We start from the raw sequence: 72,089 nt of genomic DNA on the forward strand, positions 1-72,089 counted from the left end.
TTATGGGTCCACAACGCCACACATTTCCGCTGTGTATGGCCGTGTTGGCTGTATCGACGATTTGGGCGTCAGTGGAGTCGCCGTGGGGCGACAACCACCGATAAGCTGCAAATGTAAAACCCCCAAATCGCCTGTGGCCATTGGGCTGCAGAGGGGTTTACCCTCTGTCGGTGAGTCGTCGCCTGAAAACCCCCTTTTTCTTCTTTGTTTTCCATTTCAGCCATTGGAGAAGAGTTTTTTGCCGAAAAACTGCAAAGGTGACAGCGGTGGTCTTGCCAGCGCCCAGGTTACCCCACCTCATCGCCGGAGTGACCTGTAAACCGACGACAATAAAAAAAAATTAAAACCTTACCTGTCGCCGGGGAGGGGGTGGATTTTCGCCGGGGTTCGTCGTGGGGCGTTTTGCCAGCAAGGGCAGCCATTGGTCGGCAGTAGCCTTGCTGACACCGCCGAAGATGCCGCCGTAGGGCGACGTCGTTCACCGATGGGAGGGCGACGTGGGTCGCCGGAGGTTTTTTTGGGCATCCCTAAACAGCAACAGGATCTTTGATGCCGGAGTTGTCGCCGGATTGGACGATCGCCGTGGGGCGATATGCCAGCTGGATCGATCGGCGGTCGCCGACGATCTTGCCGGCGCAGCTGCTCCAGTCGTGCCCTTCAGCCATCGGACGACGAAGCCACTATCGTCGCCGTGGGGCGACGCGGCGACAGCCCCCCGCCCCCCGACGTCAGTCGCCGTTACGATGACGTGGGTCATCGTGGAACCAAAAGGGCGAAAACCCTTTTCGGTTTCCCTGAAATTTCAAACAGAAACCCATCGGGTTTCTGTTTAATTTTAATCAGGGGACCGAACCGGTCTCCATTTTGAAACGGGTTTGATCCGGACCCATTAAGAACCGGATCGAACCCGGGTCCATGAAGGACCGGGTCGTACCCCGGGTTCGTTTCGGACCAGGTCGAACCTGAGTCCATGAAGGACTGAGTCGTACCTGGGTTCGGTTTTGGACCGGGTCGTACCCGGGGTCCGTTTCAGACCGGGTCGAACCCGGGTCCATGAAGGACCGGGTCGTACCCGGGTCCATGAAGGACCGGGTTGTACCCGGGTCCATGAAGGACCGGGTTGTACCCGGGGTCCGTTTCGGACCGGGTCGAACCCGGGTCTATATAGGACCGGGTCTAACCCGGTTCTGTTATGGACCGGTTTGCACCCGAAATCCGGTTTGGACCGGGTTGTACCCGGGATCTGGTTTGGACCGGGTTGCACCCAGGATCCGGTTTGGAATGAGTCGAACCCGGGTCCATTTAGAACCGGGTCTAACCCAGTTCTGTTATGGATCGGGTCCGACCCAGGTCTGTTTCCGACCGGGTCTAACCCGGGTTCTGTTCGGGTCGGGTCTGATCCGTATTACGTAAGGGTCGGGTCAGACCCGGATCCCATTTAAACTGGATCAGATCCATGTAATGCAGGATCCAAACACTATTAAGACTGAATCGGATAAGGAACCTAATCTGACCCCTTCCGGAACCGGTTCAAAGCCATTTTTGACCGGTTCTTTCCAGTTTTTCACCGGTTCCGAGATGCTGAGGCCCTGTTTTCATAAATATAAAGAAATACATGGATTTTGGCATACGTTCATAGGATTTTATGAACTTTTGCTCATATTAAGTATCCGTTTATAAGGTTTAGAACCGGTTCGGACCCTTAGATGACCGGTTCAGGGCGGTTTCAGACCGGTTCAAAGTGTTTTTAGACCGGTTTCTACTTGTGGACCTTGGGTTTTACCCATATGAGCATGCTTTTGTTATTTTTCATGCTTTATAAAGTATTTATTTTGAATAATGCATGACTTATGCATGTTAATTCATGTATTTTGCGTTGGTTAAATTATGCATGTTGATTTTAAGCATGAATTATAACTAAATTTATGACAATTAGTTTATGCATTTTTGTTGAAGTATGAACTGATATTATGTCATGAATATACATGCATTAAAATGTGTGCATGGGCGTGCTCCATAATCCGAATAGGATTTTCGGTAAAAAAATTTGATTGACTGAGTCATGTTAATTAAGGATTCTTTGGACCGTATTAAGATTCGTAATTATGATTGTGTGTGAATTTATGAAACATCGATTCTACCCAAAGGTAGGTCGTTGTGTTCCTAATTTACACAGGGTGTGATAGTAGATATGCATTCCAGCCCATGAAGCATGTTCGTACCCAAATGTACAATGCTGAATTGCCTCTGGATTCATGATCTACTAGTTTCACCAACTGAAGTCAATTCCTTGAGAATTGAAGAGACGGAGCAATTATGAGTATTATCGTTTTCACCAAAGTGAAACGATAATGACTCAACTATGCTTGTCTCAGAAAAAGGTGAAAATAAAGGGTCTCACTTTTACCTTTTCAACACGAGTCTTGTCTGGGCAATAATAGTAATGTCTTTCCGTTTTCGTTCCTTGATTTATCAGGTTCCTTCCATATCGACGATTCAAGTAGTATCCCTATCTTAGACGGATCAAATTTTTCTGATTGGAAAGAAATTGTATTATTCACTTTGGGCTATGTGGATTTCGATCTGGCCCTTAGAATTGACGAACCTCCCGCTTTTACAGAGCATAACACAACCGATCAGAAGGCGACCTCTGGGAGGTGGGAGTGCTCGAACAGACTTAACATGTTGCTTTTGCAATCTCGGGTGGCTAAGAATATCCGAGACGCTATTCCTCATTGTAGGACTGTTAAGGAATCATTGAGAATAATCATGGCCCTCGTAGCTCATTTTGATTTAGAGCTGCATCAGATGGATGTGAAAACTGCCTTCCTGAATGGGGATCTGGATGAGGAGGTATATATGCAACAACCTCTTGGTTTCAGTATAGATGACTCAAATAACTTAGTCTGCAATTTGAATAAGTCAATTTATGGACTTAAACAGGCCTCCCGCCAGTGGTATAAGAAGTTCAATCAGGTAATAATGAACTTTGGATTCACTGAAAACATTGTTGATCAGTGTATTTACATTAAGACTGGTGGAAGTAAGTTCATAATTTTGGTTTTATATGTTGATGATATTCTTCTTGCAACTAATGATTTGAGTCTTTTACACGAAACAAAAGACTTTCTTTCCTCTCATTTCGATACGAAAGACATGGGTGAGGCCACTTATGTCCTTGGAATCGAGATCCGTCGTAACAGAACCAAGGGTGTCCTTAGCCTATCTGAGAAATCCTATATCCTTAAGGTTCTTAAAAGATATGGGATGAAGAATTGTTCTCCTAGTTCGGCACCTATAGTGAAAGGGGATAAATTGAGCTTGAAAGATTGTCCTCGGGATGATATTGCGAAGGATCAGATGGATGCTGTCTCATATGCTTCAGCAGTTGGGAGTTTACAGTACGCGCAGACTTGCACTCGACCTGATATAACATTTGTTGTGGGAATGCTTGGTAGATATCAGTCAAATCCAGGCATTGCGCACTGGAAAGCAGCGAAGAAGGTCATGCGCTATTTACAAGGAACGAAAAACAATATATTGACCTACAGGAAAGCGAACCACCTAGAGGTCGTTGGATACTCTGATGCAGACTTAGGAGGGTGTATTGACAGTAGAAAATCCACTACTGGATACATTTTCCTTCTAGCGGGTGGTGTTGTCTCATGGAGAAGTGGAAAGCAGTCTACCACTGCTGCTCATACCATGGAGGCATAATTTATTGCTCTATACGAGACTACGTCACATGCCATTTGGATAAGAAACTTCATTATGGGTCTTGGCATAGTGGACTCTATTGTGAGACCACTAAAGATCTTTTGTGACAATGAAGCAACCGTGTCATTTTCAAATAACAACAAGAGCTCAACATCGTGTCGACACATGGAGTTAAAATATTTTGTTGTTAAAGAAAGGATTGAGAATCATCTGGTATGTATTGATATAATTGGGACGAAAGTATTGACTGCGGATCCCCTTACTAAAGGGCTAGCACCGGGATTGTATTCCCAACATGTAAAGGGGATGAGTCTTTTTTATTCCTTCTGATGTATGACAATGCATTATGTGATCACATTTGTGTTTATGTTTTGATTCTCTAAGGTTTTGTGTTATTGTTGATTTTGCATAAAGAATCTCTCATATGAGTTAGAGAGAATAACAGAATAACAATATTAAAGGACCAATAGAATATGTGAGAGACCAACCTATTCATAAATGTAATTTCTTTACATGCATAAGCACTGAAGGTGAATTGTAGTGTAGTACAAAGAAATATGACATTTCATAAAGGGGTGTTTATATCCTTGACTCATACGATTCATCCTTATGATAAAGGATGGCATGTGAACCCACATGAAGAATTAAATCAAGATAATGGTATATACCTCGATTTAGTACACTTTTGGTGTCAATGGGTCAAGTGGGAGAATGTTGGACATTATGGGTTTTGGGTCCAACCCACAGTGTGACCCGGTTTGACACCCTCTTAGTGGGTCACGTAAGTGGCCAAGTAATGAAGATAGTGGGTGGAAGTTACGTGAATGTAGAGAGACCACATTCACGTAACTGCCTAATCTCCTATTACAAATAAGAGGTTAGGGGCTACGAAAATGATGAGTATTCATAGCCATTATCCTGTCCCGAATTCTATTCCGCATTCAGATTTAGCGGAAAGGGTCCTGCTCACCGTCGACTTAAGGCCTGGGCTCATTGTGGGCGTCGAACGACTGAGGAGAACGTCGAACTTCCTACACGAACAATGGCGAATTCAGGTACGCTCCCTGTCTATGTTGTTTTTTGCAGGGTATTCGCCGACATGGTGGTGAGAAAGGAGAAGGTGAGTAGCTGCATGGTGACTCAGGCGAGGAAGTTAAAGGGGACAATGGGGCAAAGGGGAGACCGAAAATAAAAAAAGAAAAAGACCCTAAACTCTAAAGGGGTAAAGGGGGTGTGGGCGTGGCATGTCCATTTTTTTTATGTAAACCTAATATATATTTTATATTATTAACACGTACAAAAAGTGAGCTTTATTGATCTCCTCGAGCTTAATAGGCTGATCAAGCTCGGATCGTTTGCTCGTCCAAGCCACAAAGCTAGGTCCAAACTTGGCTCATTTAAAAGGACTGATGAAATTTCAGGCCGAGCGGAATTGAGCTCTGGTCAGCTCGGTTAGTTGTGCATGTTTGTTAGAAACAAGACAAATTGGTTATGGTTCTGCTCGTGCTTAACTTGTAAATAGCTGGTTCAAACCTATAAAATAGGCTTGACAAGATGAACATGAATAAACAGGTGTTTGACTTGTAGATGTATGTAAGCAGTAACAAATATATACTAGATATATTTTATATCATATGTTGCAGTATATACTATAAAATAAATAGCTAAAATTGTTTTGGATTGCAATCAATAATTTCCAAGTTCAAATCTTAATACCCATGTCAGAAAGATACGTAGACACAAAGACACGTGACACAGTTTTGACTCACAGGTTCGATATTTATTTATTTATTTCTAAAGGTACGACACGAGAGAACACTGAATTTTTAACGCGTTGGTCAATAAAAACTACTTTTTGATATATTAAAATAAAAAATGCATTTTGATCGATATATGTTAAGAAGCGTTAGAAGTATTAAAATTATGGTTATACGTGTCCGTGTCTGCTTACACGTGTAGGGTCATATCGCCATAGACAACTTGATACAAAACCATGTCCCTACCACACAACCTATTGATTGAGTCTGGATCAGGTGCAACCACATGACACAAAATTTATGCATTAAGCACCTGATATCCCTCCATCAAGCCTTGGTCGCCACAACTGACAGGCGTGTCCCCAAGATGGAGGGTGATCAAGTGCTTAATGCACAAATATTTGTGCAACCATATTGCACCCGATCTCTTCACCTATTTGCAAATACATGGCACAAAGTTTGTGCATTAAGCACGCTCTCCATTAGGCCTTGGGCCTGATGAGGTGATTTGTTCCATCTTTTCACATTGATTCCATCTTAAAAAAAAATGAAGTTGTTATTGCAAACGAGTGAACTTGAACTTGAGCTATAGCTTGGCTCAATCGATCTGTAATTCAATTCTTCTTATTAATTTTTTTTTGAGCAAGCTGACTTGTACTCAGCCCGTTTAGTTCAAGTTTTTTTTATTGATATTTATATGAAGAAATCACCTCTAGACTAGCAGCGCTGGTTCTGTCAGTACTTATGGTCACTGGTCTGACTACCGTGGGCTTACCCTTTGCCCCAGAGAATCGTTACGCTTCAGCTTGCGCAAGTGTTGACACTCATGTGATTTGAACTTAGACGGCCTGAGTAGCTGCCTAAGCTCAAGCTGACTAGAGTTGGTGTTCAGGTAGGCTCGCTTCGGAAAAGGAGCCGTTCCTTGGGCCTTGTTTACCAGCCAACGACGAGCCGACCCCCCGAATTCCAATTGAACGCTCGATAGCGCGCCACGCTCCTAAAACCCACACCCGCTTCTGCGTTCCCCTGCGAATTGCAGAACATCTTTGCCGCGCGAGAGAGAGAGAGAGAGAGAGAGAGAGAGAGAGAGAGAGAGAAAACCGAGTTATTTGGAATGCTATCGAGATGGGGAAGGACGGTTTCTCACGCGCTGCGATCGAGCGCTCGAGTCCAACCTTTCCCTGATTCTCCGTTTCTTCTTCTTCGGAGCAACGTCTGCAGGGGCTTGCCGTTCGCCACGGCCGCTGAGCCACTGGCCACTGGGCTCCCGAACCAACCGGAGGTAATGTGCAAACCCGCCCCCCCCCCCCCCCCTTAAACCACAGACCTCCGTCTTTCCCTTTCACCATCAACTTTTTGCTTAGATATCCGTTCTCAGTTCCTGATTTCTTTGATTATTATCACCCTGACGATGATATCGTGTCCCATTCGTTTCAATAATTAGGGTTTCTTTGAAGGCTTGTGTGGTTTTATTGACAGGTGAGCTTGCACAAGAGGTTCTGGTCCAAACCCTGCTCATTGGCTTTGCCGCTCGATTCGCCTCTCAGGATAGAAGATCCAAAGTACGATGGGTTTCGGCGGGTTCTGCTTAAGCTGTTGATGTTCTATAGTAAGCAGAGCAAGTCCATTCGAGGGGCGAATGCTCTCTACGGTCGCATCGTTTCGCAGGTCGATGGCCCTTCCATATATGACGGTGAGCTTCGTCTCTCTCGTACTCGGATAAAGAGGAATATGGCGATGTAATTCATTCGATTATCGTGGTTCTGATGGCCTCGTTTAACGGTTTGATCCTAGCTTCTGTTTTATGTAGATGGTTGGGCTGAATCTTTTACTTCTTTGGTTGTCCGTCTAATCTGATTTATTTGCTACTATCTCGAAACTGACATTTATGTAGTGGCTGAAGACTTTTTTCCGTGTCACTTTTACTTCTGGGAGATGAATATGACAAAAGTGTCTGTTGGCAGTTTTTCTTGGTTCTTATTATATTAGGAGCGTTTTTGAGTTTTATTTTCTCTAAACATCTGGAAAGAAACAATTTTTGGTTTGTACCAGTATCTAAATTTTGTGTGTAGTCACGAATATGAGCGTTTTTGGAAATCATGATAGATTCATAAAACGCAAAATCACGAAAAAAAATATGCCTACTTTTAATATACTGCAATTTTGAATTTATGTTCAGTAGTTTTTATATTTATTGAGATTTTTCTCCAAACGACAATGCTATATGCACACATGCGTAGAGATTTAAATTCCCCCCCCCCCCCCCCCCCCCCCCCCCCTCCCCCTCCTTTTTTTTTTCTGTTTGAGATTGGCAGCCTTTTTGGTAGTTAGGGTCACAAACTAGTCATTGCCATCTGGTTATAAATTGTGAAAGCATCATGTTCTCCTTAACTTATTAGTAACAAAATCTTTTTGTAATTCTTTCACAGTATTTAACTTGGAGAAAACCTTCAAAACAACATTTTCTTTGCTCGTTCTGCATATGTGGCTTTGCCTGCGGCGCTTGAAGGACGAAGGAAAGGAAGGTACTGAGTTTGGGCAGTACTTGTATGAGGTTTACAATCATGACTTGGAAGTGAGAGTGTCAAAAGCTGGGGTAAGTGTTTTATGCAACCTCAATTTTCTGAAATACGTGCCAATGCTTTTGATGATACAATGGCTCCTATAATGCCTTTTTTAGGATTGCTGTTACTGTGCAGCGAGAGCTACAGAAAAATAAAGCATTCTTTCGTTCACTTATAATTTTCTTAAACTTGGCATGGCCTTCATACCAAATGCAATTGGACTCCAAGCCTGTAAACTCTTAAATTTTTCTTTAATAAGTCATTGGATCAATGGAGTGTTTGGGAAGGTCAAATTTCAAACTGATTGCAACTTTACATATATGATCTCTGTTCCTATCATTTTCTTTACAATAAAGGAATATGTACTAATGAGAAATTTTGTAGAAAACACAATAGAATCAAATAAAGATATTGACCCTACGAAAAAGTGAAAGAAACAGAAGATAAAACCAAAATAAAGTCAGAAGTGGCATTACATTTTTCTATACCTCTCTGTTACCTGGGGTCACCCCCTAGGATCCACTCATGCCTGGACATATAACTGCACTCTCTGATTGATAATGAAGTGTTCATGGAATGTATTAGATGTAGAACTTGTAGTTGTACTGTAGCTGCTCAGCAATGTGCATTCTGGGTAGCATGGTGGTGGGTGCATAGAATAATGGCAGTAAGTGTGTGTGGTAGCTCCATGCTGGTGGCTGTTGTGTGATGGTGCAATGTGCTTTGCATGCTCAGATTGATTGGATCTTCCAGGGAGCGTTTGAATCCCTGTCCGTGGGCCCCAAGTGTGTCCGCGCACCCACACAAATTTGGGATGCTGATTTGGTGTGTCCCACAAACGCGAAAACAGCATCCGCTACTGTTCCATGCCCCCCACGGAACAGTGGCAGAGGGACAGGTACAGACAATAAAAAATAAAAAAGTTTTTTTTTTAAATGATGCGTGGATGCGGCAGGACAGTGTGCCCTGGAACATCCATGGAAAGTACAGGACAGGACACTGTCCTATCCAGTTCTGTCTGTGATTCAAACACACCCTCAGTGATCATGTCCGTTACGCCAAGATACACATTATATGTGTGCTAGGCTACTTGCTGCAGGTGATCCCAGATTCTGGAATATGTGGTTACTGTTGGTTAGATTTAACTTGCCAAATCTTAGTCAAACCCCAGAACATGAGGTTGTTATGTTTCAGAATGCTGTTAAGACATCTATTGGTTCTCAAGATTGTCCAAAACTTTTAAGGTTATTAAGGTTTTTGCGGAGCTAATCAAGTCCGTTCACCATATTGTTTTTTCTTGTCTTGTTTTTTAACTGAAACATGGATTAACAGAGCGGCTAGGTAGTGGTAACTTTTGAAATTTATAATTGCTGCATTTCTTATGATTAATGATGGTAAGATACAGTGGTAAAAATAATTTCTTTAATTTTGAACCTGCTAACATAAAACTTTGACTCCTATTGCTTTTGTCATTTATATAATCTTAATGATATTATGAATTTGCTTTTTAACTTTAATGGCAGGTCAACTTATTGTTAGTAAAGTGGATGAAGGAGCTTGAGAAGATCTTCTATGGCAATATAGTAGCATATGATGCTGCAATGCTGCCTGATGCAGCAAATGAGGAACTTCCAAAATCAATTTGGCGGTAATTTGATCTTCTGAATTTCTGCCTGAAATGAGTTTATCTATGTGGTCTTTTGCCTTAATGCCACTAAAGAAATTGCTTCACATGTACATTCCTGTTCTACTTATTGTATGTAAGATATGTTTGTTCTATTGTTTGCACAACTTAATTTGAAGATGAAACCATTGAGGATAATCTCCTTCCAAATAGAACTTCATGATGTCAGGGTTGAAAGTTGTAAACATTCATTGTCTAGTTTTTGATGGTTTTCTATTACCCATCACCATAGTGACAAACCAGTAGAATTTACGTATGATGCACGCTAGAGCATGTCTTGGGCAATGCCGAAACTCCCAACTACCCACGAGGCCACAACCACGTTAACTGAGGTTGAATTGAAAAAGAGCAATGGAGATCCCCAAGTGTCCTGTGTGCCTCCAGGTGTATGATGAAGAGAAAACCATCCCAAGAGTCTATCCATGGCCACACAATCTGCGAACCCTGCATCCATCAGCTTCTTACCCACTTGCCCAACAGCATCAGGTGCCCAGAGTGCAACCAACTTGCCAAATACCCTCCTCAGGGACCCTCTGAATTCACCAAGAATATTGATCTCCTCAGGTTGATTCCATAGAGCATCCCTACAAAAGACACCGAGGAGGACACCATCTTTGAATTCTCCCCAGAGTTCGACAGATGGGTTCTTTCTTGGGTTCCCCACAGAAGGAAACCAGACCAGTACCAAAACACACATCCCTTACATTTAGCACGTTGTCCACGTAGATCTTCATTTACAACGACACAGGTTGGCGCCTAAACACACCAAGGTATCTTAAACACATATAAGCACATACCAAACGTAAAAAAAATTAAAACACAACTTAAACTCATGCCTAAAATCAAATGGAAGATCTTATACAACATATTAGGCCTCCTTTTTTAACAAAAACCTTGAAATTCATGCTTGAACACAAAACCCTGAATTTTCTTCTTCTTTACAATTAATCCAATGTTTTATAATGAAAAAATAACCACACCAATTTATTTTGATCTAACCAAATCTCAGGTTAAGCTCTATACAGCCAACCACCCTCCATGACAACATAAAACAACAGAAAAGGGAAAATAATAACATGAAACTCAACATTAAGGAAAAACAAAAGAAAAGAACAAAGAAAGAAGACTACCTAAGCAAGTGACGACTACTAAAAACAAGCTTGACAATCTTTCCAGTATGTATCTTACAGTCCTCCCACACAGCCAGAGTTGCCCTGTTGATGCTGCTGGTACCCTCTATGTAAGATGAGAAGCAGCAGAAAAAGAAAGGGGCCTAGGCTTTTATACTAATGAATTTGGTAAACAAGGTGGTTTTTTCTAGGTTATTCAACAAAAAAAATCGTTCAAGTAGGTGCTATATTATTTATTTATCACTTATTCGTCATTTACTTATCTCATGCATAAAATTGGAAATTGTTGTCTTTCACACTATCTATTCCGTGGCCCGACAAAATATTGTCACATAGAAAGATTTAGGTGAAACTACTGATTTTTCAGATTCTTTTTGCTGTTGTTCGATACATGCACATATTCCTAGCCAACAGTATTGGACCAATATTGGAGTCACTAGCATCTCTACACTAGCTGACTAGCCTACTTGGGCTTTACATTGGGCGGCATGGCATGTCTTGTAATTTCTACTTGTAATTTGGTCATTTTGTATTCACTTGGGTCTAAGATGGGATGAATGTAATATCAACATGTGATGAGGGTAGATAAGAGGGTCGTGGCCTATATAAGTTTCAACTCAAGCCACTTGGATTATTCATTCTCATGCATCCTACTTGATTGCTTAATGCAATTTGGAGAGCATTTACTTGTGAATTCTCTTTGGGAATGTGCCGTACTCTAAAGGGGTTAGGCTTGGGTGGTTAGACCCCTAACCACTTAATATTCCACTTATCTGTTCTTTAACCATCCTTAACCTCTTACCCCAACCAACCCAATTCAGCCCATCTCTAGGGTTCGCTAACTTAATCTTTTCAAACAAATATTTTACTTTACTATTGTTAAGATAAGTCGACTAATTAGAGTTTTATCCATGCTTAAGGTTGTTTCTTATATTTTATAAATAATAAGGGACCTAACTGTAATTTTATTCTTTTGGCTAATCTCTACTTAAACAGGAGATTAGATCTAATTTTAATAAGAAGAACGACTCTTCCTCTCTCTCTTTTCTCTCTTTCGGTTCTCTACTGTACCAATCTACATGGTATCAGAGCCAACGCTCTTAAGAACGCAACCTCTGGTTCTGTGCCAAATCTTGCGTGAAGGTCATCGGATCTCGTGACTTTGAGCTCGCGTGAAGGTAAATCGCGTGTAGAAGATCAGGTAAGGTGTCCATTGTTTTTTTTGGTGGTACAAATCTGATAACAGATCTGTTGTCTGACAAAAGTCATAGCTCAGATCTACAAGTCGTGGTGAAGCCATGAGCTTTCGGTCGACCCGATTTGGTGAGTGTAGGTATGGGTGCTCTGCAGATGTCGTGAAGCAGGTGACAGGCAGTATCTGTGCTTATGCTTTGGTGATGATGGAATGACAACGTGGAGCAGACACTGTTCTTAAAGTTTTTTTTTCAGCAGCGTGAAGCAAACACTGTTATCAAAGTTTTTTTTTCAAATCTGATACAGATCTGCACTATGGATCTGCGTATTGTGGAGCAAATCATTACTATGTTATGTTGTTGTGCAGCAGCGTGAAGCAGACACTGTTATCAAAGTTTTTTTTAGATCTGATACAGATATGCAGTGTGAACCTGCATAGTGTGGAGCACATAATTTTTTTTCCCAATCTGATACAGATCTGGGTGTCGTGGTGAAGACAAATCACCGTCGTCGATCTGCATATTGTGCAGCAACAACAATTGTTGAGATTTCTGAGTTATTTTTTTTAAACATTATGGGTGAAGCTCCCAAATCTGATTACAAGAATGAGGCTATTGGGGTCGGTGTCTGGACATCGTAGAAAGCATATTTTATTGGAATCTGAGCCAAATGATCAAACTGAAAAATATAATACTTGGGAAGAAGATAATGACATTGTTATGTCATGGAGCATGAATAGCGTTGAACCTTATATTGCAGATGGCCTAATTTATTATAATACAACTAAACGGATGTGGGATAATCTTTGAGATACATATTCTCAAGAGACGAATGTGAGCCGTATTCTCCAAGTTGAACATGAGATATATAATTTACAACAGGGTGATCAAACCTTGGCCCAATACTATGCTTCTATTAAGGCTGCCTTTGAGAGTCTTAATACTCACAGACCTTTGTGTTGCTCAAAACAAAAGGATCATCAAGAACATACTATGGTTGCTCGGTTCCTCACAGGCCTATCGTCAGAGTTCACAGTTGCTAAAGTCCAAATATTGACCGGGTCTGATGTTCCTACTCTTGTTGATGCATACAATCGATTGAGTAGACTTGCCATCTCTCTTCCACAATCTCAACCTGTATCTCAGTCATCTGCTTTAGCTATTCCATCTAGTTATGGACGAGGAAATACTATGAATGTTAGAGGCAGAGGTCGTGGAAGAGGTATGAGAGGTAGAAGTAAACTTCAATGTACCTATTGTGGAAAATCAGGACATTTAGAAGATCGTTGCTGGGATAAACATGGACGGCTTGCATTTCTTCCATTGAAGCCAAATGTTTCAAAAGCTAATGCTACAAAACTAGAAGTGGAGCATGAATCCAATTCTCCTAGTGAACCTATCACTCTTAGCCGTGCAAAATATGAGGAGTTGGTCTCTCATTGTCCTTAAGTTCCTCTTCTTCTGTAGTTGGTGTGGCCTACTCTACCGGAGACCATCTTTCTCCCCATGATAGTAAGTGGATTTTTGACTTTGGTGCTTCTAGACATCTATGTGGAAACTCTAAAAAATTTTCAGATCTAAAGGCTATTACTGCACATCGAGGAGTCTCAGTAGCTGATGGGAGTTCCTCCCTGATTATCGGTCAGGTAAATGTCTCTATATCCTCTTCCTTGCATTTGAAAAATGTCCTTCATGCTCATTCATTTCCTCAAAGTTTACTCTAAGTGAGTTGCCTTACAAAAGAGCTAAATTGTAGAGTGATATTTGATCCAGTGTGCTGTCATTTTCAGGATTTGCTGACGGGGAAGAAGATTGGTGGAGGCTATGAAGAAAATGGAGTCTACTATCTACATCACCCTGTGGGAAACATTTATGCTGCAGTCAATTCTTTCTTGAGTCCTGTTCAGTGGCATCGTCGTCTCGGATATCCTTCATTGTCGAAGCTTCGTCGTGTCATTCTTCAAATTCCGTCTACTACATCATTTCAGTGTGAAGCATGTCAGTTGGGCAAGCATCATCGGAATTCGTTTCCTTCTCGTCAGAGTCAGTCCAGTCATAAGGTCTTTGAACTTCTTCATGCAGATGTACGAGGTCCTAGTAAGATTCCTACCAGGACCCATTGTCGTTATTATCTTGTTATTGTCGATGATTTTTCTAAGTTGTCTTGGGTATTTTTAATAAAAGAAAGATCTGAAGTTCCTAACATTCTAAAATCTTTGGTCATTGAAATAAAACCCCAGTTTGCGTCAGTTTTTGAGATTATTCGCACTGATAATGCTCTTGAGTTTAAAACTACAACACTTGCAATTTTATCGGGATCATGAAATTCAACCTCAAACCTCATGTGCCTATACTTCTCAACAAAATGGGGTGGCTGAACGAAAACACAAGCATCTCCTTGACGTAGCACGCACCCTTATGATTCAATCCAATGTTCCTGCTTTATATTGGGGTGATGCAGTTACCACTGCCTGCTATTTGATCAACCACATGCCTTCATCATCTATGGAAGACCAAATTTCTTTACAAATCCTGTATCCGAGTGCACCTCTCTTTCCTCTTTCGCCTAAGGTATTTGGGTGCGTTTGCTTTGTGCACAGACTTGGACCCGTTCGTGATAAGTTAGCACCTCAAGCCACTAAGTGTCTATTTATAGGCTATCCAAAAAACCAAGAGGGGTATTGCTGTTATGATCCAATCTCTCGTCGGGAGTATGTCAGTGCAGATGTATCCTTCTTGGAGTCCTTTCCATACTATTCTAGTACTGATACTCGGCTGCAAGCTGATCATGATGACTCTTTTCCACTTCCTGTTCCTCTTTTTCCTTTGGAATCAGTGCCCTTATTATCGAATCCAACTCCACCTACCTCACTGTTTCACAATCCTCCATTGGTGTATGTGCGTAGAGCTCCAACTCCTCTGGTGCCTCCATCTACTTTTTCTCCTAAGGTAAGTACTCCTGATAGCAATGACATTCATGTTGATGATGACAGGCCAATCGCTCTGCGGAAGGAGACACGACAATGCACCTTATACCCTATATCTAAGTTTGTGTCAGATGCCAGACTCGGTAATCAGATGAAAGCTTTTATTTCAGCCTTAACTGCTGAAACTATTCCTATGAGTTATCAAAAGCCAGTTCTCTATAATCGATGAAAGCAAGCTATACAAGATTGTTAAAATGTAAACTGCAATATATATATATATATATTATTTAATATTATTATATTTTCTTTTATTATTTTCTTTTTCTATTTTTTATTTTCTTTTTTTAGCATCTAGTTCAATAGAAACTAGATATTTTGATCCAGTCAAGTTCCTGTTGGAACTTGACTGTGCAAGTAGCTGTTGGACTGTAGTCCAACAGCTATAATAAATGCTGTTGGACTATAGTCCAATAGCTATAATAAATGCTGTTGGACTATAGTCCAACAGCTATAATAATAAATGCTGTTGGACTGTAGTCCAACAGCTATATTAAGAGACGTTGGAATCCAATGCTTCTTAAGCATTTTGTTCATGAATAAAGTATTATTTATTTTTCAAGTGTTCTTCCCTTTATACCCTTTCAAGGGTCATGCTTGTAGTGTCTCCAATAGACACTTGTTTGTGAGTTATTTGTGCATTTGTTGAAGACCACCATTTTATTACATGGTATCAGAGCTACGAAATCCTTAGATCTTGAAGTGCTTCCGCCTCGATTTCCGTGCCACATTTACAAAAGGTGTTTCATCACTTTGTTCTTGGCTCAAGAAGATTTGTTTGAAGAAAGGCGAACTTGTGCTACAAAAAAATTTGGTTTTGTATCCTCTCTTATTCCTTTGTCTACTCTTTTTCTTTTCTTTTTATTTTTTTTTCTCTCTCCTATTTATTCCTCTCTTACCCTTATAAAAGATGGATGACAATGATAAGATCACCATCATTCTTATGAAGCTAAATGATACTAACTATGTAATGTGGGCTTCGATTATGAAGCACCACATTTGGGGAAAAGGTTTATGGGGTATAGTGGATGGTTCCGATTTGGAACCTAAACTATCTCTTACCAAGAAAGAGGGTGATAAAGAGGTTCCTCTAACGGAAGAAGAGAAGAGTAAGGCGTTAGCCACTTATGAAAAGAAATGGAAAGAATGGAGGATAGGGCATGCAAAAATTATGTCATGGCTCATTAATAGCATAAACATTAAAAAATGCTCTAGTCTAGCTAAGTTTGAGCATGCCGATAAGGCTTGGGAATACCTCAAAAACATGTATTCCCTTAAAGATATTGCACATGTATGTAATTTACAAGATAAAGTTCGGACAATGACTCAAAAAGATAAAACTATTCGAGAATATTATAATGAGTTGTCCGAACTTTGGGAAGAGTTGGCTCTTCTTTAGCCCAAATGGCATTGTGCCGAAGACATCGAGCTTCGCCAAAAGCAACTCGATATGGAACATTTCTATCAATTTGTGAATGGTCTAAGGCCGGAGTTTGAATCCACCAAATCAGCCCTTTTACATCGTGGAAAAATTCCTTCTATTGTTGATACTATAGAAGAGCTCACTATGGAGGAAAATAGACTTAGAAAAAGTACTCCAAAAGTTGATGATGACTCCGTTTTAGCTGTATCTAGACCGAGGAATCATACTCGTACTTACAAGCCGCCTCATTTTGGAAGGCAAAACGGCGACTTTGATAAAAGAAAAGTTATTTGTCATCATTGTCATGAACCGGGGCACTATAGGCCTCAATGTCCAAAGTTAAAAAGAAGAGAAGAAAAAAGAGTTGCATCTGTTGAATCTGAGTCAAAAGATCAAGATGCACCTGTGTCTATGGCTCAACTGATGGAAATCCTTCAACCTCTTCTCAAAGGGGTATCCTCCTCAACCGAAGCCTCAACTGGAGCGGCAGTTGCATCTTTCTCCGGTCCAGGTAACGTTCCTTGGCTTTTAGATTCTGGTGCTTCTTTTCATATGACCCCAAATGTTAATAGTCTATCCGAATGTCTTAAAAATAACTCAAGTGTGTCAAAGGTTTTTACAGCCGATGGCACATCTCTCGAAGTAAAAGGAATAGGATGTTTTGAAAATCTTTAAAAATCCAAAATTTTTTTTATCCCAGAAGTTAGATATATCCTTAAACTTAATTTGAATCTCTTATCTGTCTCGCAAATATCTGATTATGGATGTAATATCTCCTTCTCTTCTCATGGTTGTTGGGTACAGGATCGCCAGTCAGGGAAGCTGATTGGGGAAGGCCATAGAGAAGGAGGACTTTATTACATGGACTTTTTGGAATTACCCAAGAATGCATTTTGTTATAATATTCAGAAATTAGAATTGGATTTATGGCACAAAAGGCTTGGCCATCCTCATATGTCTAAAATTCAATATTTTCCAAGTTTGGAAAAATTTTGTAATTCTGAAAATTTTTCTTGTAAAGACTGCATTCTTGGCAAAATGAAAATGTTACCATTTCTTAGTAGAACTTTTGTTTCCTCACGACCACTTGAGTTAATACATTCGGATGTTTGGGGCCCGCACCAGTTATTTCCAAAGGTGGTTATACATATTATGTCATTTTTGTTGATGACTTTTCTAGACATACTTGGATTTATTTTCTTAAACATTTGATGTCTTTGCTAACTTCCAAATATTTCATAAAATGGTTAAAAATAAGTTTCAAAATGATATTTCTGTTTTTCGCACTGATTCAGGGGGAGAATTTATGTCCAACGAATTCAAAGACTATCTCAATTTACATGGTATTACACATTAAAGATCATGTCCACACACTCCACAACAGAATGGCCTAGCCGAACGCAAACATCGGCACATTATGGAAACTACTAGGACATTGCTAATTGCAAATCAAGTTCCAAAAAGTTTTGGGCTGAAGCGGTCCTAACTGCCACCTACCTCATTAATAGGATGCCATCTTCCTCATTAAAGAATACAACTCCAATAGAAAAGCTTGTTAATTTAACTCCAAATTATTCTAGATTAAGAGTCTTTGGATGCAAATGTTTTGTTTTCACCAACAGAAATAACAAACTCTCTCCTCGTGCAATCCCATGTGCCTTTTTAGGATATGCTGATAATAAAAAAGGCTACAGGTGTTTCGATTTTCAAAATGACAAATTATGTGTCAAGAAATGTATCTTTTTTGGAAAAAGAAAGCTTCTTTGAAATTGAAAAATCCAAGGATGTCACTGAATACTCGTTTTTAATTAATTCAACTTCAAAATCCAATGAATGTGATGTTGGATGTGACCTTGACAATGATCAAAGTCCTATTGTTGTTCAAAATGATGATAATGAAGAACAAATCCATAGGGATGTTAGTCTACAATATTCAAGACGTAGAGAGCAAAATCTTCCATGTGCATTACAAAAATACTCTGAAGTCTCACCTAGAAGAACGTCTAGAATCTCTAAACCTCCAGAAAAATTTGTGTCTTATGAATCTTTTTCACCCACGTATAGGGCCGCCATTACATTAATACAATCATATGTTGAACCATCATCCTATTCTCAAGCAAAAAATCATATAGAATGGATAGAAGCCATGAAAATAGAATTGGATGCACTAGAAAAGGCCAATACTTGGACGATACAAGATATTCCTCCGGGTAAGAAACCTATAGGTTGTAGGTGGGTATACAAAGTCAAAACCAAAAGTAATGGGACCCTGGAAAGATATAAGGCCCGTTTAGTAGCAAAAGGATATGCCCAAGAGTATGGCATCGATTATGAAGAAACATTTGCTCCTGTGGCCCGTATGACCACTGTTAGAACTTTAATAGCCTAGGCCTCCATTAGAACATGGCCTATCTTTCAATTAGATGTCAAAAATGCTTTCCTTAATGAGAATCTCGTTGAAGAAGTATACATGGAAGCCCCACCTGGTATTAGTATCACTAAGGGTAAAACTCTTCGTCTAGAAAAACTCTTTATGGTCTTAAACAGGCTCCAAAAGCCTGGTATGACCGATTTAGTCATGTTATGCTTGATATTGGTTTTCAACCTTGTTTAACTGACACTGCTTTGTTTGTTAAGAAATCTGATGCAGGCATCATTATACTTCTTCTCTATGTGGACGATATGATCATCACCGGAGGCGACAAACAGGGAGTTGCAAATATCAAATCTCTTCTTAAAACTCACTTTGAAATGACTGACTTAGGTTTATTAAGATATTTTTTAGGTATTGAAGTTGCTTATTCCCCTCGGGGGTATTTGATATCTCAATCTAAATTTGCTCTTGATATCGTTTCCAGGTTTGGAATTACAGATGATAAGAAAGTAGACACTCCAGAAGTTGTCAATGTTAAAATGAAAATTGATGATGGAGAACTTCTTGATGATCCTACTCCTTATAGACAACTTGTTGGAGCTCTTTCTTATCTTTCCATTACTAGGCCAGATATAACTCATGCGGTTCATACAGTCAGTCAGTTTCAGCATGCTCCCACCTCCGTGCACATGGAAGCGATTTTGCGTATTATTAGATACTTAAAATCCTCTCTTTCACGAGGACTCTTCTTGTCTGCTTCATCTTCATTAAATTTAATTGCATATACTGATGCTGACTGGGGAGGTGATCCCAATAATAGACACTCAACTACTGGTTTTTGTGTGTTCCTAGGTGAAACCTTAATTTCGTGGAGGTGCAAGAAGCAACAGAAAGTCTCTCTTTCCTCCACCGAAGCTGAATACAGAGCCATGACAACCACCACTATGGAGGTTGTTTGGCTCAGACGATTACTAGCGGATATGGGAGCTAAAGCAACGCAAGCTTCAAAGATGTGCTGTGACAACAAAAGTGCGATCTACATTGCAAGCAACCGGACATTCCATGAGCGCACTAAACACATTGAGATGGACTGTCACTATGTCAGAGAGGAATACTTACATGGAACCATTGATCTGCCATATGTTACATCAGAATATCAATTAGCAGACTTCTTCACCAAGCTTCTCGCTGCTCCCAGATTTCACTTCCTCTTAGACAAACTTTCGCTCATTGTACCGTAAGTTTGAAGGGGAGTGTTAAAATGTAAACTGCAATATATATATATTATTTAATATTATTATATTTTCTTTTATTATTTTCTTTTTCTATTTTTTTATTTTCTTTTTTTAGCATCTAGTTCAATAGAAACTAGATATTTTGATCCAGTCAAGTTCCTGTTGGAACTTGACTGTGCAAGTAGCTGTTGGACTGTAGTCCAACAACTATAATAAATGCTGTTGGACTATAGTCCAACAGCTATAATAATAAATGCTGTTGGACTGTAGTCCAACAGCTATATTAAGAGACGTTGGAATCCAACGTCTCTTTTTGGAGAGCTCAAAATGAGCTCTCCTCTCTCTCCCATTTTTTTGTATATATAGGGGTGAACCCCTTCAATGTAAATAACCATGCTTCTTAAGCATTTTGTTCATGAATAAAGTATTATTTATTTTTCAAGTGTTCTTCCCTTTATACCCTTTCAAGGGTCATGCTTGTAGTGTCTCCAATAGACACTTGTTTGTGAGTTATTTGTGCATTTGTTGAAGACCACCATTTTATTACAAAGATGAAATGGATGCTTTACTGTCTCAACGAACATGAGACCTCGTTGATTCCCCAGAGGATGTGGACATTGTTGGATGCAAATGAGTATATACCATTAAGTATAACTCAGATGGTTCAATTGAAAGGTATATGGCCAGGTTAGTGGCAAAAGGCTATACTCAGACATATAAAGTTGATTTCTTTGAGACCTTTTCTCCTGTAGCACTAATGGGCACCATTCATCTTGTTTTTTCTGTAGTTGTTCACCGTAGATGGAGTTTGTGTCAGCTAGATGTGAAAAATGCATTCTTATATGGAGATTTGTCTGAGACAGTCTACATGCAACAACCTTCTGCGTTCGAGGTTGAGGGGGAGTGTCAGAAGGTGTGTAGATTAAGAAAGACGATATATGGTTTAAAGCAAAGTCCTCAGGCATTGCTTCAAAAGTTGTTTGATGTGATGTCAAAGTTTGGTTTTAATAGATCAACGTCAGATCACACATTATTTATTAAGAAAACTAACTCAGGCATAGTAGTTATGGTGATATATGTGGATGACATCATCCTTACAGGAGATAACATGAATGATATTGCAACTACAAAGGCTCATCTTCAAAAACATTTTGTTACAAAAGACCTTGCTTCCCTTAGATACTTTCTGGGCATAGAAGTAGTCAGGGGCAGTGAGGGTGTGGTTTTGTCACAACGGAAGTATGTTTTTGATTTACTAAAAGAGACAAGAATGTTGGGAGCTAAACCAAAAAATATTTTCATGGATTACAAAGTTCATTTGTTTGATGAGGGGTCAAAACCTATTGATAGCAAGAGCTATCGCTCATTGGTAGGAAAGTTACTATATGTGACAGTGACTAGACCTGATATTGCTATGGCTGTAAGCAAGGTTAGCCAATTCATGGACAAACCGACTGAGGTACACTGGAATGTTATAATGATGATACTTAGGTACTTAAAATCCTCTCCTGGAAAAGGGTTGTTATTCAAGAAAAGAGGCACTCTGGAGGTAGTTGCTTATTTTGATGCTGATTATGCTGGGTCTGTAGAGGATAGGAAATCTACCACATGATTTTGTATATTTGTGGGAGGTAACTTAATCTCTCGGAGAAGCAAGAAGCAAACTGTGGTTGCTAGGTCAAGTGCTGAATCAGAATATAGAGCTATGGCCCAAACAACAGCTGAATTAATGTGGGTTCGAACAGTGCTGACTGATCTTCAAGTGAAGGTTTTATCTCCTATGGTGATGATGTGTGATAACAAGGCAACCACATATATAGTCAATAATTCGGTATTTCATGAGTGGACAAAACATATTGAAGTTGACTGTCACTACATACGAGATATGGTTCAAGTTGGACATATCTCTACCTCTGAGAATCAAGTTGCAGATATTTTTACAAAGCCTCTTGCCAGGCCTAGTTTCTCAAAATGTTGCGGCAAGCTGAGCATGATTGATATTCATGCTCCAGCTTGAGGGGAAGTGTTAAGATAAGTGGACTAATTAGAGTTTTATCCATGCTTAAGGTTGTTTCTTATATTTTATAATAATAAGGGACCTAACTGTAATTTTATTCTTTTGGCTAATCTCTACTTAAATAGGAGATTAGGCCTAATTTTAATAAGAAGAACGACTCTTCCTCTCTCTCGGTTCTCTACTGTACCAATCTACAACTATTATTTTAACTCTGAAAAAGGATTAACTACAAAAATTTTAAAATTTTCTTAAATTTTACAAGTTAAAATTTTTGCTGTGTTATGCTTTGTTATCAGAGCGTAAGGATAAGTCACTTTAAGATATCAAATTGTCTTAAGAAATGATAGCTTTGGTATTAGAGCGAACAAATAAATTATAGTTCTTGACTGTCCGACATCCGCATCACACTTAAGTATTTTTGCTTAAGTTATTTTGTATCTATCATTGACAAAAGAATTTCTTTTGGAAAAGATGACTCGCTGAATGAATGGAGAATCGCCTGACGAGTGGACAGAACAACGGAGATTCGTTATGCAATTCCTCAACAGTTTGACCAAAGCCATAAAGTGCCAAGTATGTGCCCAGTGGAAACCTGATACATCTGCGGGACAAACCATCACCACTGCGCGTGGTCAGATACAATTTTTTTTTGAAACTAGATCCCTCGACTTTCACAGGAAAGGCCGATTCAGAGCTAGCAAAGAGCTGAATTGAGGAGACTGAACAAGCATTCCGAGTACTGTCAGTGCTGAAAGAGAAAAAAACCGATTTTGGCACATACCGGTTAAAATACAATGCCCGAAAGTAGTGGGACATGACTCGAGGAGTCCGTTTATCTGGAGCGGAAGTCATCCTCTGGAAAGCATTTCAGGGAGCCTTCCTAGAAAATTATTTTGTCCTAGACGCTCGAGATAGGAAGAAAATCGAATTCCTGGGACTATGCCAGAAAAACCCGAGTTTGGTAGATTACACCACCAAATTCAAGAGCCTGGTGTAGTATTGCTTCAATCTCTTCGTTGACGACCAAAAAAGAGTGAACAAGTATATACGGGGACTCAAAGAAGGTCTCCGTTACCAGGTCATGACCAACATATACTTAACCTTTTCTGACGCCATAGCAACAACAACCCTACTTAACGAGGCAGGGGAGGACAACACAAGAAGCCTGTGAGGAATGGTGGGGCCAACAAGCGGCAGCTTGCTGATAGCAAGATGCAGAGACCACCATTCAAGAAGCAAAAACTATATATATATATATATATATATATATATATATATATATAGATAGAGAGAGAGAGAGAGAGAGAGAGAGAGAGAGAGAGAGGTACAAAACTAATGAGTAGAAATCACTTTTCAAAAATTTTCAATTTTTTGTAGATCAAATGTTACAGATGTGATCTACATGGTTTGTTTAGTAAGAAACCTTTTTTGAATCATGTGATTATGCATGACAAGTAATTAGATTTTTTAAAGGGGTCCAAAAATCAATGGCCCACAATTTACCAAAATTTTATAACTCAAAAGATCACATTTTTACATTAGTAAAGCACCATTCTTGAGTGAATGTATCAGTGTCCTCTTTGTGTTGTGTGAAGCCTACGATACTTCTGTTACAGAAGATGACATCACTCACTTTAAACAACAAAACCATGAAACAACCACGCACAACACACCATCCAACAAAGCAACAGATGATCAATGCATGTGGCAAAAGAAGAATAAGAAGCAAACAATACGATCTTAATTTCTACCAGGTCTAGAACAATCCTCCTTTCTATCTATTCTCTTTAATCAGCACTGCTCCACCTTGTTTTTCATAGCTGGCCCTTTATTTATACTGACAACCTCCAAACTACTTCCATCGTGCTCCCTCCCCAAGCCTCTTTTTCTGTCCCCATGAATCCGGACCCCCTCTCTTTCAACCACAACAAGACATGTAATGTTGAATGGGCGGCGGTATCTAGCTGAACCTCAATGAGACCAAGGCAAAGAGAAACATTGGCGACAATAAGACGAGAAAAAAACAAGAACATACATTTTGGGAGATTCCCCATACTACAAATTGTGGCCAACATTCAATGAACCATAAAAGCATAAACAAGTCCTTCCATAGTTCTCCAAATTACCAAAACAACATAATCTATCAATCTCCCACACATCCAAAATCCACAAGAGAGTTGCGGATGCTCTACGACAGACAACACACAACAAGCTGAAGGGGTCTAAAAGAAAAAATGATTGAACAACAGAAAGGAAAAAAAGGAAGAAGAATAAGGCATATTGTGGTGGTGTTTTCATTAAGACATTTGACATCTGACCAAGACGTCAGTGTAGAACTCTTCAATTACTGAAAAGAAAGAATGACTGAATCAAAAGAATATTAAGAACTAAAACAAATATAACTTTCTAAAGCAACTATTTAAACTATTGAAGGAGAAATTCATTTGCAATACGTTTGCATAGAAATGCTAAGGGAAAAGCTTGTAGTGAAATCAAATCGAGGGCACTACTGCAAAACTGTCCCCAGGAATCCTTTCTCAAAGGGCCGATCCGTATGAAGGTCCATCCGGTGGTCAGACCGGCATGACAGTTTACGTTGATACAAAGCTAAACCACGATTCATAGCACCATAAGAACAAAAGCCAGAATCACACTTTTTGTAAACAAAGCAATAAATCACACCCAGTAGACAACACTTTGTGTCCGTTCTCTTGTGTTGGTCTACAGTCCCCATAGCTCCAAAAAACCTATGGTCTCTGCCTCGTAACTCATTCTCCATTTATAACCATCAACCAAAAACCACTAGGTCCAGGTAAATGCACACAACAAGACATGTATGCCAGTATGTGCCACTCACATCCGCCGAAACGAATGCCAGGGAATGTTTCCCTCTCACTGACCACCTTCTTGATGACATTTGTCCCTTGAACATGCTTACAACAAACAAACCCCACCTCCTCTCTTAAGCGGTGCCGTTTGTTGCCTCACGCAAATGACCAACGCACAAAATTAAGTATGTTTATTAAAACTATAAGAAGCTTGTGATTTTAGACGCAATGTCATTACTCCCAAAAGTCTAATAAAAAATTCCAAACTAATTAATCTCTCTGACTATGACAAAATGTCATAAACCAGAGATTAACCTTGTAGTGGCATTTGGTAATTTCCTGACCTCAATTGATAGTTGACAAGAGGTGAATTACATAATCATTCAGCAATAGAAAATTATGACAACACTCACACGATATTCATTTCTACTAAGGCACTGACAAGGGTATTATGGTCATTTAATCGACAATGAAGCTTTTCACATTACCAGTTTAAGGAAGGCAGACAGAGAGTCGGGTTGGCGCAAAGATGCCAAAAAAGGCATCCCATGCATAGAGCGTTCAACCTTAGTAGTATTTTAGATAATTGCTGAATGCTGGTTTATTTTTATTTCATAATTTTGTAATTTTCTAAAATATTTATTGTTTTTGATATTTTGCCAAAACAACACGATAAATATAAATCATAATATATTTAAGTGCTACAACTGCTGGAAGTTTAGAACATCAAATGCGCCCAGGCATAGACCACTAAAACTAAAACATAGTAAATAATAGTAACTAACAAGAAGCAATTAACAGCCAATTACATATAACAATAAACAACCAAATAATTCAACATAAATTAATAAAATTGTAATAACTAAAACAAGAATATTACAAAATTATAACATTGCTAAAGTTCTTAATTACATAAAAGTTTTTTAACAGAACATATTAGTCCGAGTTGCTAGAATCCTGGACCACATCCTTGTAATTATGAATCACAATCATCTTCATCGAACATTTCGTCTTCTGAAACAAAGATGATATCTAGTGGTGGCTGTGCAGCAGCCTGTGTTCACTCTTTTCTTTTATCTGTTTCTTTTAGACTGGCAAAAAGTTGAACATGTGCACTAGCTGGAATATGATGATAGGGACATGGTTGTGCAGAGTTGTATTAGCCTAGAACGTGACATTTAAATTGGTATAGTCCACTAAGAATTCCATGCTCACAGAAATGGCTATTTTACAGGTACTGTGCCATAAGATACGGATCAATATGGCTTGCTATTTATTTTATAATGGTTTGAGACCTAAATCATGTTGCTTTAGGTCCGATATAACATATCATATCATATGATCTGATAAGCTTTTTACAGCATGAGGAAAAACAGTATATTTTTTATTGATTTCTTTTTCCAGGTTTTGTTGTGCATATAATAGCATGTTTCTACAGTGAGACAATCTGGTGGCAGTTCATTTTCTTCTTGATATGGGAACATCAGTGCGCATATGCTTGAATTATCAATTGAATCCTGCTCATGTGTTGCAGGAATGTATTTTCTGATGATGGTGCTCCGATGCCAAATGCTTCTGCTGCTGATGCAGCCCAGGTGACTTATTTTTATTTTCTTCTTTCATTTCTGATGCTTGGTTAAATTTAATTAAGAATTGTTAATGTCTAATATAGCCTTGTTTCCATCTTTTGTGCTTCCACCTTTTGTTAAGCTCATTGTATAGAGTTGAGATCAGTAAAACCATAGAAATGTGGAAGTACTTGCGACTGTTGGTGGACTTAAGCAACTACTATTTACATGGGCCTGCACCTCTAGGTTTTTGTATTACAGTATCTCAGTCTATGCATGTTTCAGCCATCGTAACAAATCACAGTAATGGGTCATTTCAACAAGTTAAATGTATGTGAAGTATGAGAAAATGAGAAATTCACCAAATATATGTTAAAATCACCATATATTAAATTTATTGTCCTTTGATGAGATTTTGTTGTTTGTAAATTTATTGCAATAAAAATGCAATAAATTTAACTATCAGTGATATTCATAAATAAATAGGTTTTCAACTGACTGCGATTATGTTGGCCTTCTTATTGATAAATGCCCGAAATACATGACTAATCACAAGGCAAAAACTAGTACGTTTCAACTGGGATAAAAATAAATTCCACAGGAGATGGAGAAGGCTCATCTGAAAGGAAGTAAATCTATCTTGTTCCCTTATGACAATTTTCCACTATTAAACGAGTAGTTAGGAGATGCAATAATTAGATCTACCGTACAACAGACACTTATTGCTAATCAGACATATTAACTGTGAATTGTGAACTATTTGAGTTCATCTGACAGTCTAAAGCAGAGTAACACGACTTGCTGTCTTTGATGTTCTGTAAAAATGATAACTAGCCTAGCCCATCATAACATTCGATATCTAACAAATACAGGTCAAATTCATTGATATTAAACTAATGATATGGAAAGAATAGATGAACAGTGCAAATGCCATTTTTCTACTACACCTTATTGAGTTCATCTCCTCAAGGTTGTAAAAAGTGTATTGTAGCCCGTATAAGCCAGACCCAAAACAAGATACATATTGTATCAAAAAAATATGATCTTTTAATAAAAAACCCAGAAAATAAAAAAATCAGAAAATTCAGGAAAAAATTCATAACACAAGAAACAATGTAATTACATAAGATACAATCATAATATCACATGTCAAACACTTATGAGCTGCATAAGATATCGAACATCAAATAATAAAGAATCAAAGATAATATGCTATGGATGCATGCATATCTCACAAGAAAATGCAAACTATATTGCAATTAAGCTAACATGCCACATGACTCATAGTTTCACATTAGATAAAGAAAAAAAAATAACAAAGCATTTGTCAATACTTAAGTTCTCCGTAACCAGTTTTTTCCAAGGACCAAAATACAAACAAAAACAAAGTATATGATTTCAATCATCATCATCATCATTATCTTCTTTTTCTTCTTCTTCTTCTCTCCTCCTCCTCTCCCTTGTTCATCCTCTACAATCACATCCTCCCAATATATGTAGGATCCTCATCGTCTACCTCCTGTGCTCCTTCCCCGTTGATCCACTTAATGTTCCTTTCATTTAATTCAGTGGGTTCTTCTTAAACCCATTCATCCGATGGATCAAAATTTTTTAGATTGATGAGATCAAAATGCTCCTTGTGCTTTATGATAACTTTTCCATTTGCCTAAAAATATGGCATGCAAACAAAGTTGTTGGTTTGGTATCATATTAATTAAAACCTTAATCATACACATATAAAAATGATTAACAAACCTTATAAACCTTTTTCTTAGCCGTAAATTGTAGTGAATGTTAACGAGATCATTGAGCCTTTTATGCTTCAACCTATTACTTCTTTTCGTAAAGATTTGCTCAAAGACACTCCAATTTCTTTTGCATTCACTTATGTTACATATTTGTCTAAGGATATGAATGACAAAACTCACAAATTTGGGCAATCACTCTCAAACTTAATTCACCATATGTCTAGAAAAATAACATAGGTATACAATATCACAAATAACAAAATGAAATTAAAATAAACAAAATAACTTCAACTACTTGGATGCATCGTGGAATGGTTTCACACTACTATAGGTCTCCCCATGTCATACAATGCACTATCATAAGTTTCTATTTCTTTGTCAATCTCATCTTGGATATGATGATCATGGACGAACCTCTCGAAGCAATCTAAAAGTCCCTTGTTTACCTTTCTGTACATCTTGAATGTGGGAGAGAATCTCAATGTAGGGTTCAAAGTTTCAAACAATATGCTGAAACATGAAGGGGTTGATGCTGCCCAATTCAACTATGATCTACGATTTGCCAAATAGGCTTGTAGAGCTTCTTTTTCCCATTCAGATTGTCTCTAATGACCTCTTTTGGCTTGTTCATGGCCTCATAGAGATAGCTTGAAGTTGATCTCTCTTCATTGTCTACCAATCTAAGTACTTTCATGAAATATATGGTGATTTTCAAGCACACAGGAGTAAAAAAAATCACTTTTAAAAATAATATCCACAATTTCTTTTGTCTATTTTTTAGTGCATTTAGATAAGCATTTCACTCATCTGATGAAAATAATTTTTTTAGTTTATATTCTTTACAAGAATTTGCATTGTCAATAGGTTCAAGTCTCATGGGCGTCACCCCTTGTGCAAGCCGAAGTGTGGCAACTCTTTGTGGGGCAAGGGGTAAGCCCACAAAGTTTTACTATGACAGGTTAGTGACCATAAGTATGGGAGGCAGAGCCAATTCAACTAGGTCTCTGTTCTTGGGGGAGGTTTCTCTATGTAAATATCAAAAAAATCAAGTAACTGCGATGTTATTTATTTGAACTCGGGTCTAAGCCCGTTCAAAAAATTAAAAAATCGATCTTCTTCCAATTGCTTGTATTGAAACTCAATGGCTTCTCCACTCAATTTTGGTTCAAGCATAGCAAGCTCTTCCCAAATGGAGGATATTCGGCGAAATATTCTCTAATAGTTAATTCGCCTTGTTGAAGGGTCAAAGTCCTTTTTTGAAGATAATATTTGTGGGACAAATCCCTTGAGGTATACATCCTCTCAAGGTATTCCCATACTTGAGACACCTTAAATTTTAAAATATTTGCATTGATTCGGGTCTCAACGGAAGAAAAAATCCATGAAAGGATTTTATAATTCTTCATTTCCCACTCCTCATGCTTCTTATTATATTCTTCAAAAGCTTTCTCTCTTTCTTCCCCGTCACGAACCTTAATTTCGCCTTTTTCAATAATGGTGATTTTAGGTTCGGGTTTGAGAATAGTGCCCTTGACATAGCTCCAAAGGCCTTTTCCCTTAATATGGACTTCCATATTGCTGGCCCAAACGTGCTAGTTGGAACCGTTGAGTTTAAATCTGAGAGAAAAATAAGAATCCTTTCCTCCTGTGGAAGTGCCTTTATGAGAAAGAAAGAGTATTCAAGAGATGAAATCTTACCACAACGGGTCTTCTTTGAGCTTACTTGATGTATTGCGCTTTTTTTGAAATGATTTGCAAGAGCTTTTTGTGTCAAAATATTGAGAAGAAGAGATGAGCACGGTTTTCAAGACGACCACCAAGATAACGCAATACTCGGTCTCTTCTTCTAGAGACCAAGCTCTGATACCATGTGAAAATGTCTTCAAAGAGACAATATACATAAGAACACTAAGTTCTTAATGAGATATACATGCACAGAGGCACAATAAGAACACTTGGAACAAATGTGCACAAAGGCACAATACATTCAAGAGAACACAAATGTACAAAGGCATAAAAAATATGAATCTTTATTGAAGAAATGAGAGAGCTTTTACTAAAAGCTTGAAGGATACAATGGGGTTTAACCCTTATTTATAATGCACAAAAAGGAGACCTTGGAGGGGCTCTATATAGACGTTGGAGCCCCTCCAACGGTCACAATTGTGATCGTTGGAGGGGCCCAACGTCTATATGTGCCCCCCCCAAAGGCTAGAAAGAAAAAAAAAAAAGGAAAAAAAAAAATAAAGAAAAGAAATAATAAAAAATAAAAGAAGAAAAAGTACAATCATATTCCAAGTGGAATATGCGTAAAATGTATAATTGACAGTTTTACCCTTAAAGGGTATTACAATATATATATATATATATATATATATATATATATAATACATTTTAACAGAATCAGCTTAACCATTGGTATAGTTCCTCGGTAGACCCAAAACCCATGCATGATTATAAATAGATTTTGTAATTGTTTGGCAGCCTTCAAATAATTTTTTTAGTATCATCCATGCTTCCAATGTCTATACAACGGGCATAGGGTTCACAAGAAAGTCTCGTAATATTCTGTCAACTCTTAGCTTGCTGCCCTATAATTTTTTGTATTATCATTTATAAACTGGACCTTATTTTCAAACACAACCATACACACAATCACACACCATCAAACACATTGAAAAACATCTGCCATCTTGGGTGTAATAGACAAATCAATTGACTTGAAAAACATCTGCCATCATCGCCATAATCATTCTCTTATGGCTGCAAATACCCTTTTTCTGCATCATATATCTCATTTTGTTGGCTTCTTTCTCTTAAATCACTGAACAATTGTTGACATTGCTATTTCACGCCTTCTAGCAAAGCGCAAAACTTACACTTTACTATTCCTTTCAAAGGTGTCTTTAAATTCACCAGTTTGCAATATTTCCATGCTAAATTATTTGAGATACAACCTCCACCGTCCATCAACCTTTAGGACACAATTTTGATATCTAAAAATACACAAATATGCAATTTAATATGAAAAAGAAAAAAACTAAGAACAACACATTTAAGACTTAAAAAATTAAAACATCACACAAAATGAGCTTACCCTTGGTTTTGATGTTTGAAGCCCTCCAAATTCAATCTCACACAAATCAAACCCTTGAGGCTCGATTTTGAGGGTTAGAGGTGAAAAAAATGTGTGTAGTATAGAAATAGGTGAATTTAGGGTAAATCACACCACTATGACCAGATTTTGATGGTTAAAAGCCAAAAAACGAGTGTGTATGATGGAAATTAGGGGTTGTAAGGTAAAAGAGTTGCTTCAGAGTTCGGTTTTGAGGGTTAGAAGCAAAAAAAAGTGTGTATGATGAAAATGAGGGGCTTCAGGGTTCGGTTTTGAGGGTTAAAAGCCCCAAAAAGGGTTTGGTAGGATGGAAATGGGTAAGATTTGAGGCAAATCACACTTTTAGGACTTGGATATAGTAAAAACCTTAAATTTTATTGTGAATTTGATCTCAAAATAGGGCGAGTAGGCTTAGAAAAGTGGTTTAGGGACGAAGAACATGTAAAAACTGGGTCAAAATAACTCTTGGGGGCTAAAAAATGAACCTTCATTTTTTTTGCATCGAAAAAGGGAAAAAGGGGTCGGCTCGTACTATATGAGGTGTATCACATGGTTGTAAGTATTGTATCGTTACCCATATCGGTTCGGTCCAAATTATGACCGTATCTTGTCGTATTGTAAAATATCGTAAATGTTTAGTAAAAAATTTCCAAAAAAAAGAAAAATCAGAAAAAATCTAAAAAAATTATATATTGAAACAATGATAAATTGCACAAAATACAACCATAAAATCACATATGAAGCATTTATGTCTCTATGAGATGCATAAGACATCATCGAACATCAACTATTTCAGATGAACAATGTAAAATATTAAATATATTGCAATTAAAAACATGCCACATGATTCATACTTTTATATTACATAAAAAAAATATTATGGCAATAGTTGCACTCGATTTTCAATTGGTTTTCACTTATTACTTGAATGCCTCATTGTCCTGCATCTTATGCCATCTTTGTTGGAGGAGTGCGGAGCCTGATTTCTACATTGATATAAATCTTTAATTTTTGCGGATCCAACTTCGTGGTAAGTTGGGGGGTTGTAGGGGGCAACGCTCCCCGCCACAATTTTTTTGAGAGTAGCTTTGTAATTTTACTCTAATAAAGATTTTTTACCTTAACCCATTTTCTTGAGTGGAAAAATAGTGGAAATGCATTTTTTTTACCTTAACCTACTTTTTTGAGTGAAAAAACAGGGAAAATTCACTTCTAATAGCCTTTAAACAAATGAAGAAGTCGACCCTCAAAAGGTATTTAAAACCCAAAATGAACAAAATAACTTTTTGGCTTTTTTAATGTGCACTGAAGGTGTATTATACACTACACCTTGTATCGTACAATACAACACAATATAGGGGTGTATAGTACGATACACCCAATACGGGTATGATACACACTTGTATCACAATATGAGTGTGTATCGTATCACAAAACCCAAAAGGAACGATACGTATCCTACCGTATCATATGATGCAATACGATACTTACAACACTGGTGTATTGTACAATATGGTGCGATACACCCATGTATCGTATGAGTCATCATATCAGTATGATAATCGTACCAAATACGATATTGGGCTTATGATGTATCGGTTCTCCCACTGATGTTACGATACATCATATTGTATCGTCCGTTAACATTGGGTCAGATTTACAAAGAAATCAAAACAATAAAAAAGAAAGATTTGTGAAGTTGCTTGTACATTCAAGCCATTGTAGCGAATCTTTTCTCTAGTGAACACACACACATATACACATACATATTATATATATACATACATATTATATATATATATATATGTGTGTGTGTGTGTTCTTTGATTATGAGACCAACATGTCCTTATCATGAAGTTTTGATGCAAAAATATATTCTAATGAGCACATAGACATACTATACAATATACACATACGCACATGCATTGGGTAGCTGTTTAACTTGAGATCACATCTCAGTGGTGAAGTGATATTATATTTTACGACCCTTTCTGTCATTGCATTGGCCGAAAACCAGTTGGTGTCACCCTGCCAGTTTGCAGCCAATATCATGTCAGAATGATGCCAGTGAAAAGGGGAACTATCTGTAACGACCCCAACTCATACCCAAGAAAAAATGCGGATTTTTTTTAAACCATTGCGGAAATCTTCCTAGAAACCCAAAGCCTTTATAGTTCCACTTACAATTGGATAACCAACCAAACTAATAAGGATCTTACATTTATCATCTACACCTTAGCAAACCAAAAATTTATTAATTAAGTAAGAAATGTCTCGAGACAATTGAATAAGCAAATCAGAGTGCATAGACAATTTAAATGTAAAGAAAAAGTAAAGAAAAGCAGAGCCACGCTGTCTATCTGTGAAGCTGTCTAGCAAACATGTAACACTCGTAGCTCTTTCGGAAGTGAGTCACTTCACTGATCTCCTAAGGCTGCGAAAAACACCAAAAGTAGAGTGCCAGAATCCAAGAAATTCTATGTACGAATCCCTCTAATGAATCAAACAAGTAATAAGAACATAAATAATATTCATGCAATATTTTAGAGGGAAACAATTATGACAAATTCATAATTCAATTAAGCATTCATGCAATAGAGAATGATTATTAAGCATGAAGAAACATTTAATAAATAACATGAATTACAAATTAAACAATACAATCATTTAATATGCATTAGGGAACAACATCATGTATTCACTAACATGTAACAATTTAGGGAACAAGTAAATATGCATGATCTAATGCAAAACAAGAAAATGCATGAACTCTTTATTATCTTTAATCAAATTCTCTTTTTATATACATGCTCCTATTAGAATGCACACAATTTAAGTTATCTTTTTATTACCGTTGCCCGCGGATACACCAAACGAGTAAAATTTCTTTAGGTCAAGTGGAGTTCCCAAGGTAACTTAGCATTAAGTTGTATTTTATTACTAGGTTTCAAGCTCAGCCCTCGACCGAATCACTTTCAGAACATTAGACCATTAACATCCAATAGTGTCACTTTCTTTGTATACTAAAACACCATCTTGTCTATACACCACCCCTAGGTAAAGTGACAAACTCTCTCTAAAACCATGGCCAGGAGAAAAAACCTCAACATCGGGTTCAGGGGTAATTAATAATGCACACAGAGTTTTTTTATCCTCGTGGTCCCCCAAAACCGAAACTCTAAGATTCCCATTCTAACGATGAAAGATCTCAGAACGTATATTAAACTGTTTTTTTTTCTTATTTCATTATTAAAGGTCAATTATTTAATTTGCAATTCAGCATGCAAAAGCTAAGACACAAGCTCGCATATTCTCTTGCGAGAACCATCACAGGACCATCGCCCGCGGAAAAGCATAGAACAGTGCAACAACATTAATGTGATTTTTGTGATGCATGTAAAATAAATAACGAAATAGCAAACCAAAGCTCGAGGCCCACCAGACCCACGATGATTCATTTCGATCATCGATGCATCGTATGCAAAAATCATAACAATATGCAATATATGCAATGATACCAACACGTTTCCAAATGCACTCTCATTCATGCCAGTTTAACAATGTGCATGAGCTACTATAGTCATATGCATGTGTTCACCATCCCTGTGCAAGTGCTTTTATGTAATCACTTAACACACATGCATTTATTCATGATTCATAAGTACATACATGCTAAACACACATCGATTTCATGTATGCACATGCACCAGAACAACTTTCACAATGACATAATGTTTAGGCATGTCACATAAGTTCAAGCATGTGAAATCTTCCACTTTTAGCATGTATTAGAATCAAAATACATCCACGTGGTAAATCTGAAAATCATCATGCTTATTACTTTCAAATTCCAGATTTAACAAACACAAGGTGTTAAATATACATTTTTTTTGAAGTAGGCATATCACCTTACCGACCCCGTCGGCTAGAGGTTCGAGCCCCACCCAGCTGAACCCAATCAGCTCGGTGCAACCCGCCACACAAAGCCTTTTTTTTTTTGCAAGGCCCACAAGGCTGCCCAGCAGAGGCTCGGCTGGGCTCCAAGGGCGTAACAGGCCGGGCCAGTGGGCCTGCGGCCTATCAAAGTGTGACCAGACCAGGCCACGCCTGCAGCCCCAAGTCACTAGCAGACTGCCCAGCAAATTAGTTAGCTTATTGTCATCTGTAAGTCTGTAGCGAAATGACTGTGACCATTTGATGTTCATCATAGAAGTGGTAAGTACTTAGTTATGATCCTAATTCTTTGTTATTGATATCATGTGATATAGTGCGTGTGTGTTTACATGTGCATGTTTTTGTGCATTTTATGACAGTGATGAATACATATTTTAGTTCCTTTCAATGCCGGTTATAATATGCCTTTTTGCAACATCTTAACTGAGACATAGTTAAAGATGGGAAAGATGGCTTCCTGTGTAGATCCATAACGGTACTTACCATTGAGGTTTCACAAAGTTTATGTCAGGACGCATCACGGCTAATTCTGTGTAATAATAAATGACGTGCCATATATATAATTGATTCTAGTATAGTGTAAAATTCCTATTGATTTTAAAACTTGCAAATGACAAAAAAATTAAACTCAAATGATAGAGCCCCAAGTCATCAGCAGGGGAACATCCATTGCTGATTTGATCCTGAGATCTGTTCCCTCAGAGGTTCACATCCAACAGTGTCTAATATTTTTGTGGCTTAATCGCATGCATATTTCGGGGTTTCTGGGAAACACATGCTCATAATATGCATTTCAATCATGACCCAGTGTGAATCTGGTTTCTGGCCAGATTTCTTGGATTTAAACCCTATCATAGGCTTAGGGATTTATTAATCCTACACAGTTTCACGAACTGATTTAACATAAGGATTCAACGATCTTACTCTACGCAGATTTGCAAACTGGTTTGCATAATAAATACACAGATTTATTAATCAAATACAGTTTTGCACCAGATTTAACATCAAGGTAGAAATCCCATAAACTGTCAGGTTTCAAATCTAGATTTTTATAAAAAAACACCAAGAAAAGAAACCAGATTTACAACATTATATATATATATATAGATACACATAGACGTGTGTGTGTGTGTGTGTATATATATATATATATATATATATATATATATATATATATATATATCGGCCTTTCCTTCGTTCCTTCTTTTTTCTTTCCACCAAAACACTACATGGAATTTACTTACATTATTTCTTCCCATTCAAATGAGAGAGAAACCCGTACCTTTACCATAGATCGAAAAAGAAATAAAAACAATGGTGGAAAACGATGGATGATCGAAGGAGCCTCCTTCTTCTTCCTCTCTTTTCCCTTCTCTATCTCTTTCTTATTATTTTTTTTGATCCATTTATAGAGCTCTAGATGGGCTGGAGAAGAGAGTGCAACCCCTGCTGTAACTCTCTTCTCTCAGAGTTTTCCGAAAATTTTGGAACTCTTAAGTTTGACTTTTTTAAAGTTTTATTTTATTTGAACTCCATGCTTCTCCAACCTTCTTAGATGTTTCTAGGTGCGTTTAAGGGCTCTATTAAGAGTCCTAAACAATTGTCAAATTAAATTTTCAGAATTACATTAATTAATTATTTAATATTAAATAATAAATAAATTTTCAGAAGCTTCCAAAAATTATCAAATTAACTTGGGAGGCTTCTTAACGTTAATTAACTTCAATTTAAAAGTTTTTAATGAATTTAAAGTTGGAAAAATCATTGGACATGGATTTGGAGTTGGATCCGGATCCAAGATCTAAATCCATCTTAAAAATCCAAATGGGTCTTGAGCTGGATCAAATCCAAATTAGTATGGCTCTTGGATAGAGTCCAATTCCATATTAATTTGGATCAAATCTATAAGATCCGGTTTGATCCAATTTCGGATTCGAATCGACAAAATGCTCATTTTTTTAAAAAAATGTGATTTTTGGGTCAACCGTAACCCGAATCAAGGAAAATAAAATAATATTCCGAGACGCATCCAACGACATATTATATGAATACCAGATTCTGTATTTTGCCTGAAAATGACCCAATTTTCGCGTGAATTTTGCTTGAATTTAAGGGTCGAAAATAAAACTCTTTCTTACGCTTTGATTGGCTCGCCTCGACCTAATTGATGAGACCTGGGCCAAGCCCAAATTCAAAAACATCGGTCAAAAATCAAGTTTCAAACGATTTTTCTCCCAGACATCTCAAATTTAACTAAGTGTGAAAATACGCGATATTACACAATTGGTGGTCAATCCAAATTTAAGGCTGACCCAACAAACACTATTTGTAATGCCCTTGCTAAAACATGCTTCCAGTAGTTTCCGGCCGTGGTAAGGCTGGACAATGGGAGCGGGAGAGTTGTCCTTCAATACTGATGCAGCAGGAAACATACGAAGAAGGGTACTGTCTCCTCAAAGAGTTCTTGAATATACAAGAAAAATAAGTTAATGAATCCACAAGGATGAAAAAACAAATTTATTCCAAAATCCAAATTCCATTTTATGAAAAATCCTTCAGCCTCTTTTATAGCCAAAAGTCCCAGAAAAGAAACTTATTCAGTGACTGCTATTTTGGATGAGGAAACCTATGTTTGTAAATCAAAATCTGTTTTATTTTAATCCAGACTGAAAGGAAAACTTTATTGAACCTCTAAATTGCCCCTAACGATTCTCTGTATCAACCCTACCTAATTCTGGCTAATGGCTATGACTGAAAATATTAGTTTAGTGGCTAGTTCATGTCCCATATAGGATAAGCATCATATTCATCAAATGTATCATGCGAGTGATACATCCATATTGTCTGGCACTATTTGGTATCATGACACCAACCTAACACCACACAAGTCAAATCAAGTGGTTGGTCTGTACCAAGGAAAGGCCCAAGGCTTCTTGGGAAAAGCAAACCAAAGTATATCATTGATCTGCACCTTGAGGACAAGGTGCTTATGAAGGAGGGGAAAAGATACACACCTTCAATTGAACCTCCAATCTGCACCATGTTTTGGGTATTGTAATGCCCAAATTGGGTTGAGGGTTGAATATAATTGCTTTTGGATTATATTTTTATGGGTTTGGGACCCAGTCACCCAGGAGGGCAGGTTAATAACAAATTGTATGAAAGGGCATGGGGTATGAGTGAGGGTAGGGCAGGTCCGTATAAGGGTCCCTTAGGTGACGGCCAAACTAGGGACAAGAGGCTATATAAACCCCATGTAATCATCAATAAGCATGAATGAAGAATTGGCCTTTGGCTTTGGAGGTTACTCTGCTTCGAAGGAGCTCTAATTTCTCTCTTTCCCTCACACCTCTCTCACCTTCCATCACTCTCTGCACGGCGTGATACACAATTGGCTATCCAATTAGTTGGTTCATACCAGGTCGGAACTGGCAGGGTGGCACTGCTTGTTATCAATGGTGCATTTTTGTGGTATTTCAAAGCAATCAGGTGCTTGAATGATGCTTGTCAGATGGGAAGATACTCTTGGTCAAGCATAGTCCAAAACTGGCATGATTGCCCTATTAAGGGGCATCTGCTCAATAAAGGCATTCCTCTTCTTGAAAAGACCTGATGATAGAGGGTCACATCTGGAGATGCTTTGTGTGTGTGCACACGCATGCACATGGATGCTTATTTTGCTACATGGCGGGCCAAAGTGCAAGATACACAATTGCACATAACATGTTTGAATGCTTTCCTACTGACCGAATAAGAGATGGATTATGTAAAGGATCAAAGTTCAAGCATCTATTTTATTTGTTCTAATTCCAACTTGTGCTTCATCTTCACTAATGTACATCAATTTTTTATATGTTAGTGAAAAGTACATTATCCACATGCATTGTTTACATATGGTGCATGCAGTATGTGTGCTCATATTCTACCAGGTGCATAATATTTGACAAACAACTGATACAAGTGTATGAGCTTGTTACTGCAACACATATTGTATATCATTATCATAAGATTTTCTTTTTCCCTGTGAGAGTCTAGTTTGCATTCTAGTGATTTAGCTTTGCCCTTTGATAAAGGAGAAACTGTATATCTTTTTTGGTATTATGCAGGCCATGGCTAGGTATGTAAGAAGAGAGGTTGCCTGCTTGGCAATGACTGGTGAGTGAAACTAGCCCATTTCCATTTGAATGTCTCATTATTATTTACATAACATGGCATATTGCTTTAGTTTGCATATTAGTAGAAATTGAGTTAATAAGGTTGTAGCTACTGAAATTGTTAGTATTTTACTTAGTGTGTTATTATTTGATTTTTCTGTTTTTGGAAAAGCTTTTGGTGTTATGAAAATTTGATTGGAGTAGAAAAAAGAGGGAAACATTCAAACATGGAAAAAGAAGCCAATGCACAAAATTACGAAGAATGAAGTTTTGCATGAACTTAACATTTGTATATATAAAAATTCATGCATAGCACCATCCCATTGTATTTGAGGTTGACCATTATGGACATCTAGTAAAAAACCATTCAACCTTATAGCGTTACCTGACTATGTGACTTCAGTTGCTTGACTTAGGGTACACCCTTGCTTGCTTGGACATAGCCAATGTCATGTTTGACATGGTGGTTCACCCAAGGGGAACGACTTAGTTCACCAATCCACTTTCTTCTTTTTTAAAAGTTGTAGACAACTCGCCTCCAATTTGAAAAGTTGATGTGTCCTCACAGGTCTGAGACAGAGCCATTCCCCCTCTACTGAAGTGGTGTAATCTCATAAAGAAGTGAGCTTCTTTACTTGATCTATATCTCTTTTGTGTAGTGACGTATGCCTAAAAAGGAGCTCTATGATGTAATGAAAACCTGAATAAGTAACACCAAGTTTTTGGCATCCAAACAGGCCAAAAACTTGGTTTTTGTATATTAGCTGGGTTTTCGCCCAAAACGGGTTATAAACCTGGTTTTGGGTGTCATCCAAATGGTACGGGGAATAACACTCACCAAGGACTTAGGTAGCCCTTTCCTAAGTTTGTTGGTAAGCGCACAGCTGGTCAGTAGAGCATCGTGCAAGGTGGGTTTTCTTCGAGTGTGAGGACTAAGGGGGAAGACACTATGCTGGGATCTGGGCTTGGTGATGGTGGGGACCTAGGAGTTATTGTCTAATGCTGAGTGGACCTAGGGCACAAAGGTACAACTAGGTTGTGCACATATACCCCCGCTAAGTCTTAGAAAAGTCTCATGCACAAACAAAAGGGTTAAAGGGAGAGAGAGTGGGCCTAGACAACCAAAAATGAAGGAAAGAGTGAAGGCTTTAGATGGGCCAAAAGGGACGGGATGGACCCTATTTTAGATGCTGCTTGTGTCTGCCACTGGGATATTGTCTTTCTAAGTCTTAAAGCTGTTAATATAGTCTGACTTGTTCATGTACTGTGCTTTTTGGTGCTTAGAGGTGACCAATATCTACACTTTTTATACCTAACGAGGCATATTTACATTCAAAGTTTTATTTTTTTCCAAGCAAATGTCTGTATTCACAAATAGAGAAAGCGGTTCACAGAAAATGGGTTTGGCTGGCTGGGATAGCATAGATTCACATCTACATTCATCGGAATTGATGCAGATATGGATACAGGTATAGATTAGTCATGTCCTGGTCAACCCACATTTGAGCCATATCCAACTCGATCAAACAATGTATGAATACATGTTTTAACCATAGTCTCACATATGGGTCTCAACTATATCTTGGCAAGGAAAAATCTCGGGATATCATAAGTTTTTCGATAAATATCAGGAAAATCTCAGAAGAAAAAAGCTAGGAAAAAGTTTAAAAAATGCAAGTTAAGCAAAAAAGCAATAAAACATGAACATGAACATGAACATGAACATGAACATGAACATGAACATGAACATGAACATGAACATGAACATGAACATGAACATGAATACTTGCCTTTTTCTCTAAAAAAAGCAATAAAATATGAATATAAATATAAATAAGAAAAAATGTGTTAAGAAAAAAAGCAATAAAACATGAGTATAAATTCCCAAGAGTTTCCCCAATATTATCACTATATTGTTGTGATAAATTTAAACATCCAATATTTTCAAAATATTACAAGATTTTGCCTGTAAAATCTTTTTTTGGTTTTACAGAGATAATATCGCAATATTTTGAAAATATTGCCAGTATCTGTGACTGGTTTTAATTCTTAACGTAATGAATTTTATGCCTTACATATCTGTAGGATAAATAGCATGTTCCATATGACCATATCCAACCAAGAGTTGCATGAGATATCCATATCAGACAGGGCTCCACATCCTTGAATATGGGTTGCTTAGATGCCAGACGCATGTGATATCTTCTTTCAGCCTGAAATGGAAAAGATTTCAGGCGGCATGCTAAATGGTTGAAGTTGTAATGGTGTAGTTTTGTTTTGTCCAGTCTATATTTTGTTTTCATGATTAGCTTTGGTATGCTTAATTTGTAATGGTTTTCAGGGAAAATGAAATCTATTTGTGGTCTCTTTAAGGTAATTTTAACATGATGCTAAAGTTGGTTGTATGTTTTGACAGATGGGGCTGCTCTATTTTCTGGCAACTTGATGTTTTCTCCTTTGGACAAATGATTTTGCCAATAGCCAGTGTTAAGGCCATTAAGGCATGGAAAGCCATTGTTGAAATGGTTGCATTTTCTGTGATTAGTCGGTAGTTTTGAGCCAGGCTGCACTTATCAAGACTTTCTACTAATTTGTCAAGATAAGCTCTTTGTTTGTAAAACCTAATATGATTTTTTGTAACGTTTGGAATGTGGGGGAATGTCACACACATACACACGCACACACAGGTTTTGAGCCACAATAAAGGAAAATAGATGTAAAGATCTTTTGTTTACTTTTTAATTAATAATCTTATGAGATTATAATTCTACTTCTTGATAAAGCAATTTTATTTTGGTGTCGAAATGCACTGAGGTCAAGGTATCTAGCATTGACGTGATCCCAGAGAACTCTGAAAGTCACGATTTTAAAATTCAGTTTGTAAACCTCAAGTTTAAAAGGATTCAGATAGGCCTTTAATATCAAGTCTCACTTGATTGCCTTAATTTTAGGCTCGGTTAATTGTGAACGAGGGTTTGTCCGAGCAGAGGTCAAACCCAATTTTCAGTAACAAATGCTTGACTGTACCATTTCACATCATGTTTGACCTCCAAAAAAGAAATTGTAACTTGCAAGTTAACGCCTACTGTATTTATTTTCTGAATTGTCAGTGGCATTTGTTCCATTTTTACTGTTTCCATTTGATTGGATGAGTCACGTGGGTTGGCGGGGATTTCTCAAGTCTAATTTCAGTAAAACTCTGAATTCTTTGATGTGTTATTTTCCATGAAATTTTTTGTCCGTAGGATGCTCTAATTAACTCTCCATGTCATGTCCTCTTATACGTGTCTCTGGTACGGATGTGCATATCGTATCAATGAGTTGAAACAATCTATATCTTATTGCTCATATTTAAGTGAATCTAACCTTACAGTTTTGATTTACATGGTTTGTTTGGTGGAATCGACTTTTGAATCATTGGAGGTTTTTTTAGTGATTAAAAAATCAACAGCTGTAAATGCACCAATACTTAAAAAAACATTTTTTGTTGAAAATGTAGATCCAAGGGTTGATCTCTAATAAATTTGACTATGCTGAACACATCTACAGGGCCATATTGAGTCAAAACAATTTCAACTCATTGATTCTGTATTCTCATCCGCACGAAGGGCTCATTTTGTACTGTTGTTCTTAATGGAGAACTACCCAAAAATGACCTGTCCTGTCCTTTTTGGATTGTTGTGTTATCCTGTGATGGGGGTAAACTCATGGAATTTTTCACTTTACACTGAGGGCACTATAACAAGGAATGGTCTGCGTTGCACCTTTTGGCCATTTGAAAATTGGTGGTTTTTTCAACGACGTTGAGAGAGAGAGAGAGAGAGAGAGGGTTTGCGCCCAAAAAACGTAGTTGGGTGAAAAAGCTCGGTTTTGGGATATTTTGCAAAATTGGGTCTTCACTTAGTTTTATAAAAACCCATTAGTACCAACCCTGGCCTTGGTAACACATACAAACCATTAAATGTTGTTTGGGGTTAAACCCTGGTTTTTAGCCAGGCTTAGGGTGTCATTCAGACAAGATAATATCAGACCTAAATATGTTTCGGTTTGTTTCTATTTATATTGTTCTAAAGCTTTTATATTTTTGAGGGTTGAAGAAAAATATTTCGTTGATAGAGAAAAAGTTCTTATACATGTATCTATTCTTTTAAAGTTATTTGTACTAGTAATGCTGCCGTACTAGAAATCATAGTTGTAGGTTGCATCTTCTCAATCAGACCTTATAAATGTACTTAACACTGTTTATTTGATAGGAATCATATTTTTTTATATCAAAATAGTTTTTTTTAAGTCATAAAATTTTGGTACATTGTGAGCCATTGATTTTTGAAGATCTTAAAAAAGCCTACATGTATACCATAATCACATGATAAAAAAACTTTTGTTTTCACTAAATAATGATTGTAGATCATATCGATAAAAAATCGTTCAAATATAGAAAATTTAAAGCTTCTTTTAGGTGGGAGTAGGTACTCCAGGCGCACACCATTTGAGTTATATACGAACAATAAACATGAACGCATCCAACAACGCATCCGTGTTCTTATTTAGATTTCCGTCCGCATCGTGTTTTGATTATGAGGATGCACACATGCTTTCAGATATGATGACGGTTCAAAGTAGACTTCATAATGGCTTTTATCGAGCTGTCAACCAACTCTTCCATGGATGAGCAAGACCTAGATTCATTTGGAAGATTTTTTTTTTTTTTTTATAAAATCAGATACTATGCCAAATGAATAGCTACGATCAGGTGGTATCTAGAAATGGGCATGCATGGGTACCTTCACTGTAAGGAAAATGACCGTATTGTTCTTGCAATATGGCACAGTTTTTGAAATACTTAAGAATTTGACAATCCTCCACATATCCCAAATTGTCCATTCTTGACTTTTTAAATATATTTTTGCCCGATATATAGCTATACTGTAAGAAGTTTGCAACCTTTCAATAAAAAAGAAGATTTTGAGCACATTAGTAAAGACAACACAACATTCACAAATACCGTACGACCTTCGCGAATATAACTTGCGAACCTCACTTAAGTAAATACTCCTCCAGGAGTTCTCAAATGTGTGTAACATTCTCAAATACCTGTTACAAATGTCCTCAACTTTCACTTTGATTTGACATCTTCAAATACAATTGAAAAAACCGGTGAACTTCCTTTAACTAAATATTGCTCAAGAAGGTATGAAAATGTTTGTTGACATTAGCAAATACCTGTTGCGAATGTCCTCACTCATTTGCGGACATCCTCGTGATCCTCTATATATGTGGGTCTTGTGCCTCATTTGTAGACTTTTCGAACATTCACATATTGTACATGAGATTTGCAAATTTTCTCAAGACTTTAATGCAAATATTTCCATGTTTTGGAGAATCTTCATACGAGCATTAAATGCGAAACTTTGTTTTATAAAAAATGATGGTTCACATTTAAGGTTTTTTTTGCATAAACTAAGGTTTTTTTGTCCCCAACTCCTTTTGCCTCACCATGTTTCCTCTAACAAAATTTTTTGGCAAGTATTTTCAATGACTATTTTTTGGCAAAATTCTCTGGTGCTATTGCTTGCTCTCCGCCGCACGATGCAATGACTTTTTCAGCATACAAGACATAATCAACAATGAGATATTCCGGTAAGCACATCTTTAACTGCTGAAATAAATTTTTTTTGAAATTTTTGGCATGAATCAATTATTTTAACTGAACATTGACATGAATCAATTATTTTGTGAAAGAATTTATCTTTGCATGTTCAATAGCCTATTCTGTTTTTTTGTTTGTTTAATTCATTTTCACGTGTCTTCGTTTCTCGCTTGTTTTTGTAATTTGGTATGCCTTCATTTTCATGTGGTTGTTTATCTGATGTGGTCTTTACATTACAAACTTTTTTTATTTAGTGTATTGATTATTAAATTTATTATTTTTGAAGAGTGTATTAATAAGATTTTTTATCATTAAATTTGTTGAATATAGTTATTTATAAGAAGTGACTGATGGATTCTGAACATCTTTATGCTTATTAGTATGCACTTTTTCATAGAACTCTTTATGGGAAAATTCACATGAGGAAGAGTTTCTGAAATGAAAATGATCGTACTGTACAACAAAAATAATGTGTTTCCCAAAACCCCCCATAAATTTTACTATTTTCCCCATGTCCAAAATCTCAAATATCTAGTTTTAAAAAGTCCTTTTTACCTTTTGCATATGCGAACTTCCAAAATATATGCAAATTTTCTTTCAAATATGTGTCTGTTTTCTGCAAACAGTCTTTGTTCTCAGATTGTATCTCTCTGATTCAACATAAAAAACTTGTGTTTTTAGAGACGTTGGAAAACTGAGACACATGTCTGTAACTTTCTTGTTTTAAGTTAGAACAAAAAACACCTCTAGGGTTTTCGTTTATGAGTTCCTAAAATAAGAGATGAATATATGCGACTGTGCCTTTTCATTTGTTCCATGCTATTTTTGGGCTATTTGCGTAAAAAACATGCAAAAATATCAAAATAGATAGAGATAGATCAAGATGTTAGCTTTCCAATGCTACTAAGATCACCTTGATTTAATTACCGGTTAGAGAAAAATCTTCTGAACGCTAAACTTTTATGATGTATCACACCATGTAATTGGAACAACCAAATAAAGGGTAATTTCATAGAATGTTTCAACACAAAAAATGAATGATTATGAAAAAACATAAAAACAACAAAAAAATTAGACAAAATTATCTTTCTAACGACACCTGATTTACTAGAAAACGATAAAGGGGCATTGAGATACAATCCCGACAACATTCATAAAACTTAAGGAAGTCCACAAAATATATGCAGACTTGAAGTCCGCATAAAATATATGTGAACTCCCTTAAGTCTGTATAAAATATGTGTAAACTTGAGGAAGTCCACACATATTTTATGCGGACTTTCTCAAGTCTGCACATATTTTATGCAGACTTAAGGAGCACCTATTTTATGTGGACTTCGTCAAGTTTGCATATATTTTTATGAGGACTTTCTCAAGTTTGTATATATTTTATGTATACTTGAGAAAGTCAACACATATTTTATGCAGATTTTCTCAAGTCTGCACATATTTTATGCATACTCTCCAAGTTCGCATATATTTTATGCAGTCTTCCTCAAGTTTTGTGAATGTTGTATGGGTTGTTTCTCAGCGCCCATTCATCATTTTTCAACAAATCAGGAGTCGTTGAAAATATATTTTTGTCTAGTTTCTTTGCTATTTTTTATATTTTTTTAAGCGTCTTCTAAAACTACCCATTATTCGGTTGTTCTAGTCTGCAGAGCATGTTTCTATTATGATGTTGAAACTTAGAAATAAGAACCTTAGAGGGGTTTTAACTCAAAACATGAAAGTTATATGACTGTGTCTCAGCTTTTGGAGAACTATAAAAGTACAAGTTTTTGAATTAGATCAGAGAGATACAAATCTGAGAAAAGATACTATTATGTGTGAACACCCAAAATTTTTCAAAATCTTTTAAATATTCCCTTCTTACCCCTAAATTCATTTTCTGAGCAAATGGGTCATTTCAAATCTAAATTCCAGTTCATTTCTCTAGTTTTATTGAAATTAAATTCATTTCATATGTTTAAATTGATTTTGGATCTGGATCTATTGTCCAGATCCAAATCTGAGTCTCCTTGTTCAAATTTTAAATTAAAATTATCGAAAATACCAAAAATGGTCTTTAAATAGCTCAGACAGTCCATTCGACATCCGTTTGGATCCATCACATTGTATTTCTCGATTCGAGTGTCAAAACTCGAGCATTTTCTCAAAACCTAGGTCAAAAACCCCTTTTTCTAAAGAAATTCTCTCAAAATGGATTAAAATTCTCAGAAAAATACTTTTGTAAATATTTCTCAGAAAAATACAAAAAAATAGTTTTATCTCTCGTACTGCTCAGGTAGTAGAATTTTACTTTCAAAAAAATAAAAAAAATCAGGAAAAAGGCTGAGAAAAGAATGAAAAATCAGAATAATGAAGAAAATAACTTTAAAGACCCGTTTTTGAGAAAAAATTGTTTTAAAAGACCTTTTTTGGAAATTTTGAGAAAATCCCCTTTTAACCAAGTTAGGGTTTTTCGAACTCGGGCTTTTCTCTCGCCTCTCATTCTCCTTCTCCCCCTTTTTCGAAGCCTTCATGGCTTCCATCTGCCCATCACCTCTCTCTCCTTCGTCCATCTGCAACAAACCTTCATTCTCATCCTCCTCCACCCATCTTCAACCATTTTTTTTTCCCGAACCCTCCTCCTTCTCTTTAAGAGAACCTCTCCTTCCCCTCTCAAGGTCACCCGTTATCACTCCCGCACCCTTCTTCATGCATGACCGCTTCTTCACCTCCCCATTTCTTCTTCTCGGATCGTTTTCACCACACCATCTCTCTCCTTCCTCTCGAGGATTTTCCTTCTCCGTAGAGGGAGTCCCCTCAAGCAATAAGAGAGTTGCAACACCAATAAGTTGCAGCATCAAGGATGGAGATCAACCTTTCGTTTTTCTATTTTCCTGCTTCTCATAGCCTCTCCTTTCGATCAGCTAAAAGGAGCTTCCCCTGATTCCCTTCTCCGTCAACTGAAAGGAGCCAATCGTGTAAACATGAGACCACGATAGGTAACTATTTCTTTCTCCTCTTTCCTTTTAAAATTTCTCCATCTCCCTGTTGCAATCTGATGTCAACTATATCTCTGCTTCTTTTACATTTTTTTTCTTTTTTTTCTTTCTTTTTCTTCTTCGTTTTATTGTTTACCAAGGGGGCATCATCCGTAGTGTCGATTTACCTTTGATGCTGTTTCTTCATTGCATCTGTACATTTTCGTTTCTTGTTTTAATTTCATCATTATATCATGTTGTTTTTGTTCATCGTCTCATTTATTTTCATTTCTCCCTTTTGATTGTCTTGATTTCTCGTCCAGTCCCCCCTTTGCGTTGGTTTCCGTTGACGCATCATGGAGATGAAAGTGCACTAGGATCGAGGCAACGAGCACTAGAGGGGGGGTGAATAGTGCTTTTAAAAACTTTCTGCGGAATATTAAAGGATTTTGCAAATCTCAAAGCAAACACACAAAGAACACAAGATTTTATCCTGGTTCGGTCAAACCCGACCTACATCCAGTCCCCAAGCAAAACCCGCTTGAGATTTTCCACTATCAACCTTGTAAACTACAAGATCACACAAACCATAACCGGTCCCACTTTCAGTAACAATCCCACTAAAAGCAAACAACTCCTTTACACCAAGGAGTCCTTTTTACACAAAAGAAATAACAACTTACAATATAACCTATGAGCCTTCCTTTTGAATGCAAATGAGATGCAATTGGCTTTTGAGGTTGTTGAAATACTCTACTCACGAATTCACTATCTCTCAAAGTGATTTGAGTGAAAAACTGAAGTGAAAATATCACGTGAGTGAGAAAACAAATACTTGACTGAATAAGAGTGAAAAGCAAGATTCAAATCGATTGAATTGTTGTTTTTGAGTGTAAAATGCACTCATATTTATAGTTAAAAGATTCCATACGTTGAGAGTATGAAAGGTTGTCAAAACGGTCCATTTTGAACGATCAAAATGTTTGAAAAATGAAAAGACACGCCTTTTTGAAGTTTTAGGAAAACAGCAAAATTAGTCGACTGAAACATCAGTTAGTCAACTAATAGTTAGTTATTAGTAGACTGACAGTTATCGTCGGTCGACTGATCTGTTAATCGAGCCGTTTGAAAATCTGAACTTTTGAAACTTAGTCGACTTAAGAAAAGTTAGTCGACTGATAATATCATCAGTAGACTGAAAAACCTTTTAGTCGACTACTGCTAAAAACTTCTAAAAAACAAACATTCTGTTCGGTCGACTGATAAAAAGCATTAGTCGACTGCTGCTAATTTTTTTCAGAAAATACATGTTCTGTTCAGTCGACTGATAAAACCATTAGTCGACTAATTTGACAAGAATGACTTTTTAGAAAATATGGCGCGAAAGGATTAGTCGACTGATAAGTCTATTGGTCGACTAATAAACATGAAAATCTAAGAAAAGAGTTTTCTAAAAAGATTTTCAAAAGAGTTTCTTTTAGAAAAGTTTTTCTAAAGACTTTTAAGGTGAAATGCAACCTAAATATGCACTCTAAGTAAGGCTCTTACAAGAATCTAAGACTTTTAATGAATTAAACATTTGCACACTAGTCTTCAAGGATTCTTCACTGAATTCTTCAATTTCTTCATAGCCTTAGCTGAAATGCAGTTGATTCCACTTGCTCATCATCAAAACCTTGTACTTGAAGTATCATGTATGGCTTCATTGTCGTAACAGGAGAGTGTTGAATTGTCTACAGCAATTTCAACACCTCCTTATGCAATAGTAAAGGGAACGAATCGTTCCAACATTTTTTTATTTTTGCAAACTTTCCTCCCCTTTAGATTTCTCATCTCCTTTACCTCACATCCACTATGTTATACTTACACGTTCAATGTCTGATATGCTGTTTCTCCACTGAGTTTTGGATCTATTTCTGGTATTTTAAGTGGTATATGTTCTTGAGAATGTAAAGCAGGGCAATGGTGATTGCGCCAGACAAAGTCTCTAAGAGGTTGTGCCACGATAGATCTAAATAGTGGCAGACCCTCAGTATGTCTGTCAAGATGGGTATGGGATTCATCTACTGGTTGAATCCAGTCTATGTGCGATAATCATGGAGGGCTCTTACGTGAAATTTCGCTGAAAATCTTTCAGCCTTCTTTTGGCCTTAGCCCAATGGCAGTGGTTGTGTTGATGTGCTGAATTCCGAAGATGGTGATGTAAAAAGTTTTGGAGAATGACCTCACTGTTAAAACAAACCCACAAGGATGAAAGCCAGAACTTCTCTCCCTGATTCCATTGGAGATTCCAGATAAGTAACCATGCAATGGTGCTAAGGCTCCAGACGCAAGCAGGTCATGCTATGGGTTTGCTTTGATTTTGTCATTGCATTTTTTCTATGGCTCTTACGTTTTCATATCGTGTAAGCTTTTCCCTTTTTTTTTTTCTTAGAGGATAATCATCCGGATTCACTCGGATCTGTTGTGAGTATTCTGACTTCCTCTGTTTGGTCATCTGCTAAATCTATTTCCTTTTGTGATTTGCCGTCTCATTCAACTTTGCATTTTGGTTTATGTTGATTTTAATTTTCCTGCATCTATCGTAACTTTCCATTTGTCCCTTCATTTTGATTCTATTGATGATCAGTTAGTATATATGATCTTACAATTTCTCCTATGCATCGCAATCCCCTGCCATCTTCTGGTTATTCTCTGTTGAACAAGATGGCTAGTGACATCTTTAACACACACAGCCCACCATCAGCATGGGGGCAGAACTGCTGGATCGTTTGGAAAAGGATTCGCTATGCTATCTCTAATGGGTTAAATGATGAAATCCAAATTTCTTGGAAAATTTCAGTGTTAGAAGGTCGGGTAGAATGGGTTATACTTCATCATACGACACCCCAGCTGAACCAAACTCCGATTAATTCCCTGTCATTTGGCAATCTGCGTCTTGCACTTCTTTTATGCTAACTGTCACCATTCATACTTTGAGTGGTCATGCATGCTTTGGAATAATGTAACAATAACATTTGAAGAAGGCATGGTGCTTTCTTAACTGTAAGAAAAAGGAGCTTTTGTTGATATGAAGTCCAGACTGGCTGGTATGATTTATCAAGTCAAGACATTGTCAAAGTCAAGTATGGATATTTCTGCAAACAAGCTTTAGATCTGTTGGTGCAGCGCCCCAGAATTCTCGAGGTAACACTATCTTTTATATTAGTTGTGCTTGTCACTTTTGTTCTAAAAGGGGAGCTCATACCGGACAGCCTCTAAGGTTAGTAGAAATTTAAGTGAGTATGATCTTGTTGTATATGGAATCTTGAAAGCATAAAAAAAAAGAGTCTTATTGCATGCTTTGAAATCATATTTGCTTGATATATGATATCCTGATCATTTAATTCATTGAGGTTTCAAAACCAGGTTTTGAGTTTTGTTGAAAATCCATTGAAGTGTTAGTTGCAAACTAAATTTTAGTGCATCTTAAAGACATGCTTTACTGATTAAAGTTCTGAGTTGTGATTTCCTGCATGTTCATTGTACATTGTATATGAGCCCTAAACCCATTCACAACGAAAATTATGTAATATAGTGATCTTGACAGTTCTTGGAAGGCCTGAAAGTGTGAATGATCTTACTATTCAACTCTATGGCACAGGATGCGACTTGTCGCGGTAAGTCTGGACTTTTATGCCCATCTTCGTTTCCGGTCTTACCTTGCAGCACCCTGTGATATAACAGGTATTGTCCCTAGCGTTGCAACGGTTAGGCCATTGCTTCTATGGATAAGACAGTGTTGAAAGCATTGAAAGTGTTCAACGAGTTAAAGACAAAAAGGTATTGCAACAGTTCAATATACAATATTCTTATAAGTGGGATTCATGGCATTGGGAAGCTGTCAATGGCGTTGTCTCTCTATGAGGAAATGAAGGCTTCAGCTTTTGAACCTAATTCCTTCACATATAGCAAAAATAATTGTTTGCTTGGTTGATAGTGGGATGGAGAGATTACAGTAGCTTTATTTCTAGTTGAAGATTGTTTGAGAAATGTAATCAGTGGTCTTCAAGTATACCCATACCATCCTCCATGCCTGTAAATCAATCAAGTCAGAAAAGGTGATAGAGGTGCTGGATGAGATGATGCAACAGGATATTCCACCAGAAGACATTATATATTGTGCCATTATAAATAGCTTGTGCAAGCATGGAATTGCTAAAGAAGCACGAAAGTAAAAGAGAACTTCATTTCTTCTGCTAAAGGTCACAGCTGCAATTTCCTATGCTTTCAAAGCACACAACCTTCCAACTCATCAATAGCCGCAGCTTCCTTCACTGTTGTATCATCAGCAACCGTCATCCCTGCTGCACCTTCACACCTATCAGAACCTTATCTTTCTGCTAAAAGGTATTGCCTATCACAGCCCCTTGCATTTAGTGGTAAAGTTTTCTTAGTTATCATAGTTCTCACCTTTGTTATATCTTCAATATGGCTCAACATCCACCCGTGCTCCCTCTGCTGTGCTATCACCATAGCATTTAAGTCATTCCCTTGTATATTCCATTATGTTTATAAGCATGTATGCATTCCTGTGTCAGAAAAACACACTCTACATACCTTTTCATTGAGGATATCTTCATCTATAGATAGATATCTCACATAGGTATCATGCTTAGATATATACATGACATGCACATGTTTAGTTCTTATATAAATCTTTCAATCATAGGAATACATGTGTATCTCTTCTTTCTTATGTATATTTTACACACATTCATATGCATGTCCGTATATATCTTAAAATTCCTTTCACCATTTATCTCCGTGATATCGTGGGACATTGCCATCTGTCTTGTACTAATCTACTTTCTTTTGCAGGAAATATACCGAGAATGTCATATTTCTTCTTAGCTTAGAAATTGTAAATATTAACCTCAGAATCATGATAGTTGGATGTCCAAGATCATAAATTGCAACTAAAGGTCGCATCAAAATCTATATTGAGTAAATATTTCACATAGAAGTCATGAAAACTTTGCCAATTTGCTAAAAATATTTGTTGATTCCAAATAAATCTTACTGCACAAAAGAATTACCTCAAATTAGCACTAGTATTTTCTTCATAAAAGGTGAAACTTTTGCGAAAAAGAGGTAAAATTCAAATCTTTTTCCTGTTGATCAACCAAAAGGATGAAAGAAATATCCTCGGTATGATTAGTGAAATAAATATTCAATGATGTTGAAAAGCCAGAAACGAATTGATATTGATCATGGCTATGGCACGTGTTTAAAGATGATTTTCTGGCAATCAGACAGTGGAAATATCCTGAGCTACAAAAAACCCACTTAATCCATATCTTCTCATTTTAAAGTTGCAATCAAATATCTGCAAAAGGGATCTCTCAATTGTCGTCAAGATGAAGGCAAATTAAGCGAGTAGACCCCCAGGGCCAAAGAAGATTTGGATCATCTACCAAGATGAAGGAGTTTGTGAAGGATCCTTTCAGGGAAAGTTCAGATCACCGTCGAGATGAAGGCGAGTGTGATGGACCTACCGACAAACCCTAAATGATATTTGATTTCTGCTATCATCTAAAGACTTTTGAGCCAATACCCTCATATATAATCCCTGAGAAAATGAAGGATCAAAGCATCTCCGAGATGAAGGAGTTTGTGACGTACCCTTCCCTGAAAAAGAGAGAAAAGTCAGGACATCTCCAAAATGAAGGATGATGTAAAAAGCCCGAAAAGCCCAATGACTCAAAAAGAGTGCAAGAAGATCATCATGGAAAAACACTCAGATATCAAACTGCCTAAATTGCCAGAAATCATCTTTTCTTATGCAAAATATCTTTTATCAATGTCTTTTCACTACTTGCTTTTATGAAATTGAGAATATTTCTTCTCTTCTCATATCAAGGAAATAGATAGCTTCTTTGAAGAAAGTCATCAGCGCTAAAATTTTGAATTTGACTCTTAAAACCGAGGAGTTAACCTCGTTGGAGGAAATACTCTAGGTAAAAGAGGGAATATCTTTCGCACATACGTGCACGATTTTTTTTAAGCGTTGAAGTCAACTATAAATTTATCCTATTGGCAAAATTTTCTAGATATTCTAAGAATGAAATAAATATTTGATATCCATTTTGATATAACCTAGAGTTGTTTACATTCTCCGTCTTTTGCTTTGTCGAGAGACTCGCCTTCTCCTTGATAAAAGGATTGCCTTCTTCGTCTTTCGCTTTGTCGAGAGACTTGCCTTCTCCTTGATAAAAGGATTGCCTTCTTCGTCTTTCGCTCTGTCGAAAGACTCGCCTTCTCCTTGATAAAAGGATTGCCTTCCCCGTCTTTCGCTTTGTCGAGAGACTCGCCTTCTTCTTTATGAAAGGATCGCCTTCCCCGTCTTTTGCTTTGTCGAGAGACTCGCCTTCTCCTTGATAAAAGGATTGCCTCCCTCGTCTTTCGCTTTGTCGAGAGACTTGCCTTCACCTTTCTGAAAGGATCGCCTTCCCCGTCTTTCGCTTTGTCGAGAGACTTGCCTTCACCTTTCTGAAAGGATCGCCTTCCCCGTCTTTCGCTTTGTCGAGAGACTCGCCTTCTCCTTGATAAAAGGATTGCCTTTCCCGTCTTTTGCGTTGTCAAAAGATTTGCCTTTTTCCTTGATTAAATGATTGCCTTCTTCGTCTTTTACTTTGTCGAGAGACTTGCCTTCTCCTTGTTAAAAGGATTGCCTTCTTCATATCTTACATTTTGCCTTTTCCTGGCTAAAAGAATTGCCTTCTTCATATCTTACATTTTGCCTTCTCCTTACAAAAGGATTGCCTTCTTCATATTTTATATTTTGCCTTCTCCTTACCAAAAGAATTGCCTTCTTCATATTTCACATCTTGCCTTCTCCTTGTTAAAAGGATTGCCTTCTTCATATTTTTCACATTTTGCCTTCTCCTTGTTAAAAGGATTGCCTTCTTCATATTTCACATTTTGCCTTCTCCTTACTATTGCCATCTTCATATCTTCATATTTTACCTTCTCCTTGCTAAAAGGATTGCCATCTTCATATTTTGCTTTTACCTTCTCCTGTCCAAAGGATTTGCCCTCTTCTATCTTTTTGCCTTGTCAATAGATTCGTCTCCTTGATAAAGGGTCCGCCTTATTCATCTTTCACTCCATCGAAAGATTCACCTCCTGTTACCTTATTCATCCTTCATTTTGTCTCACATCTCCTTACTTTCCATTTCTCACATTTTCCGGAAGAGTTACCCCATTCAGTTGAAGCATCTCTCCTGTCCCATCACGGTTTCGAGAAATCCGTGTGGTTGTTCCCACTCAGGTTAAGGGTCAAAACCTATACTTCCTGCGAGAGGTCATTAAATTCAAAAGCTATTTCAGTCTCAGCCATGAGACGCCCAAAGATCCTCCCTTTTCCAAAGCTTTAGGGAACCCATTTTTCCTCCTTTCGCAAACTCCTTTCGGATTTGTTCGTCCAAATTCTGAAGGTTCTATCATGGTCTCTTCGCCCGAGGATTCCGTATGGTCGTCTCCTTCAGGTTAAGGGTTAAGCCTGAACCTCGCCCCTCGAGGTATCTTCCTTTTCAGGTTTTGGTTAAACCTGAATCTCGTTCCAACGAGTTTTCCCTCATTTTGACGAGGTGTTTTCCTCCATTCCCATCATGGTTCTTCCCATTGAGGAATCCATGCTTTGTATATCCATCATAAAATCCTACTTGAGCTTCATCTCACGAGGCATTTGCCAAAAAATGTCCCATCAAGGTCCTCATATATTCCTTTCCCCATTCAGGATATCTTGATATATCTTCGTCCCATCCAGGTTAAGGGCTAAGCCTGAGTCATTCCAAAAAGCTGATCTCGCCTCATTCATGAGACTTGATCGAAATTCTTTCATCATTTCGGGATCTTCACCCAAAATCCCATCACGATTTCCTCATCTCTATCATTCAGTCATATCATTGTCGAGGATTTCGCCCCCTCAAGCCATTCAGGACAAAACTCTAAGCCTGAAAAGCCATAATTCTTCCATACCCAGTTCAGATCTGCTGACTGGGGCATTTTTTAAAAGATGCCAAGGCCAAAGTAGAAAAGATTTTAGAGAAGATAGAAGGTGGATATGCTGAGGTAGAGAATGATGTTGATGGTCCTCAGGCGAAGGAGAACGAGAGTGATGCTCATTTTGTAGAGGAGGTACCTCAGCAATAGGAAAAGGTTGAGATGGAGAGTGCGTAGGGGGATGCTTAAGAGTCTGAGAAGGTGAAAGATCAACCCTTGGAGGAGCAAGTGCATGCTCAGAGGAAGATGTCACAACAACAAACATGGTCTAGTGCTTGTAAACATGTACTTTCTTTACTAGTTATTGTATGCAGTATGTTTGTAAGATGTTTGTAATCAATTTCTATATAACATTCAAGCATTCATTAAATTATCATATTTATATATGTGTTTGTGTTGATTATTGTAATTAAATATTTAAAATGTTATATATATATATGTGTGTGTGCATGTGAACCATGTTTGTAAGATAACTAGTTTGATTCTTGTAATTCAATCTTTAAAATATTATATGTGTGTTATCATCGCAAAAATTTTTCCCCTCCCTTGCGAGAGAGAAACGAATTCCGCGAGTCAAACTCGACCAAAGTTTTGAAAATTGTTTTGAAAATTTACTCGCCTCTGTTTTGAAAATTTTGCAGGAAAATTCCATGGAATGGGATCCGCCTGTCGATACGAGGTTCAACCGTTCCTGACGCCTTTACCAGGGGTAATTGAACCAAGGACCAATTATGTGCTTTAACTTGACTCAAATATCTAAATTATGCTCTATTTTTCCCAGAATGCACAAAGAATCAGGCTTGTGCTATGAAATTTTTAAAAAAAATGCAAGTTTGAGAAACTATGATGTTTGCTTTGAAAAATTGAAATGCATTTGGAAAATGATTTTTGAAATGGAAAATGAATTCTCAGGAAAACTGGAAAATATGAGAAAATCGATTTCTGAAAACTTGGGATTTTGAAATTTGAGAATTTGAAAACATAGGAAAATCTTGATTTGAACTTGGGAAATGCTTTGAAATCTCTTTTGAAAACTCAGGATTTTGAGAAAATCAGATCCTGAGAAAGACTTGAAAATTCTTGAGAAAATTGAATTTTCTGAAATTGAAATTGGAAAATGAGTTTGAAAATAATGCAATTTGAATGATATGAATGAATGAATATGAATTTGAAAAGGGAATTTCATTGAGGAATTGGGAAATCCTTTTAAAACTTTGAAAAATGCAGTGCATTTTGAAGTTAGCCTAAGTGTGTAGGCTGAATGTGGCTAATACGAAGATCATAAATCTTGGTTTTCTTCGTATTCTGACTATGGCCATAAATACGAATCCCACCGAGTTTATAAACTCCATAAAAGCTTGTGCACGTGCCATTCGTGTAAACCATAGTGAATTTGAAACAAATATGCATGAATCATACATCACATATTAAAATTTGCATAAATTAAACTATATGCAATGCAACCCTATTCTAAGCAGAAATGTAACTCTTATTCCAAATTATTACATTTGATGTTACATTGAATTGAAATAAAATAAGAAAATAAAATCTTCTTCTTGAATATTCCTGCAAAACTAGAAAACAAGGTTAGCACAAAAATGTAGGTTTTTTCTGAATTTATCCGAAAATATGGGAAATTATCGGATATTATTCAGATATAAACCCAAAATCATACCCCCTTTGATATAAACATGATGAATAATGAATAAATTTCGAAAATAAACTTGAAAATTCGAAATTGGGGTCAAAATGACCAAAATACCCCTGATGACCTTGAAATCAGGGTTTTCTGAAAGAATTTTTGTAAATTTTGGAAATTTGAAAATAAAATGAAATAAATCAAACATAATATGATGAAATATGATGATATGCATGAAATTTTGGGAGAATTAGAAATTGAAATTTCGAAATTTAGGTCAAAATGACCAAAATACCCCCAATAACAAGACTATGGCCTTGAAACCAGGGTTTTCTGAAATAAATTTTGCAAAATTGAAAAATATGAAATGCAAAGGAGATTAAAATTAACCCTAATATGATTCTACATGCTTATGTACATGATAAAAACCCTAAAATGGCGAAAATATCATAAAATATCGAATTTAACCTGATTTTCGCTTGATTTTCGCTTCTGAATTTAAAGATAAACTAACACATGGAGCAAATGAACTTGGAATTAAACCAAATTTGGCATGGACACCTAAAATAACCCTAAAAATAGAATGGAGCTCGAAAATCTAATTTTTTTGTATTTTTAAATATGGAAATTCAAATAAAAACCCTAAATTTCATGATTTTTGCCTAAAATATTGATTCTAAAGGGGATTTAGGATATCAAACTTCCATAAAAATTTCCCAAATTTTATGGGATGACAGATGACAGTAAGGCAAGGATTTTTTCCTTTTACACTTTCTGTTTTTGACCTATGGTCGGAGCTGTACCACTCTGGCAAGTCGGATCGGAATCCGGCGACTTTAGAAAATGAAGGAAACAGACAGGTTTTGGTAGAAAATGTGGTAAAAATGGTAGACAGATGGGAAAATGGCTGAAATTGTGGGAAAATGTCCCTGACAAACATAGAAAGATTTTATATTTTGACATTATTGGGATTCGGGTTACAGTTTGGAAAAGGCCATACTGTTATCAGAGACCTAAATCTCTGAGATTTCTGGACATTGGAATCTGTTAGACAGAAAGAGAAAATCCGGGAAAAATAATGAAACAGATCCAAAAATTTCCAAATTTTGGGTAATGACATGAAATCATGTTAGGAACAACTTTCATGTTGAATGTTTTTGCAGAAGGACTACAGATTTGGAGGAGTCGATGCATTAAGATCTATCTATATCCTGACAAAAGAAAATCGAGATTTTCCCAGGGGTCTGAGAAATCCGATTTTTTTACAGAGGTCAAAACTGACTGGAAAAACCTCAAAATTTCCAGATCATTAGTAGATTCAATCATGAATCTACTGTGATTTTTTGAGGACGATTTGGATTTCCTATGAGGGTGGTGCCGGAGGTTCTTGTCTGCTAAAGCGCAAACTGGAAATTTAAAAAGACAGAAAACCCGATATAGGGTTTGATTTGTTTAATAGGGATGTAAAGCTCAAATGGATTTCAATTTTTTGCAGGATATCACAGACAGATAATTGTAACTATCACAAAAATTTTAGGATTTTTGAACGAAAAGTTTTATATGAAATCATAGCTAAAGTGGATATCTAAAATAAAACATGATGAACTATCAATTAAATTGAGCTAAATAACAAGAAACGGAGAAATGAAACTAAATGCAATACATAAAACATAAAATTTATCTAAAACATGGAATGAAACATGAAAAATTCAAGGAGACACAAATCATATTTATTTTTATGGCTATGAGAAGGGAGGATCTGGTCCATTGATTGGACGGATCATTTTCCCTCAATAGCAACAACATGAAACAAGGAAATCAAATGAAAATAATAATAATAAAAAAAACAAAAACAAAATGAATATCTTACCTTGGGTTAGTTTGGATCAATTGAAGGAAGATGACACCAACTGAAAAGGGATGCTTCCTTGTATATGCTGGACCAGCTATTGGGCGTGAAGGTGGTTGAAGTTGGGTAGGGGTCCGGCTAGAGGAGCTCTTGGAAGAGGTGGCTGTTGCAAGATGAAGTTCGATGATGGCTGCTGTGGAGGTGGCTGGAACCGATTGCAGAGAAGGCTTCCAAAGTGCTGGGGGTGTTGAAGCTGTGGTGGAGATGTTGGAGCTGCTATGCTGCTGTGGAGGTGGTGAAGGTGGAGCAATGGAGGTTGATGTTGATAGCTCAAATCCGAAGGAGCTGCCAAGGAAGCACCGGCTGGGAAAGATGGGGGTGAAGGAGGAAGCTTGGTTGCTGTGGTGGCTGAAGCTAAGGTGCTGCTGGAGGTTGGAAGGCTGCTGTGGCTGTAGCAGCCAAGGAGAGAAGAAGATAGCTAAAGGGAGAGAGAGAGAGAGAGGTTAGGAGAGAGGCGTGAGATGGGAATAGGGCAGCCGTTCTTTTCCTTTCTCCCCTTTTGGTATTTGCTAACTTAGGTCTTAATCAACTAAGACCTAAGTTTCTAATAATATCAAATGACCTTTATGAAAAGCCATATGTGAATGGCTGGAGGCTAGGGAAAGGAAGGGAGGAAGGAAGGGAAGAAGGAAAGAAAGAAGGAAGAAGAAAAGAAAGAAAAAGAAAGAAAAGGGAAAAAGAAAGGAAAGAAAGAAAAGGAGGGAAAAAGGAAAAGGAAAGAAAGAAAGAAATGGGGCTGGAGGTTTGGGCAACCACCTTGTGGGTCCCACCTCTCTAAAAAAAAATAATACTAATAATAATAATAATAAATAAATAAAAATCAATAAAAACAAATAAAAAGAAGCATTTTTTTTTATAAAATAGAAATGCAAATGAATGGGCCATCTCAGAGCGGGTCCAAATTTTGATTTTGAAATTCATTTTGACGATTAGAGGGGTAAAATAGTCTTTTTAGAAAATTTTTAGACGAAACGAGCTATTTTTGGCAGTTTTTGAAACGAGCTCGGATTTTGAAGTTCAATACCCCGTTGCGAAGCAAATCCAATGTAGAATTTGAAAATGTAATTTTGAAAGAAATCCAAATTGTTTTTCTCGAGAAAATGCTTCCAACAAAACGAGCTATTTTTGGCAGTTTTTGAAACGAGCTCGGATTTTGAATTTCAATATCCCATTGCGAAGCAAATCCAATGTAGAATTTAAAAATATATTTTTGAAAGAAATCCATATTGTTTTTCTCGAGAAAATGCTTCCAACCGAAATGAGCTATTTTTGGCAGTTTTTGAAACGAGCTCAGATTTTGAAGTTCAATAGCTCATTGCGAAGCAAATCCAGTGTAAAACTTGAAAATTTGATTTTGAAAGAAATCCAGATTATTTTTCTTGAGAAAATATTTCCAAATTTAGACTCCCGGGGTGAAAATGTCAATTTTGGAAACCCGAGGTTTGAAATTGATTTCTGAAAACTTTTAAAACTCAATCTGGATTGAAATTTATAAAACTGGAGTTCTGGACTTCGAAAATGAAATGAAATGTGATGAAATGTTATGAAATGCTAAGAAATGATATGAAATGATGAGAAATGACATGCGAAATGCAGACCCTGAATGGAGAATTTTAGATGTTAGACCCCGATTGGCAGCTGTACCAGTTTAAAAAGCATTAAAATTGATAAAATTTGCAAAATAGCTCAAGAAATGGTTTTCGGGACTCTACTGGATCAGAGTGACACTGAAAATTGAGGTTCGAGCTGGATTGAACTGAAATGAGCTGGATTGAGCTGAGTTTTAGAGTTTCAGAACTCAAATGAACTGACTAGGCACTGACTCAACTGACCTTTCCGACTGAATTTTCAAGAAAAGCTGTCATTTTTAGAGAAATGGTACGGAATGGTCACTGGAGTGAAGTGAATTACGAACTTGAGCTGACTTTGAGCTAAAAAAAAAGGTCAATAATACTGACATGAACTAAAATCGAAGCTCGAACACTAGCTCAATTGGCTGAACTCAGCTCAATTTCAGCTGAAAGAGCTGAAATGGACTAAAATGAGCTACTGGACAGTTAGAAATGGTTTTGAACTGAAACTGGAGCACTTGAACTTTTGGTGAGCTCAAGTTAGACTTTGAGGAATATGACTGACTGTAAATGACTAACTCGGAGACAATTGGCTTGAATTTGAGTGAGAAATGAGCTCATTTCTGAAGAAATGATCTCATTTTGGCAGGAATGGTCAGAAATGAAAATGGTTTGTTCATTGTGAGCTCAGATGAGCTTGAGATGACTGATATTTTAACTGTCCTGAACTGACCAATGAGCTTGGTTGACTCCGACTGACTGGGGTCTGGGATGACCTAGGGGTAAAATGGTAAATTTCCTAATGAAAAATGGGTAAAATGGTGATTTTCTGAAACTGACTCGGGGTTTGACTCCTACACTGACCTAACAGGGTTGGCACTGAACAAGGAGGATTGTTTGAGAATGAGTGAGGAAAATTTGGGGTGTTTACAGATGCCCCTCTTTGCTACTAAGCCGGCTTGAAGACGAGCTTAGTGGCAAAGAAAAACACACCAAATTTGGGCTATAAAAATGCCCCAGTTAGAAGGATCTGACTGGATATGAAGAGATTTAGCCCTGATGAAAATGGTAGATATGAAATGGAGAATGAAGAGGAAAGAATTTACTTCAAAAGAAGTGATATTCAGGTTTTGCCCTTAATCTGGATGGGACAGGAAATACCTCGTGTAGAAACGAAGCTCAGGTTTGACCCTTAACCTGACCGGGAAATGAAATACCTCATCAAAGGAGGCTCAGGTTTGTACCCTTATCCTGATTGGGCAGAAAATGAAATACCTCATCAAAGGAGGCTCAGGTTTGTACCCTTATCCTGATTGGGAGGAAAAATGAAATACCTCATCAAAGGAGGCTCAGGTTTGTACCCTTATCCTGATTGGGCAAAAAATGAAATACCTCATCAAAGGAGGCTCAGGTTTGTACCCTTATCCTGATTGGGCAGAAAATGAAATACCTCAGCAAAGGAGGCTCAGGTTTGTACCCTTATCCTGATTGGGCAGAAAATGAAATACCTCATCAAAGGAGACTCAGGTTTGTACCCTTATCCTGATTGGGCAGAAAATGAAATACCTCATCAAAGGAGGCTCAGGTTTGTACCCTTATCCTGATTGGGCAGAAAATGAAATACCTCATCAAAGGAGGCTCAGGTTTGTACCCTTATCCTGATTGGGCAGAAAATGAAATACCTCATCAAAGGAGGCTCAGGTTTGTACCCTTATCCTGATTGGGCAGAAAATGAAATACCTCATCAAAGGAGGCTCAGGTTTGTACCCTTATCCTGATTGGGCAGAAAATGAAATACCTCATCAAAGGAGGCTCAGGTTTGTACCCTTATCCTGATTGGGCAGAAAATGAAATACCTCATCAAAGGAGGCTCAGGTTTGTACCCTTATCCTGATTGGGCAGAAAATGAAATACCTCATCAAAGGAGGCTCAGGTTTGTACCCTTATCCTGATTGGGCAGAAAATGAAATACCTCATCAAAGGAGGCTCAGGTTTGTACCCTTATCCTGATTGGGCAGAAAATGAAATACCTCATCAAAGGAGGCTCAGGTTTGTACCCTTATCCTGATTGGGCGGGAAATGAAAATGGTAAGTTGGATGGTGAATAAGACAATTTTCTTGAAGAGGAATAAGGTGACTCTTTCAACAACACGAAAGATGAATTCTTTCGACAACGCGAAAGATAACAAGGCGATCCAAAGGAACAAGGCGATCCAAAGGAACAAGGCGATCCTTTCAACAACGCGAAAGATGACAAGGCGATCCAGAGGAGCAAGGCGATTCTTTTGACAACGCAAAAGATGAATTCTTTCGACAACGCGAAAGATGACAAAGGCGATCCAAAGGAACAAGGCGATTCTTTCAACAACGCGAAAGACGACAAGGCGATCCAAAGGAGTAAGGCGATTCTTTTGACAACGCAAAAGATGAATTCTTTCGACAACGCGAAAGATGGGAAAAGGCGATCCAATGGAACAAGGCGATTCTTTCAACAACGCGAAAGACGATAAGGCGATCCAAAGGAGTAAGGCGATTCTTTTGACAACGCAAAAGATGAATTCTTTCAACAACGCGAAAGATGGGAAAAAGGCGATCCAAAGGAGCAAGGCAATTCTTTCAACAACGCGAAAGACGATAAGGCGATCCAAAGGAGTAAGGCGATTCTTTTGACAACGTAAAAGAGGAATTCTTTTGACAACGCGAAAGATGGAAAAAGGCGATCCAAAGGAGCAAGGCGATTCTTTCAACAACGCGAAAGACGATAAGGCGATCCAAAGGAGTAAGGCGATTCTTTTGACAACGCAAAAGATGAATTCTTTCAACAACGCGAAATATGGGAAAAAGGCGATCCAAAGGAGCAAGGCGATTCTTTCAACAACGCGAAAGACGATAAGGCGATCCAAAGGAGTAAGGCGATTCTTTTGACAACGCAAAAGATGAATTCTTTCAACAACGCGAAAGATGATAAAGGTTACTCTCTCAAGGAGGTAAAAGGTGATATCAAGATGTGTCAAGATAGACATCGAGCTCTTCACTTCATGTCAAGATAGTAAGAAAATATTGCCAAAATGTTAAAAATTGTTTGTTGATTCAAAATGCTTGAAATTGATGTATATTGGTATGAAAATCTTTCCTCTTTTCTACCTGAAGTATTACCTCCGACTGGGCTTAACTCCGTAGAATCAAGATTCGAATTCAAATTGCTTGTAATTGGCTTTCTTTCAAGGAAGCTATCAATTTCCTTGACATGAGCGGAAAAGAGAGTATTCTTGATATTGTGAGAGCAATTGGTGAAAGAATATTGATAATAGAATTTCACAAAATTAAAGAAGATTCTTTGGCAAATTTGGCAGTCTGATATCCTGGGATTCTTTTCTCATGATGATCTTTCTGCCCACTTTTTTTTTTTTTTTATTGGCAGAATTAGAGCTTTCTTGGGCTTTTTTGGGGATTACATCATCCTTCATTTTGGAGATGTTCTGACTTTTCTCTCTTTTTTTTTTTTTTTTTTAGAAGGGTACGTCACAAACTCCTTCATCTCAGAGATGTTCCGATTCTTCTTTTCTCTCAGGGATTATATTGACGGTTATTGGCTCTTTGGTTGAAAATCTCTTGATGATAGCAGAAATTAAATATCCTTTAGGGTTTGTCGGGAGGCCCATCGCAGTCGCCTTCATCTTGACGGTGCTCTGAACTTTCCCTGGAAGGATCCGTCACAAACTCCGTCATCTTGGAGATGATTCAAATCTTCTTTGGCCCCGGGGGTCTACTCGCCTAATTCGCCTTCATCTTGACGACAGTTGAGAGATCCCTTTTGCAGATATTTAATTGCAGCTTTAGGTGATTGAGGAGATATAGGGATTGAATGGATTTTTCTGTATCACCCAGGATATTTCGACTGCTTTATTTTCCAAGAATGATCTTTAAAAATGTGCCATTGACTGCGATCAATACCGATCACTTATGGCTTTGCATCAATATTGAATTTCCTTTGCTGGCCATATCGGGGATTTATTCTTCATCCTTTTGGTTGGCCAATAGAAAGAATTTGAATTTTGAATCCTTCTTTGCGAAAGCTTTGTCCTTTCGAAAGTAATACTGAAGGTATTCTGAAGTAATGTTTTTGTACAATAAAAATTTTGAAATCAACAAATATTTAATGACAAATTGGCAAAATGTTCTTGAAATCCTTGGTGAGAGCGAGCATCTGAAGCACAACGCAACACACCCATGACAAAAATTTTCTTCTCCTTTCCCCAGAGGAGAAGATTCAGAAATTGGAAATAGAAATTACTCCTCTCTTCCCTGAAGAGGAGGTGTTTGCAAAACGAACTTTCAAAGAGAAATTAAGCTTTCGTCAAAACTTCCTAACATTAGGCTTCTCTTATAGAAAGGGGGCCGGTAATGATGAGGTCGGTGAATTGATCATGAAGGAACGAGTCCATCACACTCTCCCTGAAAAGAGGGTCCTTCATGATGAAATGGCCTAGTTTGAAATTGCGGTCACAAGGAAAGCGAGCTTCCGTCGAAGCTCTCCCTGAATTAATGGTTCCTTGTATGGAATTGGAAATTTGTTTTGCAAACGGTTCACATAGACACGAGTCCCTTCAAACTCTCCCTGAAAAGGGGCTAGGTGAACAAAGGATAGCATGCGAAAAGAACGAGCTCCCTCGAACTCTCCCTATAAAAAGGGTCTCTCGCAAGAGAAATTTATTGGAATTGGTATTGGATGACCAAAAGGGTCAAATTTTGGAAATTGGAATTTTGAAATTTGATATTTGAAATTGGAAATTGGAAATTGGAAATTGGAAATTGAAAATTGAAAATTGATTGGCTAAAAAGGTCAAAATTGTGAATTGGTTTACTGAGAATGACATGGGTTCTATAGGGATTCCTCCTAAGAACAACATTGGTTCTATTGAGAACGGCATTGGTTTCGCAGGGGTTCGACCTGGGTTCAATAGGGATTCAGCCTAAGAACGACATTGGTTCAATTGAGAACGACATTGGTTTCGCAGGGGTTCGACCTGGGTTCAATAGGGATTCAGCCTAAGAACGACATTGGTTCAATTGAGAACGACATTGGTTCACTAGGAACGACATGGGTTCGATAGGGATTCAGCCTAAGAACGACATTGGTTCAATTGAGAACGACATTGGTTCACTAGGAACAACATGGGTTCGATAGGTATTCAGCCTACGAACGACATTGGTTCAATTGAGAACGACATTGGTTCACTAGGAACGACATGGGTTCGATAGGTATTCAGCCTACGAACGACATTGGTTCAATTGAGAACGACATTGGTTCACTGGGAACAACATGGGTTCGATAGGTATTCAACCTACGAACAACATTGGTTCAATTAAGAACGACATTGGTTCACTAGGAACGACATGGGTTCGATAGGTATTCAGCCTACGAACGTCATTGGTTCAATTAAGAACGAGAACTATTATATAGACTTGGATTGCTTCTATGAACGGTTTCAGGATTATCCCCTTATCCTGAACGGGGATAGAAATTGGATGACTTGGCGGTCAAAATTGAGAATTTTGGTAATTTGAAAATTGGAAATTGGATGACCCGGAGGTCGAAATTAAAGAATTATGGAAAATGATTCAGGTTTATCCCTTAACCTGAAGGGGAAGTTCAGGTTTATCCCTTAACCTGAAAGGGAAATTCAGGTTTATCCCTTAACCTGAAGGGGAAGTGAATTTGATGCAAATGAATGTAAATGAATGCAAATGAATGCATGTAAATGTAAATGAATGCAAATGTATGCAAAATGATGTAAATGAATGCACATGTATGCAAAATGAGAGATTTGTTTGATCCTGCCTGCATACATAATGTTTTGAAGACAAATTTTAAAATAATGCCCCAGTGTAACTGGGAAAGAAGGATTTGACCATTATTGAGGAAAATATATTGAGGAATTACAAAGGATGGAATAGAGGATTTAAGTATAGAAAATTTTCAAATGTTGAGCATTGATGGGGTCTGATAATTCCACACCATCGGCATTGATGAACAGATATGAATTGTGAGGTAATGCTTCCTCGACAATATAGGGCCCTTCCCAATTCGATGACCATTTGCCACCCGGGCGGTGCTTGAGATAGGTCGTTGATCTGATCACTAGATCATTGATTCAGAATTTCCTTTGAATGACAAATTTTGCATATTGCCTGGCTATCCTCTGACGATATGATTGAGCATGCTCTACTGCTCTGAGTCTTCTTTTATTGAGCAAATCAAGTTGTACCAGTCGCTGCTGCTAATACTGATCAAGCGATAACTCCAGCAGTGATGCGAACTTCAAGGCAGGTTTATGAACATGTAGAGGCAGTACTACTTCAGTTCCGTAGACAAGTTCTGACGGAGTAGCATTAGTTGGAGTACAAATGGTGATTCTGTATGCCCATAATGCATCATGGATCTTCTCATGCCAATTATGGCCTGTTTCCAAGGTTCGCTCCAGGATTCGAATCAAAATTTTATTGGCGGCCTTTGCCTGACCATTCCCTTGAGGATAATAGGGAGCGAAGAAATGATGCTGAATTCTGAACTTCGAGCCAAATGTCCTCATTCTCTTATTCTTGAAATGACTCTCATTGTCTGACACGATATCGTGCGGTATGCCGAAACAACAATATTCTTGTGGATGAATAAGACCATGTGTCGACCTTCTATTATACGCAAAGTGATAGCTTCGACCCATTTAGTAAAATATTCTGTTGCAGCAAGAAAATATTTATGGCCATTTGAAGCAGAAGGAGTAATGGGGCCAACAACATCAAAAGCCCACATAGAAAATGGCCATGGTGAGACGACAGATTGCAAATATGTCGCTGGCGCATGAATGGAAGGTGTATGCATCTGGCATTGAACGCACTTCTTCACAAAATGATAACAATCTTGTTGCATAGTTCTCCAGTAATAGCCTGCTCGGATGATTTGCTTGATAAGAGTTTGGTAGCCGATGAGTCTACTGCAAATGCCTTCGTGAACCTCCTGGACAACTTCTTTGGCTTCATCTTCGTCTAGGCATCTGAAATATTTAGAACTGAATCCACGATGATAGAGGACATCGGCAATAATAAAATATCGGGCAGACACATGCCAAATCGCTCGTTACTCTTACCAGTGATATTTTAAGAGAAGGAGACAGATGTCTTCTTTTTTATGGGAGCCTTTCTGAAACAGTCCTTAGCTTGCTCAGACATCATCCTAATCATCATTTTCTTGAACATCTGATATGTAGTAGGATCAATGTCATCCCTATCATTCAAACTCTGTCTTCTGACAGATCTTGGAGAATCCATTTCTTCTTGCCTGCTTCTAAAATCACTGATGCCCTGATACAGTGGTGTCTTCTTGCTTGATCTGATCTGAACCACTTGGGAATACTGATGCTCTTTGTAGAATGGATGATTAAATTTCGATGATGAAGATTCAAGATAGAAATGAATATAGTAAAAAAATATTTGATGAGAATTTGATAGATAATTGAAAGAACATCCCATTACTAGGGATTGGGTCGCCGCTGGAGTCACGACAATTATGTTGTCATTCTTTACAAGGAGAACGAACAACTACAAATATGCCTTGTCACCTAGGCGAGGTTATCAAACCATGATAGAATGAAAATTGAAGGATTTTTTTTTTTTATTGAAGGAAAAATATGATTGCATCAATAGTGGACTTGAGAAAGAGGGAGTATATAGACAGTCTGTCACCACTCTTAACGATCAACAGAGACACGAGGACCAAGGAAAAGAGTGAGAATGATGAAAGAATCCCAGCCATATATGGCAGAATGGTATGCTCCGGACCACTGTGCTGATGTAAGGTCAAACTTTGGCATAACCCCTGATAGTAGCCGCATCTCTATGTGCTTCTGTCTCTGAGAAAACTGTCGAACACACCGCTCCGGATGATAGTAAGCACAGAAGAATGGACCAAGCAACTTGAATCTCTTGCCATATGCATAGGTGTATCTGGGAGGCGATAATTCTCGATCAAAATAGTCCCACACCACTTCTTCTTCCTGCAGATAGTCGATCAGGAATCGGTACCGCGCAACTGGAAGGAGCTCCTTACCGTTGTATCTGAATGAACTAGCTCTGGTTGGTACATGCTGAAGGAACCAAGATTGAAGAGCATAAGTACATCCCTCGACTAAGATGGACTCTCCAAGTGTGAAGCGGGTCAGTCCTCTGTATAGAAAAGCAAGCGCGGCCATGGCTATCGAGAGACGGCTGGTCTATCGACTTCCTCATCTTCTCAAAAGCTGAACTATTCTGACATCCACTTAATTCTGTCCATCTGGAAAGAAAGCAAGTCCCACAGTACATAGAACCATCGCATGTTGAATTCTCTCTTGAGCTGTTCTGGACAATGAGTTGACTTCTGCAAATTTTCCATGCTGTCGGTAGATCTCGATCAGGCTCACGTACTCATTCTCGTTTTCTTCAATCAGTGGCAAAGACTTGCCCCCTGTCATGCGAGCTACGACATCTTTGGGGTCCAGACCCTTGACATTGATCAGAAATTGCTGCTCTAATGGATCTCCAGGCTGATCGACTGGCTCGGGCAGTCCCATAATCTCTGAAAATTCATCCATCAGTATTGTCATCTCGCCCCACGAGAACCAGAACGTGCAAGTGCGCGGATTCCACCGCTCCGCCAGTGCATGAATCAGATTGCCGTTGACTGTCAACTTTCCCACTGCAGATGCCAATTCCAACCCACAATCGCTCAAGTGGTCCGGAAACATACGAGAGAAATTTTTGAACCAGACATAATACCACCGGGGGAAGAAGGGTCCGGTGCTAAGAGATCGATGCTCAGGAAGACTTTGTCGCACCTCATAGGAGATGTGACCCTTAGGAAAAATAGAATCGAGCTGACTGGATGCCATTGGACTGAAAGACAAGAAGACTGGAATTAGACTTTGGAAAAATATAAGAAATTTGAAAATTGCAGGCAGGATAAAATGAAAGCTGGAAATTCGAAGTCCAGAGGAACGAAAGAATGAAAAATTTCTTGGAGTTTTGAAGGAAAAGGTGGATAATTTAGAAAAATCGTCCAGGGTTTTTGAGAAAAAGGAGATATTTCATAAAAGATGAAAAATGAGGTATTTTGGAAAATTGTTTGGTATTTTGGAAAACTTGGGAAAAATATGAGAAAATAAGGCGAAAATGAATATCATATATACAATTACAAACAATTATGCACATACAGCAATCCCTAGGAAGCCAACTCTAAATGCATTGATTTTGAAAGAGCTTTAGGACCCTAATCCTGACTCTAGGCTTAGATCAACTGTGTCCAATCATGCTATGCCGATATACTCGAGCCGAGGCTCGATGTACGTGGCATAAAACTCATCTCCGGGTCTAGGCTTGTGTTTTCCCAACATCCTTGAGCGCCTGCCGATATACGTTGGACTATGGCCCTTGGTACGTGGCAGGGGGGCGTTAGCCCAAATAAGTGGCCCAGTTGTGAGGCTCTGTCCCGAACTATGGTTCTGGAAGAGAGCCCAGCAACGTGAAGACCGGGTAGACATAGGTGGGGTGGTTTTTGAAATATGATCACATGCAGGCAAACAGAGGGCTCTAAGTTCTAAAGAGATAGAATTTTGAAAACTTTTGAAGAAGCAAACATTGTTTTCATACAAGTCCTAGATTGAGGAGTGTTGTATTTCAGACCTAAGTCTATGTGAGCATGCATAATTCTCCTCAATATGGTCCTAGCAAACCATGCCTAGTCTACATGCAATCCATGTCAGCTGGGTTGAAGTCTAGGCTCCTAGGTTCACATGATATCAGGAATTAAAGCTGACATTCCATAGAACATAATTTTGACAATTGGGCTAAGTTAAAGCACATATTTGATCAGGCGAAGACAGGTCCCATCTCGGTCGCCAAACCTGTTATCATCGCAAAAATTTTTCCCCTCCCTTGCGAGAGAGAAACGAATTCCGCGAGTCAAACTCGACCAAAGTTTTGAAAATTGTTTTGAAAATTTACTCGCCTCCGTTTTGAAAATTTTGCAGGAAAATTCCATGGAATGGGATCCGCCTGTCGATACGAGGTTCAACCGTTCCTGACGCCTTTACCAGGGGTAATTGAACCAAGGACCAATTATGTGCTTTAACTTGACTCAAATATCTAAATTATGCTCTATTTTTCCCAGAATGCACAAAGAATCAGGCTTGTGCTATGAAATTTTTAAAAAAAATGCAAGTTTGAGAAACTATGATGTTTGCTTTGAAAAATTGAAATGCATTTGGAAAATGATTTTTGAAATGGAAAATGAATTCTCAGGAAAACTGGAAAATATGAGAAAATCGATTTCTGAAAACTTGGGATTTTGAAATTTGAGAATTTGAAAACATAGGAAAATCTTGATTTGAACTTGGGAAATGCTTTGAAATCTCTTTTGAAAACTCAGGATTTTGAGAAAATCAGATCCTGAGAAAGACTTGAAAATTCTTGAGAAAATTGAATTTTCTGAAATTGAAATTGGAAAATGAGTTTGAAAATAATGCAATTTGAATGATATGAATGAATGAATATGAATTTGAAAAGGGAATTTCATTGAGGAATTGGGAAATCCTTTTAAAACTTTGAAAAATGCAGTGCATTTTGAAGTTAGCCTAAGTGTGTAGGCTGAATGTGGCTAATACGAAGATCATAAATCTTGGTTTTCTTCGTATTCTGACTATGGCCATAAATACGAATCCCACCGAGTTTATAAACTCCATAAAAGCTTGTGCACGTGCCATTCGTGTAAACCATAGTGAATTTGAAACAAATATGCATGAATCATACATCACATATTAAAATTTG

At 37.7% G+C, this 72,089-nt stretch overlaps 1 protein-coding gene across 2 annotated transcripts; it reads left to right on the plus strand.

Annotated features, from left to right (window-relative positions):
• The first annotated feature begins 6,508 nt into the window (after nucleotides 1-6,508).
• On the plus strand, nucleotides 6,509-42,182 carry LOC149846894 (uncharacterized). 2 transcript variants are annotated; one of them, XM_089996645.1, is made up of 7 exons: nucleotides 6,509-6,756; nucleotides 6,954-7,167; nucleotides 7,904-8,070; nucleotides 9,562-9,686; nucleotides 26,441-26,501; nucleotides 39,398-39,446; nucleotides 41,862-42,182. In XM_089996645.1, the coding sequence occupies exons 1-7, from the start codon at nucleotides 6,589-6,591 to the stop codon at nucleotides 41,912-41,914; spliced, it is 837 nt and encodes a 278-aa protein (XP_089852771.1). In that variant the 5' UTR covers nucleotides 6,509-6,588; the 3' UTR covers nucleotides 41,915-42,182. The 2 variants fall into 2 exon arrangements, with proteins under 2 accessions (XP_089852771.1, XP_089852772.1); XM_089996646.1 differs by lacking the exon at nucleotides 39,398-39,446 and having other exon boundaries at nucleotides 6,525-6,756; nucleotides 41,862-42,024.
• Nucleotides 42,183-72,089: the final 29,907 nt, after the last annotated feature.

Source organism: Nuphar pumila, chromosome 2, assembly GCF_984573655.1.
Source record: "Nuphar pumila chromosome 2, dmNupPumi1.hap1.1, whole genome shotgun sequence".
NCBI lineage: Eukaryota > Viridiplantae > Streptophyta > Magnoliopsida > Nymphaeales > Nymphaeaceae > Nuphar > Nuphar pumila.

Coding starts and splice junctions, on each gene's coding strand:
- LOC149846894 (XM_089996645.1), top strand. CDS start 6,589: ATGCTATCGAGATGGGGAAGGACGGTTTCTCACGCGCTGCGATCGAGC. Junction 8,071..9,561: donor TGAGAGTGTCAAAAGCTGGG/GTAAGTGTTTTA, acceptor CTTTAATGGCAG/GTCAACTTATTGTTAGTAAA. Junction 9,687..26,440: donor CTTCCAAAATCAATTTGGCG/GTAATTTGATCT, acceptor CATGTGTTGCAG/GAATGTATTTTCTGATGATG.